Source organism: Alligator mississippiensis, chromosome 2 (assembly GCF_030867095.1).
Source record: "Alligator mississippiensis isolate rAllMis1 chromosome 2, rAllMis1, whole genome shotgun sequence".
NCBI lineage: Eukaryota > Metazoa > Chordata > Crocodylia > Alligatoridae > Alligator > Alligator mississippiensis.
This window is the reverse complement of record NC_081825.1, coordinates 67,645,355-67,717,443: the sequence shown is the minus strand read 5'-3', so window position 1 is coordinate 67,717,443 and position 72,089 is coordinate 67,645,355.

Below are 72,089 nucleotides of genomic sequence, written 5' to 3'. Positions count from 1 at the left end.
TACCCTGGTGTGGGTTTTGGAAAGCATTCTTTCTTAAGCTCATTGGGATATAGGAACTCTTACTTCTTTCGGGACACTGTGCTGTATCATTATTTGCTTCCCTAACTGAGAAGTTAGTAGTGTCCTAGTATTTTTAGGATCACTAATATTATTAATCAGATACTTTCTTTGAGGAATACAAAAGGTCCACTGCTGCACAGTGTTCCTTAAGCCCTACCTTGTATACGGGCATCAAACGAAGTTGCAGGGGAAAGGGGCTGGAGAGAGAGAACACACACACCACTAGAAACACCTGGGGCAAACAAATGTGTATTACTTCTCATCACTTCAAAGCTTTTTTAATTTGAGAGCAGAGTTCACACCCAAATTTGAGTCTTAGAGCAATTTAGCCCTATCCTAAGCCAATTGCTCGTGCACACACAGCTAAAATGAGGTAAATATCAAATCTGTTACTAATCAAGTGATCTTCAGACCAAAGCTATCCTGTATCCAATCAAATATTAAAATGATGCCAAACACAGGCATGCATGACAGCGGATGCTGTGCCCTTATAAGTGAAGATTCTGAAGCCTGGAGGTGCAGCATTTTCAACTAGTGAAGTAGTCACACGAGTACCTGACAAGTCATTCATTTAAATTAAACAGTTTATTAATGTCTATTCATTTCAAGGTTAACGTATACATCAAATTGCACTTCTTTAGGAAGATGGGTAGAGCAATTTGAACTAAGGAGGGAAAATGACAAGACACAAGCATTGCTTGCAAGAAAGCTGAAACCTGAATTAAAATAATTACCAGGTAATTCTTGCAGCCAGGGTCCAGTAAGCTTCAAAAATTTAACACAATGCTCCTAAAATTAAAAAATTCTCATGTTATGAATAAGATTTTTAAGAACCTGTAATATGGAACCACAAATCAACCAACCAGACAAATAAGGCAGGAGAATATAGGTACCCCTTGATTGTCTTAACTTTTCCATCTCTCCCAAAAAATATATTTTTGGAAAGGACCTGATATGAGCAGCCACAATTTAAGCACACCAGTAGACAGAAAGAACTCCAAGATTTCCAGCCAAAAATTGCATAAGAATGAGTCAATTATGTTCACCCAAATGAACAGAAGAATAATACAACTTTCTGCAGAACAATGAAACCATTTTTAAATCTCAAAAAAATCTTAAGACTAAATATAGCATACATGGTGATCCTAAGAAGGGAACTGAAAATTAAATGGAGAACATGATTGTCTCACTGTAGAAATCCATGGTGCAGCCATATCTTGAATACTGTGTGAAGTTCTAGTCCCCACGTCTAAAAAATAATGTAGTAGAATTAGAAAAGGTACAGAGAAGGTCAACCAAAATGTTCAGGTGCCTGCAGCAGTTGCCATACCAGGATAGATTAAAAAGTCTATGCTGTCCAGTAACCACATCTACATGTGCAGCAGACTGCACAGTTGCTACTGCACAGTTATTTACTGCAAAAATACAAGAACACCTGGAGACATCTTTACCCTAAGCACTGCACCCATGTTATTTTTAGAGCCTATGATCAAATGGATGTGAATAACCATTTGCAGTAACTGGAGTTACCATGCAGTACCATCACCGCAGTTTTTTGAGCTACTGCACAGTAGCTCATTACAACTATGCAGTAACATTGCCGCATAGTTAGTGCCTGGCAATGCTACTGCATGGTAGCACTAAACTACTGTGCATTTTCTTGTTGCTATTGCGCCATAACATCTTGTGTATATGCACCCAGCCTGGAGAGGAGCAGGTTGAGGGAGGATGCAACAGAAATCTTTATAATCATAAAGAGTGTGGACCAAGTGAGCATGGGTCTGTTTTTCATGAAGTCCAAGAATACCAGAACTAAGAAGCACCTGCTGATATTAGTAGGTGACAGGTATATAACTAAGAAGAGAAAGTACTTTTTAATGCAATTCATAGTTAACTTGTGGAATTCATTCACAGACAGTGGTGAAGGAAGATAAAAAAGAGAACTGGATAAATTTATAGATGAAAGATCTATTAATGGCTATTGTACAGAATGTTTGGAGATGTTTCCTTTGGCATCTCTAAACCAATAAATGATGGATGTCATGGAGAGTATTGAATAGGGGATAGATCACTCTAGAGATATCTGGTTCAATGCTCTCCTTGTTTGGCATCCGCTTCTGCCACTGTTGGAGACAGGGCTAGAGGAACCATTGGTCTGGCCCACTGGTGAAATATGGCCTTTAGTTTATTTTATTCCTTCTTTGCTCCAAATACCCAACAAGTATTACTTTGAATCATACTACAAGGGTAAAATCTCAGCTGGTGACAGACATAATAACTATTAGGGTTTCAGCAGCTCAGGTCTATCTGGTAGATAGCAGCTGTTAAAACACAACAAGTCAAATCCATATGCAGGTTAAGGAACAGTATGCAGGACACATAGCTGCCAGATGGATGTTTTACAAAGCTAAACACAAGCTTGTAGTTCTATAGAAGCGTCTTTAGACGAATAAAGTCTAGAGGTTTTGATTTACATCATATACATATTATTTTCTAAATGTTTTCATCCAGCTTCCTACAAAGAAATCTTCCTCTCAACCACTTCTGCTTTCAGCAGCTGTTTAGAAAGCAACCTTTGGTAGTAATAACTCTACAAACTGCTTGGGATCATAGCAGTACTACTATTAATCAGATTGCTGATGTGGTACTGCTACAATATGCTTAGTTTCCTAAAAGATACAATTCAACATGGTTGAATTTCAAAGTGTTATACATTCAGACTATCCAATTTCTTGGATTGGCGAAGCCAGCCTGGATATTGAAGAAGAGAGGGCTCTCATGAGAACTTTGGGAATATTTGGCTGTCATTATGTCACCCAGCAACAGGCAAGCCATTGGCAGCGAGCCTAAGCATGAGTCCCACATGAGACTTACTTTCTTTCAGAGAAGCTCTCAGGGGAGCCCTGGTGGAGGTTTATGTTTGGTAAGGTCAGTTATATCCCCCAAACAGATAGATATTCTTATGTTTCTCCAGTGGGCTGTTCCTGGGAGGAACCAAGTCTTCTGAGACTTTAGAAAGTTAGAAGTTTAATTTGTTTGAGGTTTGAAAGCAGTGCTTCAGTTTGATTAAAGTTTGGCTAAGGTAAAGAGGGATTTTTCTTCTTTTTTGTGTAAAATGGCATGCCAAGCCCTGTTATAAGTTTGTATGTTTAGTACAGTAGCTCCCAAACTTTTTCTAGTTACAACCCCCTTTACAGTCAGATACACACAACCCAATAACTGTAACACACAGAACACCTGTACACTAGCAGTAAGGCTGCTCCAACATACTGTACTTACAGCAGATTGGAGCAGGCTTGATTAATCCAGTAATTACTGCACTCCAATAGACTCCAGTGCTGCCCCCCGCTGCCATTTTTAAGTGTGGGGATGCTGGTACTTGAGACACTCTGGGCATTTTAAATAAAGCAGCTCTTGAACACACTTTAAATAAAGCACCTCACCACACACACAACTCCTGGAGCATGTGCATAAATGCCCACAGTAATTAGTGTTCATGTATCTGCAATTAACAGGGTGCAAGTATTTACCTCACAGGTTTATCCAACAATTGTAGTTGTAAAGCAGTGATTTCTGGAATAAACACAAGGAAAGGGCTGACTTGTCAGGCCTAATGCAAGTGTACTACCGTACAACAACAAAGGAGTTGATGAGGGTGACTTATCCAATGCTTTATATGACCACATCATTATAGGCACATGGCAGAATACTGCTAAGCCAGGCTTTAGGTGGAAAGCAGGTTTGGGGGTTTTTTTGGTCTGTTACTACCTCACCCAACATTAGGCAAGCAATTGTCAGCAAACAAGAATAGGTGTCCTACATGAGACTTACCTTCCCTCAGGATGTAGTTACTCATTACCTTACTCCCTAAAAATGTATATAAAACCAATTAAAATAAAAATGTTACACAGTAAATGTCTACTACACAGGTCATACCAAATATACTGAGGATATTGCTATATAATACAGTCTTCAAAGGTCCCATTCTAGACAGTGATATTAGAACTGTAGAAAAGCTGAAAGTTTCGTTTGATTAATTGAGTGAGATTCAGGCAAATCAGTGAGATTTAAACAGGTCTTCCTATCAATAGCCAGAACAACTTAAGGTAGACAATTATATTTAAAAGCATTCTGTAATATATGATGGACTTGTAATATTAGTATTTCCTAAGAATTCCTATAAAGCTGTAATAACTGCATTTTTAGCAAACTCACAAAATGAAAGACATAACAGTTAAAGGACTTCATGTGTGGGTGCGCATGCATGTACCATTATTAAATATTATAACTGTGTAGGGGGGCAATCTACAAAAACTTTACCAATAGTAAGAGGAAGTAACAGGAAGAAACCTGGTGGTTAGGATATTGAACTCAGATATGAAATCCTAGGTTCAAGTCACTGCTCTGCCTGATTCTTAATTCCTTTGCTGGAGCTGTGCCATTTAGTATAAACAATTTCATATTCCCACTGAAAATGAATACTGAACTTAAAATTATCGGGAGTGAGGGACTTGATCCTGGATCTCCCACACTCTTCCAAATGGCTTAGCTATGGCTACTCTGTGGTGATGGTGGTGCTACTACTACTACTAAAAGCTATCCATACACAAAATATGTTTTTTCAAGAAAGTTTCTGTTTATTCAAAACAGCACATCCCACCCAAAAAAAAAAAAAAAAAATCATTGAAATTCCTAACCAGATTTATTGAATTTTTTTCCATCTAGAACAAGGGCCATTTTGTCCTTTGAGAACAAAGTTTAGCCCATGTGGCCATGTGTAGACGAAATGAGGGGCGTGTGTGCACAACACTTTAAAGTGGGTTAAATGCTTTTGCACTGCGTTAATGGCACTGGTGTTTGCATGTGTCGGCAGCATATTGTGCAGTAATTCCAGCTGCTGTGGCAAAATCGGTGTCACAATGTGCCTTAAATGACTTGGGGCACAGACTCAGAGGTGATTTGGGGCACTCCTCAGAGGAGTTTTAGTTTGCTGCCCTACAGCCACAGAGCAAAGCACCAGGATTCGTGCAGCTCAGGGGCTCTGCAGAAAGCCCTGCAGGCAGCCTGACATCAGCCTGGGAAAGCAGGCTCTGCCCAAGAAAAACAGTGAGCCTGATCTTTTTTTTTCCCTGGAGACTGCCTGAGCTGTGCAGGGGCCTGGTGCTTCCCTCTGCAGCTGCGGTGCCCCCCACGACTGCCTGAGCTGGGTGCCTGTGGGCAGGTGACACCTTGGGGGGGAGGGGCTGCTGCTGCTGCAGAGGGAACCACCAGTCCCCCCAACCTCAGCCCAGGAACCACTCTGCCTGCCAGAATGTTGTCCTCCCCTCCCCACCGCCGGAGAAGCAGGTAAGTTTGTGTGTGTGCACAACACAGGGGTTTAAAGGGCCCTAAATTGAAGTGGTGTTTTTAAAAAACAACTGTCTCAATTTAGGGCACCCCCCCCCCCCATTTCATCTACACACGCCCTGTGGTACTTTCTTTTCATGCCTATAGTCCAAAATACAAAAAGAGAAGTTTTCTGTATTAATGATATTTTACATGTTCACAAAATAAAGATTTTTTTTGGCACCCGTCTTGATTGAGTGTGGTGAATCTCTGTAGTTCATGAAATGTACTTGTACAATGGCATGCTCAGCGTTATATAGGGCAAATATTTGTTTCTTCGTTTACTAGATGTGATAAGTACTGCTGGGTAGACAGCTTGAAGAAATCTTTCACCTCCATTTCAAGCAATTCAGCTCTAGAGCAGACTCTGCATTTTAGGTGAAAACCCTAACCACCAAGTTAGGGATCAGTCATTCTCGCTCATGCTTTCCTCTACAGCCAAATATTTCTAAAGATCTTAGTTTTATCCTAGTGTGGAATGGAATGTATTGGTTTTTCTTTATTTATTTAGTGAAACGGATTTTTTCCTTTTTTGTAACCAGCCACACTGTCTACAGCCACCAAGCAGTTTTTTTATAAACAGGAATCCCAAACTCCACAATTAGAGTAGGCTGAAGGCTCATTTGCACTACTGGAATGACGTAAGAGGCAACATCAGGAATGATGTTTAAACCCCAAATCTCCATTCTAAGGCATTGTGTGACTATAATGAGACAATCAAACTCATGTTTGCCCACTCTTCCAGATCTGCCCGACCTAAAAATAGGTAAATTATCTGAACATGACCTTTCTAAACTACTCACAGTTGTTTGACAGTCACATAAATCATTAGATGTTCAGGCTTTCCAGTGAATGGTTAAGATATTATGAAAAAGATAATAATGATTAAGAAATAGAAAATGCTGTCATTTGTGGAGCCATCCTCTGAATATTTTTCTTAAGAATCATAGGCTGTAAAAGACGTCGTTAGTCATCTAGTCCAACTTCCCGAATAAATGCAAGAGTTGCTGTTCTTAAGCCATCCAAGACAGTATCTTCTTGGATACAGTGAAGAAGGTCCCAAAGATTCCCTAGGCAGCTTGTTCCATTGTCGTGCTGTTCTTACAGTTGGGAAGTTTCTTGAGATTTAATCTGAATCTACTTTACTCATTTAAGTTTAAACTAATTACCTTTCACCCTGCCATCTGCAACAAGATAACTTTTCCCCCCTCCTTTTTCTTTATGGCAGCCTTTCAAATATTTGAAAAGAGCTATCAGGACTGCTGCCTTAGTCTTCTTAGAACAGCAGCTGACCCAGACCTTCAGTCTTTGTTGCACCTGTCGGTAGATGGACAGAACCTTCCTAAGCATACGAGGCTCCATCCCTTCCTGGTCCTTGGTTGACTGATTTCTCTAGTTAAGGGCAGAAAGAAGTGGCTAGGCAACCTAAGACAATGCCAGGGAATTTACTGATTTTTTACTGCATTCCTGCAAGTTTCTTGTATTCTGACTTTCTGCTTCCTGACCTGTCCTTGCCTTCGACTTTTCTGCTTGCCAGAGCCTGCCCTTGGCCTTGGCTTTAGCTCCATGACTCTGTGACACTGTGACTCCAACCTGGCTCCTAGGCCTGGCCACCCACATCCTGGTGCTTTACAGTAGCATAAGAAAAGGAACTGGACTCAGGACTCCGTGTTGTACAATGGACATTAATAGTGTTTTGGTATATTGGTATGTATTAACTCAATGAAATATGATTTCAATACTAAATGCAATGGCCATAAATAGTCATGTTTCACAAACAATCAATCCCAGTTCCAAACATTCCCCAATTTCTACTTCCCCTTCCTATGCAATCTATTTTCCACAAATTACTCTCCCTTTAAATTGTCTATATATTTGAACAAAACCAGGCAAATAAAGCTTCTCCTTCCATTAAAAGCTGATGTTGAATGTAAGGAAAAATTTTTCCTAGTGCCCCATTTTCACGTGAAGGATGAGATCAGAATTGATCACCCACAATGGCTATGATTGCTGAAAACTACTGTTTATAGTTATATGCCACATGTTTCCTATTCTTCCTACTGTCTGTGATCCATTTAGCTGTTATATTTATATAATTGTAAGGAGAGAATTATGGAAGTCAGAAATTCTTTCATGAGGCCTTCAAGAATACAAAGTTTAGACTTCAGTAGGAATGAAAGTAAAAAAAAAACAAACCCTCAAATCGCTCTGAAGAAAAATAATATCAAAACATTTTTTCAAAACTTTCTACAAAATAAATTCATTTCAAGGGTGGGATTTTTTGGATAATAATATTAGGATCTTATATTATAACATAAAATAAACTAATCTGAAGGAAAAGCTAGTTTCAAAATGTAAAATAATAAAAAATTCCAATGTCAAAACTGGATATTTTGACAAACTTTTCCCCAGTTTTCCCCCTTAAGTGAAAATCCAAAGAAATGCCCAATTTTGAAAATTAGTTCAACATAACTGCACATTACAGTGAAACATGATTCTGTTAAAATTCTCCAAACAGCTCTAGAAGTCTACCCTTCCCTCTGATCAACCAGGCTGCCTTCAGAAGCACACCTTTTAGGCACACAGGGGCCGCATCTACATGAGATGCTGACTGTGCAGTCATTACTGCGCAGTCATTTAGTACTTGTTTATACAAGTACTATACAAGTTATACAAGTACTAAATGACTGTGCAATCACCTGAGTTACTGCACAGTAGCAATGACAAATGTCTTTTTTGTGACGTTACTACACAGTAGCGTCACAGCCTAATACTACTGTGCAGTAATGTTGCATCACAGTTGTTGCCATGTGACACAACTGTGCAGCACTATCAAGCTACTGTGCAATCAGTGTCACATGTAGACATGGCCAAGATGTCTGTGTTTATGTGCAGCCCCTCCAGATTTTTCAAAAATAACCATACCAATTCCACTATCTTAAGTGCCTGTTACTGCCATAAAAGGAGGCTGTAGGAAAAGATCTGTAACTAAATTCTTGTGATTCTTAATGTACAGACTGCACATGAACGGGCTATTCACAATAGTCATTTTTTTGACCAGGGATTTTTCTACACCTTCATCAGACAGGAAAAACACTCAAAAAAAGGATTGACCAGAGTTCAAGAGCTAGCTCTATGCTGGTCCAGTGACTGATGTACCCTGTGTATATAGCATACATAGGAAACAGTACTGTGGAAGATTATGACTGCCTTGAGAAATTTTGTTCCCCCTATTCAGATTTGGTGATTAAATATCACAGTCTACCCCTAAAGAGATCCAATCTGCTGTTTCATTATGAGTTATTTTTCCAGCGTCTTAGTATTTCCATTTTGCCTAAGTAAAAGATAGGCTCAGTAATAAAGCACTTGAAGGGCCCAAATAATAATTAAGCTCAGTGGGTATCAAGTAACAGAAGCTCTTCATCTTGACACATATGGAGCTAGGTTTCGGATGAATGGATCTCACAGCTATCAGCATATAATCTCTTCTTTTTAACATACCTTGCAGCATGACAGCTGTGATACATGAATATTGAGAATGAAAAAGTCATTAAGCCCACTGAGGCTCATCCCTTCCTTGTACATTATTTTCCCAGGACATACCCAATCATTTCTTGAATGACCCTAGTGTTTTTGTCTTCACAACTTTGCCCTGTAGGGACTTCACAGGTTTATTATTTGGTAACTGAAAAAAAGTCTCTCGCACTGACTTGCCTGAATTTATTCTCTTTCACTCCTTTTTATGCAAGCAACTCACTCATCTATAGCATGTTGAACACAGTGACTTCAGTTAGAATTTTCAAAGTGGGGTTGCATTTTCATTCCCATTTATGCTGTTTTTCTAGATAATGTAGTTTCTTAGGTCTTTAATCTGTTCTTGAGGGATCTGTGAATTCAGCCAATTTACCTTTGTACTCTAAGGGTCAAGGCAACAGATCATAAAAAAGAAACAAAAAAAACCCCTTAAACTATTGGAACTTCAAAGGGTTGGATTGTCCACATGAATCTTAAACTATTAGATGTGTAGAACTACAGAGCATTTCATGTTGAGGCATAGAGCTAAGTCTTGTCCTCAAATGTGCAAGTGTCTCCCTTTGACAGTTACAGTAAAGAACTCTTTTTCTGGGATTTAAGGGCAAAATTTGGATTGTGAGCTAAACAATAAGCATCTAAATTCTGCACAAGCTACACATAAGTGCTTATAATTGTTGTTGCATTTTTTGTTATAGTTATGACAGCACCTATTTGATATTTAGTTACTGGAGATTTAAAATTCATTTGTACTTATCATCACATGTTTTTTCTATTGCAAGGAGCTTGTTTCTCAGTTTGATTATATTTTATTTAAATGCAAAACATATTAAAAGAGAAGGTGCTTTTTGGCTGAGGGCCTGGTGGCATTTTCACCTTCACTGTTTAGAGAATTAAGGATTTATTGAAAATATACTGGTTGATCTTTAAAAATGCCTTTTTTGCTTTAGACATTTTTAATATTACTGCCATGTGTTTTGTTTTCATATAACAAATGAAAATGATATGCCTTTAGGACTTTAAGTACAACAGTGGAAAAATACTGGAGAATGATTTTATCTACCCAGACTTGTACAGATTGTCTCACAAGATCAAACCAATCTTCTGACAGAATAAGAAACAATTAAATTACTTTAGAAAAATGGTCCTCTCAATTAGCTTTATTTCTTAATTATACATGAGTTCTTCATGTCACTAACCTTTGAATATGTCAGCATTTCTGTTGTCAGGACCATGAATACTTACCCTGGAACAAAGTTTGGCAAAGGAGATCAAAGTCAATTGCTATTAACAAAAACATTGTGAAATAAACCCATTCAAAAGTTTCTTACCTAATTGCTTCTGAAAATATTACTTCCAAAAATATTTTTTATTCTCTCTTTACTGATACACAGCCGTTTGATTCTTGCCTGTTTGTTTCTTGATACTTTCTTTTCAATTTTAATGAACTTTAAAAAAATGTTACATTAAATCACACCAAATCAAGAAATTAAACTGCATAACTTTGACTGTAAGGATAGGAAATTCTGGGACTGAAATAAACATCATTATTTCACCTTGTGACTAAAATGTTGTCAATCTTATGTTCTTTGTTATTTCTTTTTTTTGCCCAAGTTCACCCAAGCATTTAAGTAGATGGGTTTTATCCCCTGGTATGCAAGCAGTCTTTCTAATCAAGACAATGTTCTGAAAAAACCTAGGAAGTTGAGTATTAACCAAAATTGTCCTATTTAAAAATTGAGGATGCTTGCAGATGTGGGGACCCACCCCCTCCCCAATGCTTTACTTTAAACTCGACGTGCTCCCATGCCAAGCTCAGTACATGCCCAGAAGAGGCAGTGCTTTAGTTGGACCTGCCTTTCCCAACATCGGTATAGAACAGGCACTTTAGTGGGGTATGTTTGGCACCTTTATCTAATAGGTGATTGAAACAGCCTTAGGGGGAAGTGACAAAAAGCCCTGCTGAAGCACCCAATCTATACAGATGCTGTGAAGTCAGGTTGAAGTAACGTTGCTTCTTCCAGAAAAGTGCCTTTTTCCCCCCACATCTGTCAGCACCTTTTCTTTCAGAAAAACACATTTTTACATGTAAAAAACATGCTTCTTGATGTGCTTTTAAATCCTAATATAATGTGAGGATTTAGGGCAATTGTACACATGAGAAGGGTTTAATCCCCAAGGTTTTATTCTATGCCCCCTGAACTGAAACAGGAGGCACAGAATAAAAACCTGAGGACTGAAATGTTTCAATTTTTCTGTCATGTTATGGTGAGGGGCCTGATCCTTTTTGTTGTTCTTGTTGGAGCTGGAGTCTGGCCACAGCTGGGAGGTAGCAAGCAGCCAGAGGGCTGAGTAGCCTGTGAGCTGTGGGGGTCCCCGGTCCTTCCCTCCATGGCAGCAGAACCCCACCCCTAGATTGCCCAGGCAGGCTGCTAGCAGCCCAGGTGCTGCCCCAGCTTGGAGGCAGCACCAGTGCAATTCAACTGTTCCCCAAGCCTGCCTAGGGAACAGCGCCCAGTGGGTTTCCAGCCAGTGGGCTTGGAGAACAGTTGGATCAGGTTGGGTGCTGCCGCCAAGCTCGAGTAGCACCCAGCCCACTAGCAGCCCATCTGAGTGTCCCTGGGGGACATTGCCTCCACAGAATGAAGGAACAGGGCCCCCATAGCTCAGGGGCCACTCAGCAGCTCACCCTCCAGCCGTGGGAGAGGTGGGCAGGCTCTGCTGAAAAAAATAAAAATGAATCAGGCCCCTCACCACTTCTGCCTTTAGCAGGCACCTGTTGAAGGGAGAACCAATGAGGGTCCCAATCCTTTATTTCTGTGGAGACTGCCCACCTCTCCTGTGGCTGGGGGGTCAGGGGCCAAGCTGACAGTGGCATCAATACAATTTGCAAAGTGGCAAAGTAAACGATATCCAGATGTAGTTTAGTTTGCAAGAATTAAAATCATTTATAACCCCCAAAGTCTTGCTCATGATGCCTTTAAGCCACACAAAGTGCGATTTCCATCATGTATACATGGCAATGGTATCATGTGTAAAAGGACCCTCTGTGGCCTGAAGGTGAAATACTTATTCTCCCACCCCCATCCCCTCCCTCCCCCATATAAACAGGTCTTGCTAAACATAGGTAAGCATAATAGGGTTGGAGTGTTGATGGCCCAGGAAATGTAAAAGAGACAAAGTTGTCTATGTATGTGTTTATGTGTGTTTTTGTGATATTTATCAGGAAAGTTGTTGAACAAGTTTTCAAGTACAAAGCACCCTTCTTCAGGTATGGGAAAGAAGCAGACACAGGATCAGCCATATAACAGGGAAAAAAACACTATAGTTTACATTTACATTATAGTTACATGGTGTCATCGGGAAGGCTTTGGCTTCCATGACCACAGTCCACTCTTTGGTGAGAGAGGCAGCGAGCTGCTGGGAAGGGATGGCTTCCACCTCTCTCCACTGGGGAGGAGGCTCTTCTCAGCCATACTGGCTGACCTGCTCCACTGGGCTTTAAACTAAGCCGGCCGGGGGACGGGGGGACTACTGCCACTGCTGGCCCACTCAGCAACCCTTGCAAAGCCAGAAGGCCAAGGCACTTAAGAGAACCCATCCCTGCCCCAGTCCTGGAACAATCTTTGGGCAAGGCCAGGGCCCCAAAGGGGACACTTGTCTGCCTGTACAGAAATGTCAGGAGCTTGGAGAATAAACAGAATAAACTTGTCCTCCTGCTTAACACAAATAACTATGATGTCATAAGAATAACGGAGACCTGGTGGGACTCCACCCATGACTGGAACATGGGTATAGAAGGCTATACCCTGTACAGGAGAGATTGAGTGGACAAAAGGGGTGGGTGTGTAGCTCTCTATGTCAAGCTCTCTGAGTCCCTGCAAGCCAGTATTGGTGACCAGGGTAGATGACTGGAGACCCTCTGGGTTAAAATCCATGGGGAACATGGCTCAGGGGACACAATGGTAGGAGTCTACTACAGTCCTCCCACCCAAAGTCAAGAGCTTGACCAGGAGTTCGTCCAGGAATTGGCTGAGGCCTCATGCTCCTGGTCCATGGTTGTCATGGGAGACTTCAACTACCCAGACATCTCATGGGAAGAGTGCTCAGCCAAATCTGAGCGGTTGCAAAGCTTCCTCTTGTGTGTGGATGACTTCTATCTGACACAAGAAGTCTATGGGCCAGTGAGAGATAAAGCACTGCTTGACCTGGTACTGGCAACCAGGGACAACCTAACCAGTGACCTAATGATCAAAGGGATGCGGGGTAACAGTGACCATGAGCTGATCACTTTCACCATCCGCTGTAAAGCTGGCAAGTCAGTCAGCAATGCAGAAGTCCGTGACTTCAGGAAAGATGACTTTGACAAGCTCAGGAGGCTTGTCGGTGAGGCCCTAAGGGATCACAACCCCAAGGGGAGGGGAGTTCAGGAAAAGTTGTTGCTCCTCAAAGGAGTGATCCTTGATTCACAAGCTCAGGCTATTCTGTCTTGGAGGAAAGGCAGCAAAAGGACACAGCAGCCCCCTTGGCTCAGCAAGGAATTAGTGAACCTCCTGTGTCTAAAAAGAAAGACCTACAAAGGATGGAGGACAGGATCCACCTCCAAGGAGGAATATTCCACACTGGTCCAGACCTGCAGAAGGTGAACCAGGACAGCCAACAAAAAATTGTTTTTTAGATATATAGGGAGTAAAAGGAAGGCCCCGGGTGGAATAGGACCCCTACTAAATGGGCAGAAGCAATTGGTGATGGACAGGGGGGACAAGGCTGAACTCCTCAATGAGTTCTTTGCCTCAGTGTTCCTAAGTGAGGGGCAGGACAAGGCTCTCACTGGGACTGTAGAGAGGCAGCAGCTAGGCACCAGACTGCCATGCGTAGACCCTGAGATGGTGCAGAGTCACTTGGAGGAACTGGATGCCTTTAAGGTGGCAGGCCCGGATGAGCTCCATCCGAGGGTACTGAAGGCACTGGCTGACATCATTGCTCAGCCACTGGTGGTGATATTTGAACACTCGTGGTGCACGGGCCAGGTCCCGGAGGACTAGAAAAGGGCCAATGTGGTCCCCATTTTCAAGAAGGGGAGGAAGGAGGACCCAGGCAACTATAGGCCAGTCAGTCTCACCTCCATCCTTGGCAAATTCTTCAAAAAAATTATCAAGGCTCACATTTGCGAGAGCCCAGCAGGACAAATTATGCTGAGGGGAAACCAGCACTGGTTCATAGCAGGTAGATCATGCCTGACTCATCTAGTCTCTTTTTATGACCAGGTTACAAAACACCTGGACACAGGAGTAGGGATTGATGTCATATACTTAGACTTCAAGAAGGCCTTCGATACGGTATCCCACACCATACTGGTAAACAAGTTAAGAGGTTGTGACTTGGATGACTACACAGTCCGGTGGGTGGCGAATCAGCTAGAGGGTCACACCCAGAGAGTTGTAGTGGATGGGTTGGTATCAACCTGGAAGGGTGTGGGCAGTGGGGTCCCGCAGGGCTAGGTCCTTGGATCAATACTCTTCAATATCTTCATCAGCGACTTGGACAAGGGAGTGAAGTGTACTCTGTCCAAGTTTATGAATGACACAAAACTGTGGGGAGAAGTGGACACACCGCAGGGCAGGGAACAACTACAAGTAGACCTGGACAGGTTGGACATATGGGCGGAAAACAACAGAATGCAATTCAACAAGGAGAAATGCAAAGTGCTGCACCTAGGGAGGAAAAATGTCCAGCATACCTACTGCCTAGGGAATGACCTGTTTGGTGGAACAGAAGCGGAAAGGGATCTTGGAGTCCTAGTGGACTCCAAGATGAACATGAGTTGGCAGTGTGATGAAGCCATCAGAAAAGCTAATGGCACTTTATCGTGCATCAGCAGATGCATGATGAACAGATCCAAGGAGGTGATACTTCCCCTCTATCAGGCGCTGGTCAGACCACAGTTGGAACACTGCATGCAGTTTTGGGCACCGCACTTCAAGAGGGATGTGGATAACCTGGAGAGGGTCCAGAGAATGGCCACTTGTATGGTTAAGGGCTTGCAGGCCAAGCCCTATGAGGAGAGACTGGGGCACCTGGACCTCTTCAGCCTCTGCAAGAGAAGGTTGAGAGGCAACCTTGTGGCTGCCTATAAGTTCATCACGGGGGCACAGAAGGGATTGGTGAGGTTTTGTTCACCAAGGTGCCCCCGGGGGTTACAAGAAATAATGGCCACAAGCTAGTAGAGAGCAGATTTAGACCAGACATTAGGAAGAACTTCTTCACAGTTAGAGTAGCCAAGGTCTGGAATGGGCTCCCAAGAGAGGTGGTGCTCTCCCCTACCCTGGGGGTCTTCAAAAGGAGGTTAGATAAGCATCTAGCTGGGGTCATCTGAACCCAGCACTCTTTCCTGCCTATGCAGGGGGTCGGACTCGATGATCTGTTGAGGTCCCTTCTGACCCTAGCATCTATGAATCTATGAAGACTGTGATGGAACTCCAACTGGCTACTAGTATCAAGGAAAATAATACATCCTTTTTTTTAAATATGTGGGGAGCCAGAGGAAAAGCAAGGGCAACATTAAGCCCCTGCTAAACCAGATGGGACAACTGACAACCAACGCCATGGAAAAAGCCAACCTACTAAAGGGATATTTTGCATTGGTCTTTCACCGGTCCCATGGAATGCCCCTACCCATTACGGTACAGGAAGGCCTGGGTGAGGGAGATTCCTTGCTTTCCATCAATGCTGACCTTGTGAAGGAACACCTTGAGAGGCTGGACACCTTCAAGTCAGCCAGCCTTGAAAATCTATACCCCAAAGTACTCAAGGAGCTGGCTAGCATCATAGCTCATCCCCTGGCATGGATCTTCAAGAACTCCTGGTGGTCTGGTGAAGTGCCTAAAGATTGGAAAAAGGTCAATGTGGTGCCTATCTTCAAGAAAGGGAGGAAAGTGGATCCAGCAAACTACAGGCCCATCAGCCTGACCTCTATCTCGGGGAAGGTTTTAGAAAAGATTATGAAAGAGGCCTTTCTCAGTGGACTGGCCAATGGCAACATCCTGAGGGATAGCCAGGATGGGTTTGTTGTGGGTAGGTCTTGCTTGACCAATCTCATTTTATTCTATGACCAGGTGACCTATCACCTGGACAAGGGAGAGGAGATTGATGTCATATATCTTGACTTCAAAAAAGCCTTTGATCTGGTATCCCATGATCACCTCTTGGCAAAACTGGCCCACTGTGGCCTCAGGTCCACCACAATCCACTGGCTGGGGAATTGGCTCCGTGGTCAGACCCAGAGGGTGGTGGTTGATGGAAGTCAATTTTCATGGGGCCCTGTGACCAGTGGGGTCCCTCAAGGCTCTGTCCTTGGGCCTATATTGTTCAATATCTTCATTAATGATGTGGACATTGGAGTCAGAAGTGGACTGGCCAAGTTTGCCGATGACACCAAACTCTGGGTTAAAGCATCCACACCAGAGGACAGGAGGGTGATCCAGGCTGACCTTGACAGGCTCAGAAAATGGGCAGCCAAGAACCTGGTGGTGTTTAACACTGAAAAATGCAAGGTTCTCCACCTTGGGAAGAAAGACCAGCAACACCCCTATAGGCTTGGCAGTGCTATACTAGTTAACACTATGGATAAACGGGACTTGGGGAATCTTGATTGACCACAAGATGAACATAGCCTTCAATGTTATGTTGCAGCTAGTAAAGAGAGCAAAAACTGGCTTGCATCCATAGGTGCTTCTCTAGCAAATTCCAGGACATCATTCTCCCATTGTACTTGGCCTTGGTGAGGCTGCAGCTGGAGTATTGCATCCAGTTTTGGGCTCCACAATTCAAAAAGGATGTGGAGAAGCTTGAAAGAGTCCATAGAAGAGCCACTTGCATAATTGGAGGTCAGGAACACAGACCTTATGACGACAGGCTGAGAGCTATGGGACTCTTCAGCCTGGAAAAGCTCAGGCCTGCCATCAGATGTGGTTCAAGCACCTACTTTGTACTCCTTCAAGAGAAATTTGGATGTTTATCTTGCTGGGATCCTATGACCCCAGCTGACTTCCTGCCCCTGGAGCAGGGGGCTGGACTCAATGATCTTCCGATATCCCTTCCAACCCTAATGTCTATGAAATCTATGAAACTCTGTAAATAAAAGCAGTCACTTAAGGAATGGAGGATGGTTGTGAAGAAGGAGCAAGGAGAGGTGATCACAACTAGCTTTTAAACAAGGGAAGTGCAGTGGAATGGATAATTAATTATTTAGAAGAACAAGACCATTTCAAAGGGAAAAGACTTTTTATTACCCATGGAATACACAGAGGTTGGCAAAGATACTAGATAGACAGTAATAAATCATATAGCTATTACTAGATAGACAGTAATGAATCATATAGCTATTGCTTAGTCCACTGTTTTTAGTATCTAATAAGGCTATGAATTTTTGTTTCTAGTCCCAGCTTTTGAAGAAGTCTTGTAGATTTACCTTAAGCACAAGGATTATGAGATCAGAAAATGAGTGGTTGTTCTGTGAAAACTGTTTTCTTACTGGTGGTTGTGTGTCTTTGTTGTGTTTTTCCTGTGATCCATCTCAATTACAGTCTTTGTTTAATTTCATCGCATAGTTTCTATGAAGGTATTTGATGCATTCATTGAGATGTACCAAATTCTATGATACATAGGTATAGAAACTGTGAATTCTGATGGTTTCATTGTGGGGGTTGTATTGTGGTCACAGTGGAGACATGTTGACAAGTTTTACATCTATTATTAAAAAAAACACATGGGTGAAGCTAAAAGAAAGAAAAGGAAATTATTGTTTAGGTCCGGCCTTCTTTGATTTTTGTCTTTAAGGCTTTATGTATTTATGTCTATTCAAAGATGGTAACCCCATGCTGCCATGTCAGGAGAAACTGGTGTCCCTCTCAGTGAGCAGATGAAGAATGAAAAGGTCTCCCTACATTCTTCTACATACTCTTACATTCTAAGACATTAAATTAAAAGTGTGTTTGTGACATAGATTGTAAGTAGTGGGACAGTTGTAGAGAAGTGTGAGTTGCAAGTTATAAAACACACACATATAAAATTCATTGGAGAGATCATTCTTGACTTCTATTTACATACCTGAGTTGTTACCTGCACTGAATTACCTGCAGTTACCATTTCCCTCCAGTTAATCTAGGTAAAAAATATCACTACAAGTCTTCAAATTCTCACTCTGTAGGTAAACAATGAATTTATCATTGCAAATTTTCAGTTACATAACTCATAATTAGGGAATAGTGTAAACTATAGTAACCCAGGATTTAAAGAACAGTCAAAACCAAAACTGGTTTATTCACAATATCATAAAATGTCTCTTTAATAATTCTTTTTTTATAGAGATTGAATTTAAGTCATTTGACACAAACCATGCAATCTGGATTTTCATATAAATTCAGTGAGACACTTGATATGTTGCTCTCTCATAGGAATAATGAAAATTTAGAATACAATGTATCAGATTGATCAAACTACATTAGCTCCAGAAGGCTGCTCACAAAAGATAAGGGTAGAAAGAGGGAGAAATGGTTACAAAAGAAAGCATCTTCATAACCATAAATGAAATTCAAGTTTTCTTTTTGAAGACCAATATCTTACTTGTAAAACACCACATAGGAATTTGTTCCCTGCAGCCGATGAGGCATGATTCCATGTGGAGTTGAAAGTCACATACATATTTTAGAGGTCTGAGGACAATATTGGGCATGAGGAAATTACAATGATAATTACATGAGGAATTACCATTACATGAGGAAACTACAATGGTACACACTGCTTAAGGAACTAAATGTCATTTAATCTTTTACAATTTTAAATAAAGCATTAAGAATTACCTATCTCTTTTATTCACTTTAACAAGTGTTGTTGAGAGTTAAAAAGATCAAACATAGAATGAAAGAAAATAAATACAATTATTATGAACAGCATGTGCCCCTGGAGGCTGGGGGGGGGGGGGGATGGCGACCGTGCACAGGTGGCAGCGGTGGTATTGGCGGCAGGGGTGTGGCAGCAGTGAGCGGGGACCATCCGCAGGTGGCCGCGGCAGTGTTGGTGGCAATGGGGTGGTGGCAAACAGTGGGCGGCAAGCAGAGGCTGCTCAAAGCCACTGTCTGTAATGTCAGCAGCAGCAAGTGGTGAGCTGGAACCACCTACAGGTGGCAGCAGTCGAATCAGCAGCGAGGGCAGGTGGGGTAGCGACTGCCTGCAGAAGCTGTCAGTGGCTTCAGCAGTGGCCAATCTCAGGCGAGGCATGTGCCTCTCTGTGTCCCCCCTATGTGTCACCTACGAAAGCATATTACTCAAGAAAGGCTATGATTGCATTTGGCGGCATAACATCTGGGTGGCATTAGGACAGGGTGTAGGTGTGGTTTTATCCCCAGAAGAAATCCCTGCATGGGTTGGCTTTAGCTGACTGTAGTAGAGAACAAGCAACACCTCTTGACTAGTAATATCAATGAAAAATCAAGATGTGGCAGGTGAGAGTCAGACCCCACTGCCGTGAATTACAGGTAAGTAACAGAGGGATGAACGGATGGGGCCAAGAAGGCTATAGGCTGCCGAGTACTTAATCTCATTCAGGGATAACCCTCCCACAATTATCTTAGCAATTTTGTTTTCCTTAACAAAAATCCTGCCCCAAGATGAAGCCAAAGCCAAGAAAGACTGATATTTTATACAGAAAAAAAAAAAAAATGAATTAAATGCAGGAATGTTTACTGTTCTTTGAAACTATCGTTAGGGATAAATATATTACAAAACAAGTTATGCTTACATCTTTCCAATTCTTTATCACAGCATTCTCATTAGAAGCTTTGGAATAGACTTCTAACATTTGGAAATGTATTGTAAAGCATTCCTGCTGTAGTGAGCTAATAAAACTGTCCTTCACACATAAAAGTACTTATAAGACTGGGAACATTATGAATGATACAGCAATCTCATTATATTATTGAGGGAAAAAAGGAAAATATTGAGTTCAAAGAAATATTATGTCCTTCATGCTGAACTTAGTAGTCCAAAAGTTCAAGTTATGAACCTGTTCCTGCAACCTTTATTCATGTAACTAACCCCATTTCCTTCAATGGGGCTCTGTGTGAGAGCAAAAACTAAAAATAAGTGTTTTTACAACTGAACTGGAAGATAAGTTCATATGCCCTCCTCACCTTAAATTGTTGTGCCACTAGATTTCAAAGACAGTTTGTCATATGAGAAGCAAAGTTCAGATTCAGATTTTCATCTGAACTTTCTCAGTTTAAAGTGTTTGGATTTGGTGTTTTGCACTGGCCCATCAGAAAATAAGTCCCTCCTCCTCCTTCCCCCCCCCCCCCCCCGGAGTCCTGGTAAAAATTTGAGTTGGGATCCAGGGCCTCACAACAATGAGTTACATTGTAGGGTAGAACTGGTTAAACTCCGTTTATTTTGTATGCAAAGTTACCTTTGTGATCCCCCTATCCTGGGCCTCTCTCTGGTTTTCAAAGCTGACAGCAGCTCCAAAGCATCATAATGTAATGCCAAAAAGAAGAGTGCTCAGATAACATCTCTTCTCCTGAAAGTACCCAAACTCACCCCACAATTTTGAGCATTTCTTATGCGCAAGTCCATTCAACCATAGGATCCCCCTACAAAGAGGTGATGTTCTTGTCAATTTGTTAAACTGATTTTATGGCAGCTTTGTTCCAGCAGAGAGGCACAGAACTGCCTTAATGCCTTGAAGATCAGAATCCATGTTTTCAAGTCACAATTTCTAACACTGCTATAGTAATCTTATTAAAATTCATTGGTTCTGACTATTTTTGAAACTTTATATATCTTAGACTGTATAGCAGTCCAGAGACTATGGAAATAAGTTTAATAATTAAAGAATATAATGTTTTAGAAATTGAAGATACTATAGGGATCTGGGGGCTGGGCTCAAGGGGTCAGGGGCGCAGGTAGTCTTTTCTTTTGTGCCCCCGGTTGCAGGCCACGGACCTAGGGGTGAAGAATGCATTGAAGAAGTGAACCAACGACTTCACAGCAGTGCTACTGAGGGGGATTTAGTTTTTTCAACTACAGCACATGCTTCAGGGAGAGAAAACTCCTGGGAAGAGACAGCATCCATCTCACACAGAGAGGTAAGTCCCTGTTCTCAGCCAGGATGGCCAATCTTCTAGATAGGGCTTTAAACTAAGATCACTGAGGTATGGGGATGGGGAAAAACTGACTGGAGCATGCCCAGGGATGGGAACACAAGAAAGCTCCAAAGTTGGGGACAATAGGAGAGCCAATTTTGTAAGAGCTGAGGGAATGGTTCTCCCGCAACATGACAAGAAACCTAGGGTCTCAATTGGAGGACTCAGGTGCCTGTACACTAATGCCAGGAGCTTGGGGAACAAGAAGGAGGACCTAGACCTCCTACTCTCCAGTGGGCATTACAATCTAGTAGAGATTACAAAGACCTGGTGGGACTCCTCACATGATTGGAACATAGCCATAGAGGGCTACACCTTGCACAAAAGGGACTGAGTAGGGAAGAAAGGTAGAGGTGTAGCTCTCCATGTGAGGGAGCAGTACACCTTCTTGGCAGCCAACATTGGCCTGCAAAGAAGAGTGTCTCTATACCCTCTTGGTCAAATTATGGTGGGGGAAGGGGTGGGGGATCAGTGAGAGTGACTTAACTGTAGGTGTATACTGCAGAACACCAAACCAAGGGGAGGAACTTGATTTGCAGTTCTCTCAAGAACTGGCAGAGGCCGCACGTGCACAGGTCATGGTCATCATGGGTAACTTCAATTACCCACCAAGTTATAGGGGAGCATAACCATGCTTGAAAATAGGCTACAGATACAGGCGGACCTAGACGAGCTAGGAAGTTGGGCGTATCAGAACCAGATGAAGTTCAACATTGAGAAATGTAAAGTGCTCCATCTGGGGAGGAACAATCCCCAACATACTTACAGGCTCAGTGGCACCAAACTGACTAGCACCATGACTGAAAGGGACCTAGGGGCAATAATAGATCATAGTATGAACATGAGCCCTCAGTGCGATGCTGTAGCCAGCAGAGCAAACAATACACTGGTATTCATCAAACAATACATCTCAAGCAAAACCAAGGAAACAATTCTTCTGCTTTATTCAGCATTTCTGAGACCACAGCTGGATTACTTCATCCAATTCTGGGTGCTGTACCACAACAAGGATGTGGGAAAGCTTGAGAGAATCCAGAGAAGAGCCACCCATATGATCAGAGACTTGCAAAGCAAGCCATATGAGGAAAGGCTGAGAGACTTGGGTCTCTTCAGCCTAAAGAAGAGAAGGCTGAGAGGGGACTTGGTAGCAGCTTACCGCAACATCAGGGGAATACATCAAGGGCTCAGCAAACAACTGTTCACCAGGGCACCCTTGGGGAAAATCAGGAGTAATGGTCACAAAGTCCTGGAAGACAATTTCAGGCTTAACGCTAGTAAAAAATTCTTCAAAGTCAGGGTGTCCAGACTGTGGAATAAACTCCCTCCAGAGGTGTTGCAATCACCTACCCTGGAAATCTTCCAGAGGACATTGGACGGTCACCTTGCTGGGGTGACTTGACCCCAATTGTCTTTCCTGCCTAGTGCAGGGGGCATAGGCCCAATGATCTTGCAAAGTCCCTGACGGTCCCTTACAATCTATGAATCGAAAATAACACTTTTAATGTTCCATTTACATTTTTCCTATGATTATTAGATGGGCAGACGGAAAACACTGTATAACCCCTTACATGGAGCTTCTGTAATACTCGTGTCACAAATAATGTCATTTTTTGGGTTTTGTTAACACATAAGTAGAAATGGGAAATGCCAACTATAATAAAAACTTTATTTCCAAATACATTTGAAGATCAATTCCCAGTTATGTGAGTTCTTGAGACTTAAAACTTACAAATCTACATGTTATGAAAATGAGTAAGGAATATTTTAATTAAGTAAGTACATCTAGAATGCATTTTATGGCATATATACCTACACTCTGATGGTTTAGTTTTCATTGATGCACATTTTATGCACGTAAGTCTTTCAATAGTTCCAGGAGAAATATACCGGAAAAAAATGGCATTTCAGTAGTAACCAAACCAGATACTGTATCCTGATGGTATCATTTCAATTCTTATTAATGTCGTATTTTAGAGCTTTAGGAATTTCCCCAGCTAAAATGTCACAAATGAAAGCACTTTGTGGCGTTGTTTTTTTTTTTAAATAATGTTTAATAACAATGGCACCAATTAATTGGCAGTGCAAGAATCTTCAGCACATTAAAATTTTACTAAAACTACAACAAATGGCCCTCATGTATTTCAGATGGGTGCCACTCTTGTGCCTACACAAATTCTTTTTATCTACATTGTCTCTCCATGTAATGCAGTTGAGGATTTTGTATATATTGGGCAGCTGATTCTCAACTGATACATACTCTCATAGTTTTAATTAAATGTATGGAGCTTTGATTATTTACATAAGCACATGATCTGATATAAAAGTATTCTTTTTAAAGAATAATCTTTTAATAGAAGTGGAATGAATGTATACTTAGATCATTCCCCACCCCCATCCCTAAATTTTGTATTCTTTAAAAACTTTTCCCCTTATTGTGAAATTGGCACATTTTGGCTGTACAGTTTCTTTCCATGGCTGAAAGGTAGCTCTGACTAACTAAATGAAACATATTAATCCCAGTGAAAGGAAGCACTAATGGCCAAGGGAAATGTCCTGCTTGGTTTCACATGTTTTCCACTAGGCAAATCTTATGCACAGTGCTGTTTACACTCAGAATACAAAGTAGAATTTACTTGCCCAGGAAACACCAAAATATAAAAAATAAATATATACCGAGAATATGGTATATAGGGTATATATACCCTATTTCCTTATTCATTGAAGAGTCTGATTCTTGAAGCAGAGCTTTTTGGAAGTTTGTCAAAGGACATGGAGAAGCTAGAGAGAGTCTAGAGGAGAGCTACATGCATTATCAGAGGTCAAGAGGTAGGCCATATGAGGAGAGGCTGAGAGGCACGGGACTCTTCAGCTTGGCTAAGCATAGGCTCGGGGAAAGAGGGGCTTGGTGGCTGCCTATATCAGGGGTGTTAATTAGGACCTGGGAGAACGTCTTCTTCACCAGGGCTCCCCCAGGGAAAACAAGGTCCAACGGTCACAAACTACAGGAAGACCATTTTAGACTGGACATAAAGAAAAACTTCTTTACAGTCCAAGAGAGTACCATAAGAAGTGGTGGAAGCACCTACTCTGGACAAATTCAAGATACACCTGGACAATTATCTTGCTGGGGTCCTCTGACCCCAGCTGACTTCCTGCCCTTGGGCAGGGGGCTGGACCACATGATCTCATGAGGTTCCTTCCAGCCCTAATGTCTATGAAATCTATGAAAGAAACATTTTGGGGGCAGTAAATGATAATTCATAAAAAGTGATCAAAATCAAAAACACTGATTTTGACAAAGGTATTGTATTAAAAGAAAAATGACAAAGGAAGAAACAAACAGTTTGATCATTTTAAAGTAGATCTGTTATTACCTTTTATAGTTTTCCATCATGAAATAACTCTTTGTTTCTATTAATTTTTGTCAGGTTTACTAAAATAAAACATTTTGATTGACCTGAAACAACATTTAACAGAGTGCTGCTTTGCAGGATATTTTGATTTTTATGTGTATATGTTCATTGTTTTAAAAACAGGAAAAACTGGAAAATGAATATTTTCCCATAAAATTAAAAAAAACCAAACATTTTCATATAGCTTCATCAGCAGAAAGATGAATGCTCTCAGCTCCTACTGCTTTTGTTGAAAGCAGGCCATTCATTCAGTCTACAGCTGCTCCATGTAGAATGAGTCTCTTTTTTGCAATCTTTGTACCTCTCCATTTCAAATCTGGTAAATTTCTATTTGCCACAAAAATTCATTGTGAGCAGGAATACAATTTCCACCTATTTATTAAATGCTTCATAAATTGATTAATTTATATCTGACAAACTTCAATATGCAACTCATGTATCCTAATACAAGAAAGCAAGGGCAAAGTCTTTAATACTAGAAAACTTTCCCTTCCTACTAAAACTTTATCTGGTAGAGGAGAAACATGCAATTCAATGAAGTCTATTGATGTCAATAGAACATAAAAGGCAGTAAAGAGTCAGATTCTGACCTTAACAAGGATTTTGTCCAAGTAAAGGCTGTAGAAAAGGCTTCATACTATCCAAATTCCTTAACTAAATGGTAACACATAGTCAAATCAAAGGGTCTCTGGCATGACCCACTGGGCACATGTGATTAAGTGCACAAGGGAACGATGAACCTAGCATCATGTCCAGCTGCTTTTCTCTCCCCACCCCAAACAACCATTTACAACTCAGTCATCCTTTGGGACATTCTTTAGCACAAATTCAGAGCAAAGCCTGAAGTCAGGCCTCTGGAGTTGTTATATGAGACACCTTAATTTCTCTGTTAGAGCACCCCTGCTTATTTAAGAGATTTTTTTTTTTTGTTACTAGAAGGTGATTGCTATGCTAGTCTTTGGAAGCCAGTGTGGAGGTACATGTTTTGAAATATTCTGTGCATTCTGAAGCATATTTCCCACTTAGCTCTGGGGTCCACTGTTTCAAGAGACTGTTGAACTTTTGTCTGAGCCTTATTTCACTTCAGGGTTAGAATAAAACCAATGTTCAGAATTATTTGCAAATATGTCAACATTTTTTGAGCAAATAAAGAAAATGCTTGTTTGTTTGGCAGACTTCTTTGACAAAAGCACTCTTGACAGAGTCATCGAACAATTAAGCTGAGCTTACAGTTTGCATTCTGGTTATGAACAGAATCAGTTTCTTGTAAAAACCTCTTTTTATTAATACAATCTACTCTAAATTAAATGAAGAAAATGGATAGAAACCAAAAAGCATTTTAAAGTAATTAGTCTGTGTCTAATCAGACCTGATCTCTAATCTAGGGCACATTTTAGTAGCTGAAGTTTTTTTTCTCCCTACTGAAAGAACTCTTTTAATGATGACATCCAGCCTAATAGAACTAAAGGAATGGCCTCCATTAACTCTGAATAGCAAAATGATTCTCTCTTTTGTGTATCTCTTTCAGTCACATCATGCTATCAACAAAATAATTATTTCATTCAAAGAGGTTTTTTACCACTTAACTGAAACTCCAAAAAGCAAATTTCAAACTGACTGAAATAAAAAGAGGTTAAAAAGGTGCTTTACTATTACAGTACAAGTTATACAATCAGTGATACTATCTATTCAAAAGTGATGCAGGAGTGGGGCTTCTCCCTATATTACCACTTCTGAAGGGAATATAAACATATACATGTAGTAGCACAATCATTCACTTATGTACACGTGCATTTAAAGGAATGTGGGGAGCTGAAGAGAAATGAGACAATTTTTTACATGAGCTACTATCTTGAATACTTACCTAGTCTTAGATGCTACAGTATATAATATATATTATAAAATACGTTGTGGTGCATTAAGTAACCAAGGATCTGACAATGATTAAATATTACCAAGTAATTCATTGTTCTGGATTGATACCTAGTTTGCTTCTTTCAGTTCAAGCTGTATATCTCTGAGAGGAAAGAAAAACATAAATATAATAAATATAATTTTATGAGCCTCAACAATAAATGAAAATAGATGCTATTATAATCTATAGTCTTTTGTGGAGTCTATACCTCCGATACGTTGAAACGCAGTGGCATCACACCCATTTTCTACCCATAGTAGCTGACAAAATATTGGATTTATAACTTTTTATTGGTCCAATACTAAGTACTCCATTTTACATGTCAGGCTAATGCAAGCTAGAAAGTGGCATTCCTTTTAGGGAAAAGAAATAAAAATATTGCTGACTGATAATTCAAAAAACATAATGACAATGTCAAAGTTGCTCAGATGTTTGCAAATCTAGACTTATTTCTGCTGGATTTGTCTTAACAATCCATATGAGGGTCTCCGAGGTAAATGCTAAATGAAAAGTATTACATGGTTCACCAGTTTGCCAAAGGGGTATTGCTACTGCAAGCTTTAATATAGTCTTTAAATTAGTGATTGCAAATGGGCTGTATTTTAAATGGAAAAGAGTTTACATGTATTCCCTTTAAGCTTGGAAAAAAAGTTCCTATTTAATGGCATTTTCAAGAAAAACAAGTTTGTGTATGATGGATGCAAATGACAGCTAAGAGGGATTGACTTTATTTTAAAAGTGATTTCTTTTGAAATTCTACCTGATGCTACCAATGGGTCCACTTTACAGAGACATTTTCAGCTTGCAAAATACATTAAATATATAATTGACCATTCTTGTTTGAAACAATGTGCTTGATCCTTTAAAGTGTTAGAGTTGAATTCATTTATTCTAGCTGAGGATACATCTCAATGTATCTAAACAGAAAATGAATCCAAACAACTGGGGATTCGCTCGTTTGGCAATATTCCAGTTCATTCTATAAATAAAAGTCATAAGTTAGTCCTATAGCCCTTTGTCCTCTCAAGAACAGGCCCAAGGAAAGACTAAGCTAGGCACAAACAGCTCAGGTAATTTCTTGCACAATGGGAACCTTAACAGAATCATAAAAAGATTTTTTTTTTAAATTTAAAACAAACTTATCAATATGTTCATAAATTGTGCAGATATCACAATGTTTATGCTGTTTCCTACTGGCTTCTTTTTGGTCAGTGCACTTTTCAACTGGAAATAACCAGAAGTGTAAGACTTTGGCTCTTAGCATATTACTTGGCTTTCTTAACTCATTGATGTTGTGTCAGTTTTGAAATCTTGCCAGGCTAAAATGAGTATCCTACTCTTTTGGCTTGGAAAATCTGGGCTTCCTATCTTCATTGTCTGCTTGGCCTGGGACATATGTAGCTTTTGGCTGAGTATACATGCAGCTTCTCACCCAAATACTTAAATATATATATTTTGCATGTGTGCACACATGCACACATTTTCCAAACATATGTCCCCTGATTGGCCCCTTGGGTCACCTGGAGGGGGATACAAGGGGCAGCACGGCTGACTCAGGGAAGAGACCAGCGAGGGACCACGAGGAAGGAGCTTCAAAGAGCTGGCAAGAACTGAGCCAGCGGGGTGGAAGCAGTTGCCCCAGAAGAACCTGAAGGAGTGGGACCTGCAGGCAGCAGTTGGACCCTCAGCAGCACAGCGTGTGGCCAGCAGGAGAGGCTTCCTGCTGGGCTCCAGGATCCCCTATGACAGGCTGTGGCCAGCAGGAGAGGCTTCTCCGCTCCAGCAAGGATCTGAGCAGTGACCTGAGAGGTTCCCAGCTTGGCTTCCAGCTCCTCTGATCAGAGGCCAGGCAGCTTGAAATAAGGCCGAGGTTCTAGGCAAGTCAAGACCACTAGCAGCTTGGGGCAGTACCAGTACTGGTGGCTGTGTGGCAGCACTTCTGCCTAGTATGTGGGAGAGCCAAGTTGAAGTCCCAGCTTTGGTGACATGGGATGAGTGAGCTAACAAAGAAAAATTCCCCTTGCAGTGGAAAAGAGCCATTGTGTTTTTCCCCTTCCAGGTACCTAGGGCCTATATTTCTTTGTCCTTTGACATTTTGTATTTTTGTGCCTTTTTATATTTCTCCAACCAGTATTGTTTGCGCTGCTGTTTGTGTTTTATATTTTGTTAACTCTGTCTTTTGTCACTGATTGTAAGTGTCTAACCTTTGTTGAGTCCTGCCCCCCTGGAGCATTGTAGTGCCAACTATACCCCCTGATTATGCCTGTTATGTTCCCAGTATTGTTCCCTCATTAAAAGGTATATGGTTAAGTCCCCAGTGGTGGTCTGGCTCTGGTCTATAGGGGAGGAGAGTCCCTATACCTCCCACAGCACTTGTGCATCTGCTTTGATCCCTTCAATTGGAGAGGGGGTACCTTTTGGAGCCCAGGTTACATATGCCCATCCCTCTTGAAATTCAGAGGAAATAGGATTCAGTACTCATGATTTGTAAATCAGTCTATTCAGCATTTATAAGTTATAACTTACTTAATAAAATACTCTTTTGTATGACTTCTAGGTCACCAAAAAGTAAGTCAGGCTGGTGTCTGTTGTACACATTTTCAATAAGTACTTATACTGCTGTTCAATTTTCTGGCAACCTTGAAGTCAAAGATGTTGATATCCAAGAACTCTGATCCTACACATCTTACTGAAGCTCAGATTTAACTTAAATTCTGTACATTTTATTGTGTCATTAAAGAACTCTTAGATAATCATAAGCCTCTATTTTGATATGAATATTTTCCCATGAATATTTTTTAATCTAGATTTTTAAATGCTAGTTCAAAAAGCAAGGAAAATATTTCTAAGAAAAAAAAAGATTAAAAAAAGGGATTCATAAATTGAAGGAGAAAACAGATGCCTTATAATTATATATTGAGGCCATTGCAAATAATATTTTTCCAAATCCTAAGTATACAATACTTTACAGTTAAAAATGGGGAAAAATAAATTAGAGTAGACAAGAATTTAAACAACTTATGAACTATTACTAGAGGCTGTATTTTTTTAATCACTCCTGAAAGCAATTTTATATTAAGAGAGGATACATATTATATATAGTTTATATATTTGTACATTCTAAAATATGTTTTAAAATACTAGGTGCAAATAGTTCCTTACCCATCCTGAAGTAAGACAGATATTTTGGAAAATGCTTGTCATACACCTTGGGCATGTCTACACATGCATCCCTCTGTGCAGTTGGTATTGCGCGGTCCCAGTGGCGCACAGATCATTTCTGAACCTACAGTGCAGTAGCTCATTGCATAGCATCTACAGCATAGCATCTACAAATTAAATTGGACCTACCTTAATTTTCATCAAGCGACAATTTGGCCTTTTTATTCTGGTGTTTCAATCAAATCTGCCTCTGTAGTTTGCAGTATGATAGTATTACTGAATTTGGTGGCCATCTGATAAGAATAATAATTAGGCAAAATAATTGAAACAGTTTGAAACATTCATAACTTGAAGTCTCCGTCTATTGCTCCAGATTTTGGTTTGGGGGTTGTTTTATTTTTCACAGCATAGATCAATTTACAGTAAAAATGTATACCTTTTTAGTTATAATTTATTCTGTCACTTTTTGAAAGCTGATTTTTTATATAGTTACAGGGACAAAAGCTTCCTGAAAAATGTTCTGATGCTGTTTTAAAAGTGGATGAAAATTTAGCTGATTCAGAGTCCTCTAGCACAGAAGCTGTTGAAATAAAAAGCCACTTAAAAAGTATGATACTGGAATGATTGTGTCAAGAGTGCAGATTCCTATCATGTTCAAGGAGCAGGTGTTAAACAGTCCCAGGACCTGTGTTGTCCAAAAGTTTAAAATCTAAAAAAGAATTCTCTCTCATTTCACAGGAAGCCATCAAAAGAACACAAATTAGGTGTATTGTAATTACAGCTTCTCCTTCTTTTGTAAGCCAGTGTACTGCCGCCTACTATAGCAGCCACAAGGGCAACAAAGACTCACTGAACCCCTTAGAGGGAAAGATAATCCTTGAGCCTCATGATCCTGACAGCTTGTGTTGCTGTTGCAAGGTCACCTGTGGTGTGAAGGCAGGCTCTAAAATGAACTGCTGAAAAAAGAAATATATCCTCCATACCACAATGAGCTTTATATAACTTTGTTTTTGTCTACACAGGCACAATATAGCTACGCATTTATAATCAGGAAGGATAATAATGATACTATATCCTTGTTTAAAATGATCTCACCACCAAGTATATTTTGAATAACATGAGGCATAGGAAAGAGTATCAAAAGAAGCTGTATTGCAAAACCCATGTAGAACAATTGTCTAGCACAACAAAACTCCCTTTCATTTTCTTTCAAAATTCTGTGTGTCTCTATTATACCCTACCAAATTTTTAAATACTATATTTTCTTTTATATATGGCATCCTGGAATACAAAATACACCTTGTTTTTAAAGCGGAGAATGAAGGAAATATATCTTTCCTTGTTCTGTTTCAAGGTTCCAATTTCTTGACTGATTTGCTGCTTGATAGATGCAATGGTCCTCTTCTCTAACTTCTTATTAAGTGTCCATGCCTCACAGCCATAAAGCATTGTAGAGATGACCACAGCAAGCAGTAGATGTAACTTTACCTTCCATGTAATATTACTGCTTGTCCAGATTTTCTTTAGCTTTTTTAATTGGCTGGTGGCAATGGCTATTCTGGTCTTGAATTCCTTTTCAGATGTTAAGTCTCCTATGATGGTGACTCTCATATACTGTAAACTTGTTATTCTTTCTAGTTTTACATTACCAGTCCTCACATCAACATTGCTGTCAGTGATCTTGGACGTTGGCATCACTTTGTTTTTCTTGGTGCTTATTTCCATTCCACAGCACTTTGCAATTTTATCTAGCATTTCTGTAAGTTCTTGAAGCTCTTCAGATGCCCCTTCTACGAGATTAATATCATCAGCAAAGCGCAGCTTGTTGATCTTCTGCTCTCCCGCTGATACAGTTCCTGTGAAATTCTCTAAGGCATCTGATGTGATTTGTTTGAGGAAAAGATTCAAAAGGCATGGTGAGAGCAAGCAACCTTGGCATACTCCTACTGAAATCAAAAACCATTCAATGATGTTGTTGCTGAACAGTACTCCACTCCTTGCATTACGGTAAAGTTCTTCTATTAGTGTTATCAAGGATCTGATGATGTTATGCTTCTTCCTTGTAAGCCAAAGTGCTTTGTGCCACTCCCTATCAGAAGCTTTCTTGAAGTTGATGAAGTTAGACTGCTTCCTGTGGATCCCTTCAAATTCTACTTTCAGTTTCACTTGGTAACTGGTAGAATCTGCTCTTACCGTAATTATTGCCTATTGTCGCAGAGCACTTGAGTGCTCTGCTCCTTTAAAGCATGGAAACTGCTAGGGAAAGAGCCCTAGCAGTGGGGAGCCCCCAGCTGCTGGTTACCAGGGCAACCAGAGTGAGCTAGTGGCCCACACCTGCCAGCAGTCAGCTGACCAGAAGGGGAAGGGCCTGGCTCACATATAAACCCCAAGGCTGAAGCCAAGATGGCAGTTTCCTGCCAGCAGCCAAGGAGGAAGGAGTTCTCCTAGAGCATCCAAAGGGGAGAGGCCTGACTTCAGGTGCAGCCTCTGATACTGGTGAGGGGAGGAGCACCACTGGTGTGGTTAGAATTTATGTTATAGCCCAGGGGTTTTGTGTTTTGTTTGCTGTTTAAGGCCAGTGGTTTGGATGAGGCTATTAGGGGAAGGAGGAGGCCTCATAGGGGACGCATGGCAGCCTGGGAACCCCAGCACCAGAGAAGGCGCAGCATTTGGGGATGTATCAACCCTGGTGCCAGAGAAGGCACAGCACTTTGCAGGGCTGTGGAAAGCCCAGGCGCCAGTGAGGCGCAGAGTGAGACAGGGCTGTGAAGAGCTCAGGGAGGACCAGGGGGCCAAATTTATAATGAGGCCCAGACCAAACAACATCGGTTCCATCTGCGAGGCTTGGGGCATGGTAAAGGGATGGCTGGAGCCACTCATAGCCCATAAGGTGAGGGTGCCCTGAAACACCCATTGTGACATCCATCCTGGAGCGGGACCCACCAGGGGTCTGGGGAACCACGGGGTCCTGGGAATCAATTGTGACCGTGTCCAAGAGGACTTAGACGCAGCCTCCCTATCGATCATTTGATCAAAGATGTGGTGGGCAAGAATCAAGGGTGCCCATTGGGCTAACTTGGCGTGGTAAGGGGACCTGGGGAAGATAGCAGCTATCCTGCAGGACCCCATCCTGTGACACCTGAGATTATGGCAATATCATCAGTTTGGAATCTTTCAATATCCAATCCAGGTTTGATTAAAATAAAAACCTTTTTTCTCCCAAATTCAGACTTTGTCAGACATTGGAAAAGTTCACCTAGTGCATATTTGCTACTGCATATTTCATTTCTTTCAAAATGTTACTCACAAGCCCAGTGCTGTATCAATAAGGAATAATAATATTGATGAGCTAAACAGGTGACACTTTTATAGGCGATAGGTGTAAATATAACCAAAGTCACCCTAACCTGCAGCATGCCCTGTCTGGAAAGCTTCTAAGTATGCCTCGCCTATCCCACTCCTCCTATATTTACACTCCCCCAACCTGGAAATATGGCAGCGGGGCCCCTTGGAGAGTTACCCCAGCAGATATCTTAACTACACTGGAGACAAAGGGCTCAAAAGAAGATGGGTGGAATGTGCTTAGAAATGTCATGGCTGGGACATACTGGGTACATCTACATGTGTACTTTAATGTGCAGTAGACTATTTTACTGTGCACTAAAGTGTCATGTAAAAAATGTGTAATTATGCTAATGTGTAGTAAAATAGGCTACTGTTTAGTGATCGTTATTTTAAAAATCTGCTTTTTTTGGTACTGTGCATTAGGGCAGCCTAATATATAAGTATTTTGTACCTTAAATTGGACATAGTAAATTTAATGTGCATTAGGAAAAGCACATTAATGCATGTGTAGACTTGTCCACTGTTACCATGGTGTAGTCATATTTTTTTGATGAAACAAAGTATTAGAAGAAATTTTTTCTTCTCTCAGACCTAAAAAATAATGAAAAAAGATTCTATTTAAGTGTGTTTGTACAAGAACCAGTGGGGGAGGGTGATCATTGAATGCCTGAGGCCAGGGGTAGAACACCATTTTGCTTATTCTACTCATCTCCTGCTCCTCAGATGCACAGTTTGGTGTTGTGGTGCCTTGTCCAGCTCTTGTGGCTAGGCAGAGCTAGTGCCATGGAAAAGACTCCTGGGGGAGGGGGTGGTTTCTTGGTGCCCCCTCATAACCAGCACCAAAAAGGGGAAGCTGGAATGCTAGAGAAACACAAAAAAAATCTTAACTAGAGGGTACATTGCCAATGATATGCCCCACCAGATAAATTGGTTTGGGATTAAAACATCCATAAGGCTGTGTCCCAAGTTTTTCTATGGGGAAAGAAGTTTGGGAAGGCAGGAGATGCTAAGGCTAAACCAGGTAAGAAGCAAAGTTAAGCCATGTATTGTAGGCATATCCTGAAAGAATGAAAGTGGAATAGGAGGGAAGAATCAAAAGGAAGACTTGAACTGAATTTAGAGGAGAGTGGGAGGGAATCGCTGAGAATGAATTGATGAAAAAAGACAGAGTCAGTGAATAGGGGAAAGAATGGGCTGTGCTGACAAGTATTAAGCCTATACTCATCCAACCTGCCATTATACACAATGCAAATTGGAGAGGATGTCAGTGGCCATCAAGTCCATTCATCTGATAATCAATTCTTTTTATATTTGTAATCTTGAACTGTCATTTGAAATTTACATTAATGTGGTGATCAAACTATTTTACCACTGCTTTAGGAACTCTGCCAGAAAGAGACTTCATTTTCTCAGATCATTTGCTGCAGTATCAATCCATTGTTTCATCATGACTAGATTATTAGAAATTTTTGCTTGCAATCTCTGCTGTTATTTTAGAATTTTACAGTTGGATACATAAAAGGGGGCTTTGACATTCCAGTATTTTATGAGCTTCTAAGGAAGCTTCTGGGTCTTGCCGCTACAGCAAGACAGTAGCATCACGATCGTAATATTCATCATTTCTGACTATTCACAGTCCAGCTCCATAACTTAGTTTCTGACCACTTTAGATTCTTATCTATTTGGGTGATTAGCTCATTTTGCATTTATAGCTTTCTTTTCTTTTCTTTGCAGGTGCCTGTTGTGTTCTAAACATAAATAGAAAGAGCTCAGCCTGAACCATTTAAGTTAGTAACAATTATACAATAGGGCCAATAGGTACTTATTTGGGAGCTTTTGTGGTTCAGACATTCAGGATCTTCTATTGCTGCACTTCAGACATTTGGTCTCCATCTAAAAATCTAAATATTTTATAGAATGTTGTGTGCTGACCTAGCTAAAGCAGTGCCAGCATTTCCATACTAAAATTCTTATATCCAAGTGTTCCAGCTTCATGTTCAGCTGTAAAAATGTCACTAGCTTAAAATTGGATGTTCAGTACTTCAGTATGAAAGTAATAAAAATTGAAAAAAGTTGAACATTTTGCATTAATACATTTAAAGAAAAGTAGCAGTATTTTTCCCTTCTTATAACTCCAAAAATAAATTTTACTTCATCATAAAAATATTTCAAATGATAATCCAGATCCTATTTTCATGGAAGTCTTGCTATTCATTTCAGTAGACATAAAAATAGTTTGTATACACACAGTACATGCATATTTAGCTTTTTAATTATTTAGGAGATTTAAAAAAATAATTACTTAGTAGCTATAGCATTTCAGTGCAGCTGATTGAAAATTGAGTTGTATCAAATTATTTTAGGTGTTCTAGGATTTTTCCCCCTTTTGGCTCTTACTATTCAACATTATAGCAAGCAATGCTTCCTTAAACTAAAGAAGCCTTCTAAAGCTTTTTGCTTTAACATAATTAAGTTGGTTTTGTACTGCTTGTGGCAGAAGGCCACCTTTGTTTCTCCCCAAAAACTTTGCTCTGTGCAGGGCCCATATTAACCAAATTGTCAGAGGGCAGACATCCCATCTCTTTAGGTAACCTGAGTTGGATACATTCCTGAGAAAGGGGGGAAACCTGCTCCCTCTGCCTACGTGATTGACATCACATACCTGGGTGAGGGGCTGATGTTCCCTATTGTTCTAAGCAATACCAACCTGACTGGGAGGGGGCTAGAGACCCTGCCAGTCTGCCCAGGAACCAGTGATTAATTTCAAATTGGTTGGCTGACAGCCAACAAGTGCTGGTCTCCATTGGACCAGGTAAATGATAGGGTTGTGTGAGTCTTTGCATCCTCCTTCGGATCCAGACCCACTTCGGATGCTTTGGTGTCTGAAGCGGCACTTCCAGGTCGAAGCAGGATACCAGTAATGGTGTCTGGAGAGGGTCGGGGGAATCTGAGGGTGGAGAAATGGGGGCATCTGAAGCACTTCAGACCCTCTTCAGATGATTGGGAGCTGTTTTGGCCATTTTGAGGGAATTAGAAGAGGAAGGGGGAGGGACAGAGTGGGAGCGGGGAAGGGTGGAGAAGTGTGGCGGGGGAAGACTGACGTATGTAGGTAGCCAGTGAGAAGGATTTCCAATGGCAGCGTCTGCGGGGTGGGTCAAAAAAAAGTATAAAAGCCCCTGTTTCCAGCCCTTCTGTGCCTTTTGCAGCTCGTTCCCTGTTAGCAGCTATGGGAGAGATTCATAGATTCATAGATGTTAGGGTCGGAAGGGACCTCAATAGATCATCGAGTCCAACCCCCTGCATAAGCAGGAAAGAGTGCTGAGTCTAGATGACCCCAGCTAGATACTCATCTAACCTCCTCTTGAAGACCCTCAGGGTAGGGGAGAGCACCACCTGCCTTGGGAGCCCATTTCAGACCTTGGCCACTCAAACTGTGAAGAAGTTCTTCCTAATGTCCAATCTAAATCTGCTCTCTGCTAGCTTGTGGCCATTATTTCTTGTAATCCCTGGGGGCGCCTTGGTGAATAAATACTCACCAATTCCCTTCTGTGCCCCCATGATGAACTTATAGGCAGCCACAAGGTCGCCTCTCAACCTTCTCTTGCGGAGGCTGAAAAGGTCCAGTTTCTCTAGTCTCTCCTCGTAGGGCTTGGTCTGCAGGCCCTTGACCATACGAGTTGCCCTTCTCTGGACCCTCTCCAGGTTATCCGCATCCTTCTTGAAATGTGGCGCCCAGAATTGCATGCAGTACTCCAACTGCGGTCTGACCAGCGCCCTATACAGAGAAAGTATCACCTCCCTGGACCTATTCGTCATGCATCTGCTGATGCACGATAAAGTGCCATTGGCTTTTCTGATGGCTTCATCACACTGCCGACTCATGTTCATCTTGGAGTCCACTAGCACTCCAAGATCCCTTTCCACCTCTGTGCCACCCAGCAGGTCATTCCCTAGGCTGTAGGTGTGCTGGACATTTTTCCTCCCTAGGTGCAGCACTTTGATTTCTCCTTGTTGAACTGCATCCTGTTGTTTTCTGCCCACTTGTCCAGCCTATCCAGGTCTGCCTGCAGCTGTTCCCTGCCCTCCGGCGTGTCCACTTCTCCCCATAGCTTTGTGTCATCTGCAAACTTGGACAGAGTACATTTCACTCCCACGTCCAAGTCGCTGATGAAGACATTAAAGAGTATCGGTCCAAGGACCGAACCCTGCGGGACCCCACTGCCCACACCCTTCCAGGTCGAGACCGACCCATCTACCACGACTCTTTGGGTGCGACCCTCTAGCCAATTCTCCACCCACTGGACTGTGCAGTCATCCACATCACAGCCTCTTAGCTTGTTCACCAGTATGGGGTGGGATACCGTATCGAAGGCCTTCCTGAAGTTTAAGTATACGACATCCACCCCTCCTCCTGTGTCCAGGCATTTTGTAACCTGGTCATAGAAAGAGAATAGGTTGGTCAGGCACGATCTGCCCGCCACAAACCCATGCTGGTTTCCCCTCAGCATAATTTGCCCTGCCGGGCTCTCTCAAATGTGAGCCTTGATAATTTTTTCAAAGACTTTACCAAAGATGGAGGTGAGACTGACTGGCCTATAGTTGCCTGGGTCCTCCTTCCTCCCCTTTCTGAAAATGGGGACCACGTTAGCCCTTTTCCAGTCCTCCGGGACTTGGCCCGTGTGCCACGAGCGTTCGAATATTCCCGCCAGTGGCTCTGCAATGATGTCGGCCAGTGCCTTCAGCACCCTCGGATGGAGCCCATCTGGGCCTGCCGACTTAAAGGCATCCAGTTCTTCCAAATGACTCTGCACCACCTCAGGATCTATGTGTGGAAGTCTGGCACCTTGCTGCTGCCTCTCTACAACCCCAGTGAGAGACTTGTCGTGCCCCTCGCTTAGGAACACTGAGGCAAAGAACTCGTTGAGGAGTTCAGCCTTGTCCCCCCTATCTGTCACCAATTGTTTCTGCCCAGTTAGCAGCGGTCCTATTCCTCCCTGGGCCTTCCTTTTACTCCCAATATATCTAAAAAACAATTTCTTGTTGTCCTTTACTTGGGTTGCCATCCTCAGCTCCATGGTAACTTTGGCCCGCCTAACTGCCTCCCTACAAGCACGAGCAGAGGAGGTATATTCATCTTTAGTGATCTCACCCTGTTTCCACTTTTTATGTGCTCCCCTTTTGGCCCTTAGGCTGCCCTGGATTTCTCTGGTCAGCCATGGAAGCCTCCTGGCCCCTTTCCCTTTTTTGCCTCGCTCGGGGATCGTCTTGCTTTGTGCCCAAAGGATCGTTTCCTTTAGGCATAGCCACCCTTCTTGGGCTCCCATCCCTTCAAAACTCCTACTCTGCAGTGCGTCCTTGACTAATTGCCTGAGTTCATTGAGATCAGCTTTCCTAAAGTCTAGCACTTTCACCCTACTAGTTACCTTACCCACTCGACGTCTTATGTTGAATTCTATTATAAGGTGATCACTGTCTCCCAAATGGCTACTGATCTGGAGGTCCCCTATCATGTCATCTCCTGTTGCCAATACCAGATCCAGTATGGCATTCCCCCTAGTGGGACCATGCACCTCCTGTGTCAGGTGGAGGTCCTGTATACAGGTTAGAAACCTGCGTGAGCGATGGGACCTTGCTGTCTGCGTCTCCCAGCAGATGTCCGGGTAGTTTAGGTCCCCCATGACTACTGCCTTTTTAGCTTTTATGGTCTCCGAGAGTTGCCTCAGGAGCCCCGCATCTATTTCTTCCCCTTGGTGTGGGGGTCTGTAGCAGACCCCTACCACCAAATCCCTTTCTCCTTGCCCCCCATGTAGCCTAACCCACAATCCTTCTACTTCCTCAACCTCGGATTCTGTCTTGATGAGGGTTGATGTATATTGCTCACTGACATAAAGTGCAACCCCCCCCTTTCTTCCCCGACCTGTCCTTTCTATACAATCTATAGCCCTCAATATGTACCGCCCAGTCATGGGATGAATCCCACCAGGTCTCTGTTAGCCCCACTAAGTCATAGGTGTTTAGTGCAAGCAGGAGCGCTAATTCATCCTGCTTGTTCCCCATGCTCCTAGCATAAGTATATAGGCACTTGAGCCCTGCGACTGGTGCCTTTGCTGCCCCCCCGCTCCGAGTCCCAAGGGGCCCATTGTTTCTTACCTTCTTGTTTCTTATCTGTTCTGTAGTGCTGGTCTCCCCATGGCTTTCAGGTTCTCAATGTTCTCCTTCTTCAGGCTGGGCTGTCCTTGTGGGTGCCACATGGTTTGGTGGTCCACAGCTTCCCCTGCCCTCGTACTCCCCTCCCCCCGACGAGAGGGGGGGAACGCTGCAAATGAGACCTGCCTGCTGCTTTCTCATATTATAAAGGAGTGGTTAGGATTTAGCTTAATTTAGCTTAGTTTAGATTAGCTATTCAATTCAATTATTAGTAGTATTACAATTCAATTTATTTCTTTGAATTATTTTTTTAGGAACTTGTTTTGGAAACTTTGCAAAAAGACAGTTGTGTTTTCCCAGCCAGTGTTATCTATCACTGTGCAGAGAGGCACAGATTGCTTGCATGTACATATGCATGCACATTCACAGAGACCCAGAAAATAGAAAAAAAATCACAGTGGCAGAAGACAGACAGATATTTACAGAAGATCAAGTCACCGATAATATATTGAGACACAGGAACACATGCAAATAATTTCATTCACTCCACAAGAGAGACAATATTGTGAGAGTCAGAAAAAAGACAAACAAAGAATTTTATTTACAGCACAAGATAGACACATTCACAGGAGAACAAGACAGACAGATGCACAAAAGGACACACACACACACACACACACACACACACACACACACACACACACACACACACACACACACAACTTTTGCAACACAGGAAAGATCAATATGAAGTGTGCTGGAAAGGCAGCTGCCAGGTCTTCTGGCAGGGGATGGAGAGGGGGTAAGGAGAGAGCTAGAGCTGCAAGCCCCCCCCCCCCATCCCAAACACAGACCCATTCTATTCCCGAGCAGCCATGACATCAGTACTGCCAGTGGAAGCCAGAAAGTGGGAGCAGTGTCTGCACCTAACATCCCTGCGTCTGCACCACCTCCGCTCAGTCCAGCAGTAGGCACCAGCGGTAGAATCACTGCCTCCTCCACCCCAATTTCAGCTCTCAGCATGAGCCTCCCACTGCCAGAGGAGAAGCTGGAGCCAGGGCTGCTGAGCATGCTGGCTCAGGCTAATCTGGGGACTGAGGGGGAATCAGAGTTAGTGCTCCACACCCTTCATGTTTCCCCTAGACCCAGGTCTCCTCTGGAAAGCAGCACCTTGGAGGAAGCTGAGGTTGTGGTAGCAAGTGTTTCAGCTGAGGCAGCTCCTCCTGCTGTTCAGCCACAGCCTGCTGAGAAGGGGGGAAAAGGCAGGATCCCTGCCCTCAACCCAGAAGTGGGGGAGTAGTGTAGTGTGGAATCATTTTGGGGTGGCAGATGATCCCAGGTTTGCCATCTACCTGCCAAAGGCATATGAGCCATGGCAAGGACATGAGACACTTCTCCACCCTGGCCATGCTGCTACATCTGAGGAGGCACCACCCCCTTGCCCTTCTTTATGCTGCTCAGCCTGGCACCAGTGCGAGTGTGCTGAAAGGGAAGTCTCCCGCTTGCTTCAAAGCCCCCTTACCCCCAAAGCAGAGGCAGGCCACCCTGGAACAGTGGGGGAAAGGTGGACAGAAAGGGAGGGTGCATTCCCAAGGTGAGTGAGATCACCCAGAGCATTGGGGAGATGCTTGCTCTGGATAGCCAGCCCTTCTCCCTAGTTGAGCAGCCAGGGTTCAGGTGGTTCATAGCACTTCTGGCCCCACTTTACAAAGTGCCCGCACGCACCACCTTTACCAGGGTGGTGGTGCCCTCCCTGTATGAGGCATGCAGGGAGTACTTGAGGGAAGAGCTGCTCAAAGAAGGGCCACAGGTAGCCTTGCACTTCACCTCCGACATCTCGAGCAGCCAGGATGGTGATCACGCCTACCTCTCCCTCACGAGGCACTGGTGCACTCATTTAGGCCATTGGTGGGCTCTGCTGCAAGCCAAGGTGCTGGATGAGTCCCACATGGCAAGGGAAATCGTGGGGGCCATGAACTGCATGGTGCAGGGGTGGCTCGTTGGGCAGGCTGAGCTCACCCGTGGGTTCATGGTCGCTGACAATGGAGGCAATATGGTGAAGGCTGTCCATGATGCCATCTTTGTTGGGAGCTGCTCTGTGGCACACACGCTGCACCTAATAGTGAGGGATGCCTTGGAGGGGGACAGGGCTGCCGGGGATGGCACCACAACCAGTACTGATACAAGCCAGCTGATTTTGAAATGAAGGAAGGTGGTGGGCTACTTCCGCTGCAATATCAAGAGGGGCAAGATGCTGTGGGAGAAACAGGCAGAGCTGAGCATCCCCCAGCACAGAATCAAAGAGGATGTGGAGACTCGGTGGAACTCCATATACCTGATGCTCAAGAGGCTACTGGAGCAACAGAAGGCCATCCATGAGATGGCCTTGCTTGGGGAGATAAGGATCAGTGGCCCCCTGAACAGAGCTGAGTGGGGTACCATCTCCTAGATCTTGCTGGTCCTCAAGCCCTTCCTCAAGTCCATTGAGACCCTTAGAACTGGTGGTGCCCTCCTCAGCCAGGTGATTCCCCCTAGTGAGGGAACTGGAGAACCAAATGGAGAAGTTCCAGGGGATTAATGTTCCTGGCTGGGGCAGGCTGCTGTCACCAGATGTGCAGGCACTGGTGAGGCAACTGAAGGAGGACATCAGGACATGGCTGGATCCCTTGTGATCCGTATCATCCACATGATGGCGGGTATACGTGCCCCAAGAGTGAAAGGGAGCATGTACACTGGCAGCCCCAAAACCCTTGATCGCTGGACACAGGTGCTGGTGAACAAAGTCAGGGAGGCTGAAGTGCAGAGGTGAGGGGATGTGGAAGAGCGGGATACACTTTCCTGTGCCAGCACTCCCAGCACCAGCAACAGCCAGTCTCCTCCATGCCAGCCACTGCCAATGTGGGCCATGGGCATGGCTTTAATGCTAGGGTCCAAACTCCCCAGACCCCAGCCTCGGGCAGGTAACACCGAGACTTTGGTGGCTATCTATCTAGCTGAGGATGTGGAATCACTGGAATGTGACCCCTTGGCCTACTGGGCAAGCCGCAGGCAGATGTGGCAAGATCTGGCCACGGTTGCCCAGCAACACCTGTCCTGTCCATCGACGAGTGTTCCAAGTGAGAGGGTGCTCAGCATTGCTGGGGATGTTGTGACATCCCACCGCATCTGCTTGGATCCTATGTGGGTTTCAATTGTAATTAGTCCCCTCTCAGGATCAGGCCTGAGAGACTGGAGGCAGAGTGTTTTTTTTGGTGAGGAATGTACCCCCACAGGTAGTTGGGTTTTGTTGTCTTTGATAGATTCTGGTATGCAGTTTGTGGGGGTACTGGAGATAGTTGGCAGGTTTTGTGTTTTGAGCTGTAGGAAGTTGGCTTCAGTTCTGGTGATGAGGTTAGGTTCTTGTTTGAATGTACAAACCACTTTTGAGAGCTGGGCCTATGAACTGCACTTCATCAGCCTCCTAGGTAGTAGGTACAGTAACTCATGGATTCCATATACACAGTGGAGTTCTGACACTGCGACCTGCCAGACATCTGACATCCCAGGGACTTCTGCACTTTCACCTGAGCTGCTACGTCCCATTTTCCCTCCTACCCACCACCCCAGCCTGTCTGTCCTCCCCGACACCTCCATTTCCATTTTCACTGACTGGCTTTCTTGCCTGCATTGTTGGCCAGGCCAGCCCCTGGCTTCTTTACTATTCCTTCCATCCAGGACCAACTGCAGGTACTTCCTCAGCCTGACCAAAGGGGTTTTCAACCCTAAAGCTTCCAAAGATACATTTTTTTTAAGTACTTTTTTTTTTTTCATAATACACATATAGACATAAAAACACAAAATAAGCCATCACACACCATGAATAACATCATACGTCCAACACAACACAACATCTTTACTTCTTGCTGTCAATTCCTTTATAAAATGACAGGCTCTGTGACAGTTCTGTTTGGGGACCTTTGATGATGCTGCTAATGCTACTGGTGTTGAGCCAGCTAAGTTGTTGTACCTGTTGTTATGTAAAGTGGAGGACTGGGCATGAGGCTGTAGGGGGAGGAGGAAGCCTCAGTGGGGCACACTGCCATGTTGTGCAGAGGCCCCAGCACCAGGAAGGGTGTATCTTAACACACACAGTGTCACCCACCCACACCACGAGTTTTGCCTGTCAGCAGCTTGGGGTGCAGGGCCCCAAACCAGGGGCTTTTATGCTGTTTCTAGTCCCAACCCACAGATGCTGCCACTGGAAAGGTAGCCAGTGAGAAATCCTTCTCACTGGCTACCTACAGATGTCAGTCTTCTTCCCCCCGCTCCCTGTTCCCCCTCCCCACCTCCCACTCTCCCTCAACTTCAGATAACTTTACTGAGCCCCCACTTTGATCTGGGTGTGCTGCTTCGGATGCCAAAGTGGCATCTGAAGACTTTCACAGCCCTACTTAAGAAGTTATTTGGGTACCTAGACTTAGATTGGTGTATATAATCAAAAGTGACTTAGGTCAAATGTTTACTTGTGTAAATCCTGTCTAAATGTCGCTGGGTGTGTCAACAAGAGACACTTTGCTGTGCAGTAGTATAGTTTATTGCACAGTAAGTGTGTGGATCTACAGGCTCCGTTGTGTGGGAGGGGTGGGTCTGTTTGTTGTGAGGGCAATAAAGTATTTTTCTGAGAACTGTCTGCAGTAAGTATGGTGCTGGAGGCGGGCAATGGTGCCGGAGGTCTGTGGGTAGCTGCCCAGGTGGGATACAGTAGGGAGTGCCAGAGGAGATGGTCATCTAGCACCTCTCACACTTGGTGCCCTTGCCCCAGCTGGTGGGTATGCAGTGCACCCAGGGCCTTGGGGGGCAGGTGGGGGGCATCACTGCTGCTGCCACCACAGCTTGTACTCCTGCTGTCAGGCTTTCTCTGCCTGTTGCACCTCCTCCATCCAGGCCAAGACTGTGGGCTTAATTGTAAGACAGTCAGGTGGGTAGGAAGCTGGCTGTGGGGCAGGACCCAAAGAGCTCTAATGAAGGGACCTGTGTCACCTTGGCAGGAAGTGGCCAGTGGTGTCCTGAAGGGGTCAGTCCTTGGTCCGTTGCTATTCAACATCTTCATCAATGATTTAGATGTGAGGGTGAAGAGCTGACTGGCCAAATTCACGGGCAACAGCAAGTTATGGGGAAGCATGGTCACAGTTGAAGATAGGCTGCAGATACAGGAGGACCTAGACAAGCTTGCAAGTTGGGTGGGCTAGAACCAGATGAAGTTCAGTGCTGAGAAATGTAAAGTTGTCCACCTGGGGATGAACAATCCCCTGCACACCTACAGGCTTGGCAACACTAACCTGACCTGCACTATGAATGAAAGGGACCTAGGGGTAATAATTGACCACAGTATGAACATGAGCTGGTATTGCGATGATGTAGCCAGCAGGACCAACAATACCTTGACATGCATCAATTGATGCATCGCCAGCAAAACCAAAAAAATGATTCTCCCACTCTACTGAGCATGGGTGAGACCTCAGCTGAAGTACTGCATCCATTTCTGGACACCACACTTTAACAAGGACATGGTAAAGCTTGAGAGAATCCAAAGAAGGGACACCCATATGATCAGAGACTTGTGTGTCAAGCCATACAAGGAAAGGCTGAGGGATCTGGGACTCTTCAGCCTGAAAAATAGAAGGCTGAGAGGGGATCTGGTAGCAGCTTACTAGCACATCAGAGGCATATATCAAGGGGTCGGTGAACAACTGTTCACTGAGGCATCGTTGGGGAAAACTAGGAGTAATGGCCACAAACTCCTGGACAACTGTTTTAGGCTCAACATTAGGAACAACTACTTCAAAAATAGGGTTCCAGAATGTGGAATAAGCTCCCTCCAGAGATGCTGCAATCACCTACCCTGGAAATCTTCAAGAGGCGACTGGGCAGGCACCTTGCTGGGGTTACCTGACCCCAGTTGTCTTTCTTGCTTGGTGTAGGTGGCTGGACCCAATGATCTCCTGAGCTCCCTTCCAATCTTACAATCTATAAATCTATGAAATGGGACCCCTTAGGCCTCAAGATGTTATGCAACATGCAGGCTCTGATAATAACCCAGGGCATGTTGCCTTCAGTGAACTTGGGGGGTAGGGGACAGCATCCCTTGTGGAGGCAGAAGGTGTACTCCACCAGGGTGTATGTCTGGCCCAGGAACCTGTGTCTGGCAGAGACCCAGATGGTTAGTGTAGGTCCACTTGAGCCAGGGAAAGAGCAAGTAGGTGGAGTCCCCAATGAAGAGGGGTGGGATGACCACAGCACCCAGCTGGAAGTCAGGCATCACTGGCACTAAGTGCCTGCTCTGCATTAGGGCTGGCAGGGTAGAGTTCTGAAAGATGTTAGTGTTGTAGGCACTGCCTGCCCAGCCAGTGCTCGTGGTGAAGGTGCCACAGTGGTCAATGACAGCCTGGAGCACAATGGAGCGAAAGCCCTTCTGGTTGTAGTATGGGTGGTCACTGTGGGGCAGGGAGGTGACAGGGATGTGAGTCTTGTCCAGGGCTCCAATTCACTGGGAGAATCCCAGGGCATGGAACCCTGCCACCACTTCTAAGAGGTTGTGCATGTGGAGCATGGTGGGGCCCAGAACATCCTGGAGGGTGCTGCACACTTACAAGATTTCCTTCCTGGTGGTGACCTTGCCACATAGTGGAGGCTGGCAAGCATGGCCAGCTTCAGCAGGGCAATGGCCAGCTGGATGTCCGCAGGGAGAGGCTGCCAGATGGTGGTACCCTACTGCTCCAGTTGCAGGCAGAGCTGCCCCAGGAGATCCAGAATTTCGGCCTGGGTCATGTGGAATGCCTACAGCCACTGCTCATCATCCCAGTGACCTTGACAACATGCAGCCGTTGGTCCTGGCTGCCCAAGTGGGCCCAGAGGCAGTGGGGCTGGAAGCCCAGGAGGGCATGGATGGCTCCAAAAGGAGCATATAGGAGCCCATCATCAGTGTCCCTGCCAAGGTCTGGCCATCTGGGTTTCAGGCAGTGGGTGTGTGGCATTGACAGCCCTGGAATAGCACAGTGGGGCTAGGGAGGTAGTCACTGCATATGAGGAAGCCAAAGGGCCCAGACAGCTGTAGGCCATCTGCCAGCCAGCACACTGGGCCAGCAGGGCCAGCACAGTGGCCAGCAGGAGCCAGGGGCAGAAGCAGCCATTGCACAGTGAGGCAGAGGTTGCAGCAAGAGAGTTGCTGTGTGCTGCTCCTGTGCTGTGTATGCTACTCCTGGTCAGAAACAAAGCTGATCAGGGAGCAGGAAGTGGGGCTGACTTTTCAAGATGCTCTCTGGCTGCAGGCAGCTGTGGCTGGAGTCTGCAGCTCCCCTGCATGGTGGCAGGTGTCCATTTCAGGGCCCCAGAAAACAGAAGCAATTTGCTGTCATGAGTAGCAAATCTGCTCCCATGTCCCTGCATGTGTAGGCACCTGCCCAGGAATGTTTACTCGTGAATAGTTTATTTGCAAGTAAATTGGTTCCACATAAAATGCACATGTGGACACACCCATTGTGGTCCAAATTAGTTCTCAAAGATGCCTAAGCTCCCCACTTTGTTAGAGCACTAATCACGCCAACAACATTGACATCAGTAGAAGTGCAACACCCCTAAGTCATAATTGAGCAGCATTGGTGGTGCCAATTTTGGCGAAATTCCCTTGTAAGTAGAACACTTTCTCAGAAAGTAGGATACCTGGTCATTAGGCCCTTCTCACCCTGAAGAATTCAAAACCTATCACCTACTCCCTGGGTTAGTCATCTAACTATCAGGCTAGAGGGCCATATACAAATGAAGCAAGAAGGTGCATAATAGTAATCCACTGATAAAGCCATTCCACTGGGGAAAAAAAGCCTAGGAACTAATACCTGATTCCTGAACTGCTTATTCATTTGAAATTAGACAGTTATTGATTTAAAAACATAAGAAAAAAACTTTGAAAAATGGCAGAAGGGAGCAGAAACCAGAAATCCACCTTAAACAATCCTCCTGTACTATGAACTGAATATAGTGTTTAGAATGCAAAATGTTCTGTGTATACTAGGTGCCCTGTTCAAGGAGGCACATCCTCTTTAGATGTGAAGACCTGAGTCAAGACATCTAAGCTCCAAAGAGAAGTGATGGTTCAAACACACCCATACCTACCATTTCCATTGGCTAGATATAGATGCCTCCTTACTCAGCACATAGTTACTCTTTGGAATCACTTAACTCTGTTAATTCTGTATTCCTAATCCAATCCTGCTCATCTGGATCACCCTTCTGGGGCAAGACACCAAATTTAATGTATTGAAACACCTAAGTAGAGGCACCTCTGCGAATGATTTGAATAAGGTCTGAAATGTTGCATGTTGACCTAATTTGACCTCCTCTGAAATTTCTTATCTTTCTGTCCCTCTTTACTTAAGGGATAATTCCAGCACTCTACTTGCTCTTGGCACAAAAACTGAATAACTGGGATTTGTGAGGAGAATGACGGATGCAGGGTTTGGATGAACAGAATTCATCAGTTCAACTTGAATTGAGACAGCCCCCAAAATAAGTCAATCAATTGCTATCCCCAAAAGAGGTTTTGGGGACAATAGATTACTATTGCATTGGATACCTTGGCTCTGTCCTTTCACATATTCTTGGTATCTATTATTATCAAATACATATCTGCTATGTATGCATTTCCCTCCAAAAAATGAATGATCTTAAGGAGTGGTTGTATGGAATTACGGTCAATTACTGACCTCCGCTGCTTCAGGTCCACCCCCCTGCTTCAGCTCTAACCCCGCTCCACTCTCCTCCTCCCTGCCACTTTGGGCTTGCCCCCCCTCCCCCAACTGCTTTGGTCCAACCCTGCTCCCCGCTTACTTCTCCCCACCACTTTGGTCTGACCCCACTCCCCTCCCACTGTGCTTCAGTCCAGCCCCACTTCTCCTGCTCCCTCTCCCCTGCACTGATGTGAGTCTGGTCCCACTCCCCACCTTCCCCCTGCCACTTCAGATCCACCTGGCCCATGTCTGCCTACCTCCTTGCTCCCCACCCTCTGTCCCTGCCTGCCACCTCCCTCTCCCTGCTGGCTGTTCTGGGGGTCATCCAGGCCTGACGGTGGGGGGAGTGCTGCCTCTGTGATCCCCCACTTTCCCTCAGGCAGGGAGGTGGGGGGGAAGCCCTGCTGCTGAGACAGCTGGGGGGTGTTCCCCACTGCCAAACTTCCCTGGCAGTGGTGCAAACTTGGGCCTGCACAGACCTGGGTTGCCCAGCAAATTGCTGCCCATCCTCTCAGGGGTGCACGTGCAGTTGGCCAGAAGCATTACAGACAGGCACACACACACACACACACACACACACACTCTAAGCCTTTTATTATATTAGAATGACAAGAAAATGAATGAAAAAATAATATAAAGACAGTAACATTAGAGAAATCAATTAAAATGCTGAATGTTTTTAAGATTGTTCCTGGTTTCAATTTCCACATGCTGAACACTTTGAAGTGTTTTGCCTGAGAGTCCTCAATGTAGCCAATTATGCTCATAAATACAAAAATCTAAAATTTAGTAATTGAAAGGTTACTGACTTTATATTAACCATGAACAATAGAGACCAACATTCACATCATGGGCAATTATCACTCTTATAATTTATTTAGAATTATCAGTGTCCTTAGGGACAAAATCCATCCCACTTGTATTAGCAGGGCTACATGGTGATGCCTTGTGAGAGAAGGGTTCATCTTACTTTGAGGAAAACCATCTTGCTCTGGAGGCAGAAAAATGACAGAAATGGAAGGAAGCAAAACAAGACTGAGACAGACATCCATGGTCCAACACTCCCTTGTGGTGTTTGCCAGAAAGTCTGCTCTAGGATCAGCCTTCTTAGCCATCAAAAGACTCATTTACAACCCTTTACTTGGCTTGTAGGATTGATCATCCTCAACCATAAGGGACTGCCTCCACTGCCAACATACAATTGGCTTTGTCCTTAGGATTTTTTAGAAAGCATATTCAACTTGTTCTAAGTGTAAAATCTATTAGTTATATAATTCTTGTTGACATTCTCAATGGTATAAAATCAGGCAAAGAAAACCTTTTATTTTCTTCTGGAGCTTGGGAAGGACTTGGCAGACTGGATCAATGATGTGTATTGCATTAAATCATTCAAAAACATTCACTTGAGTAGTCCAGTACAGTTCACTTAAAACTCCTACTGTTAGGATTCATTTTTACTATGGAGTTAAAGAAAGCAGTATCAAGGGAGTGTTTACCGGCTGAGCTAAAAATAAAAAGTGTATTTTTGCAACATAACACCAAAATGCAAGCATACATGAGGGATGCACATTCACCATTTTGTTACATGTATCACATCCTTCTTGGTTCATTCTTTCATAACAGGGGCTGTTGGCAATATGCTTGATTTGTAGTGATAGAGTTTTCATAGTTCACTGTCAGCTGTTCTTTTACAGCAGCTGCACCACATACTCCCTGTGATGGCAGTTCTTGTGCCTCTATTTCCTGATGTCCTGAATTCTAGGTACCTTTGATATACTGCTGCAGATGATATTGTTGATTACATAAGGTCTCCTTCAGTGAATCTGGGATAGGATTCCTAATAATATTAAAAAAAATGATTTCTAAAAAATCAAGCTAGATTATAACTGCTGCAAGTTGATGCCTATGCAAAGTATAAAATGCACTCCATACTTTTTTCTTCATTGTCATCTTTTAAGACTGTAAAGATATGATGCACAATTAAAAAGCAAAATATCAGCATTTGGGTTATTATTACTATTAATTTGTATTGTGGTACTGTCTAGAGGTCCCATCCCCATTACAGTAGTTGTCAAATGTATGCATAACAAAGGACAGTTCATGTTCTAAATCACAGGTGCTCAACCCCCAGCTCAAGGGTCAAATCTGGCTTGTGGAGCCATTAAATGCAGCCTGCAGAGATCCTCACATATTGGAAAGCTTGGCAACTAAGAATGGTGAAAGCTTCACCTTACTGGATCTCGCTTCACCCAGGCCACTGCCTGTGCAGTGAGATCAGGGCTGGTCTGCCTCTGCACACCCAGATCAGGCAGAGCTGCTCCCCACCCTGTACATTCAGATTGGGACCAAGATACTCCATCCCACTTCCTCCTCATGTTTAAACCAGGACTGTTCCACCCCATCCCCACCCCAGGCACATGGATCAGGGTACCAGGTTGCACAACCACTCCCCCCCTCCCCCCAACCCCAGCTGGTTCACGCCTATTGACTGGATCCAGCCTGCAGAGGGACTTGGCACCATCCATCCAGCTTGTAAGGCAAAAAAGTTGGGCACCACTCCTATAAATAAAATTATAGATAAGTATTGTTCATTATTGTTGTCACAACCCAAGGGTGTGATTTTGTGTGTATGCGCTTCGGCACTGTTAAATTATTTACCGCCATGAGGAGCTTTCTTTGCAGGGTGCATTTCTCAGTTGCAAAGAGAAAACCCCGGTGCAAAGAAGTTCCCACCACCCGCATGCAAATTTGTGTCCCACTATTGTCCAGTTCTAAATTATTCCCACGTGGCGGCTAGTGATTGGCTTGCTAGCTGTATAAGAGGCTTGAGCGGTTTCTGCCCAAGTTGGAGGACTCCACAACCATCAGGAGGAGGAGGACTTCACGTCTCGTGAAGATCTCTAAGCGCTGCGGAGCCTATTGGACCCAGCGTGTACCTTGAGAAGGCTATAGGGGTCTGATTAACCTCTGGCCTCTCCCCGTTGCCGAACGATCCCTCAACGTACCCTTCCCTGCGCGCAAGTTCCACAGAGCCTAGCAAACTTCGTGTGAGTGTATCCAGAGCTCTTTCTCCGAGTTGTTTTCTTCAGTTGACACGAGGGGCTCGCGGTTTTTAGAGCCTTCAACCAGACTGGGCTAGAGTTCGCGTGGAAGGAACTCTTGTCCGCTTTTCTTCTTTCCTGTCTGTAACTGCAACTCAAGCAAGTTTTCCTGCCTGCACCGTGACCATCTACGGTGTAAGTAAAATAATCTTTAATCAACCGCTAAGCGTTCGTACCTAATTCTAGTCCACTGGCCTGCATCCCCTGACCCGCATGCCAAGGCTGCTGGCCACAGCCCGCCACGCGCCCCTGAGGGCCTCGGACTGCTCCCAGCCTGCACAATTGGATGTCAGGAAATGAATTTTGAAATACAGATTCAAAGTAACATTGAAACATCAATGCTTAAAGGCGTCCCATCCTATTATCTATGAGACAGTTTTAGTTCACAGAATTTTCTGGAATGATTAATTGTACTCTGGGCTATTTTGGAGCTTCTGTACTTACCAGTAAAAATGAATAGTTCTTTCAAAATCTTAGATCTACCCATAGAGACCAGTCTTCAGGAACAGCTAAGGATTCAATTTCAGTTAAGCAAGAAAGGGAGGGTATATCAGCTAAACATTAGACTTCTGTCCCTGATCTATACAGCTATAGCTTTGGAAAAATCTGTTTTTCTTTATCCTGCCTTTCAAAAACAAGGTGTGTATTACACTTAGGGGCATAATGTATAGAAGAAAATATGGCATAATTTCTTATCTACAGTGTGGGGTTTAGGGGTGGCTCTTGCAATCCTGGTTGTACATAGTGAAGAAGTAATACTCTCTGGTACATTACTGTAAATTCAATACAGTGTCCCCACAAGAAAATTGGAGGATTGTGGGCTTAACTCTGAGACAGTCAGGTGGGTGAGAAACTGGCTGCAGAATAGGACCCAGAGAGTCACAGTAAACAAATCTGTGTCATCCTGGTGAGAAGTGGGCAGCGGTTTCCTGGAGGGGTCGTTGCTGAGTCCAGTACTTTTCAACATATTTATTAATGATTTGGATGTGGAGATGAAGAGCTCACTGGCCAAGTTTGCAAATGACACCAAGTTATGGGGAAGTGTGGTCATGCTTGAAGATAGGCTACAGATACAGGCAAACCTAGAAAGGCTAGCAAATTGGGTGAATTGGAATCTGATGAAGTTCAATGTTGAGAAATGTAAAGTTCTCCAATTTGGGATGAGCAACCCCAAACATACCTACAGGCTTGGTGGCACCAAACTGACCAATCACCTACCCTGGTAATCTTCAAGAGGAAACTAGGCAGTCACCTTGCTGGGGTCACCTGACCCCCAGTTATTTTTCCTGCTTGGTGCAGGGGGCTGGACCTGTTGAACTTCCAAGGTCCTTTCCAGCCTTACAATCTATGAATCTATGAATAAACTCTATTTAAATTATTTCTGGATTTCTATTGGTGTAACAGAAGGAAATCTAGGAAAACCTGTAAATAGCACATTAATGAAGACAAATGATATACTAAAGTAGAAACTGCTGCAGATATCAATGAAACAAAGGTTTGAAAAAGCAACCTAAACAATTTGGGAATATGAGCAGAAATAATGAAATTAAGCTTAGAGACTGCAGTTTAACACATCTGGGAGAAATATTCAGTTAATTAATAGAAGGAAACATTTAGAAAGGAGAAAAACTGAACAAAAGTTCAGGCAACAGTGGAAAGAAAAATAAATATGGTATTGTAGCATTGTATGATGCAAATAAAATCAGTGATTTTGAACATTACTATAAAATCCTGATGGATACACAAATACACGGAGGCATTATGTCATGAGGCAAGGAGGTAATAGTCCCTATCTATATAGCACTAAAGAATACACCTGTAATATTGTATACTGTTTGGGGCACCTCAACACCAGAAACTTGTCAAGAAATTCAGGAAAATGATTAAGTGGCTAGAAGGGCTGATTTATGACTTACAGTGTATATAAATAGATATATAGTGCATATACTGATATGAATACCTTATAACTATCTCAGAACATTAATAAATCTTATAAAACTGCCAGGAAGCAATAGACATTTATAACTGTCTGAAAGCTGTAAACACAGAAGCTGAATTTTCTTATCCTTTAAGTAGTACCATATACCAGCATTCTATTAAATCCAATATACTGTAAGTGGGGACACATTCTGTCCCTAAAAATGGGACAAGAATGCTTTAAAATTATCCCAAAAGATATGATTAGAAATAACAACAACAAGAGTGTAAGCAAAGCTTGATATCAGGAAAAAAAATCATAGTATTGAGGCCATTTAGTCTTTGGTAGACTTTGAAAAGTGATGAAAAGTGATTGTGCCCGAAAGCTTGCAAAGACCAATTTTGCCAATTCTTTAGTTGGTCTAATAAAAGATATCACATTTACCCAAAGACCCTTGTCTGCCTCTTTCTTTAGACCAATATTGCTACAACCAACACCTGCTCCATCCCTTGAGTAATTTAAAGGTGAATGAGACATAAATAATTCCCCTTTCCTAGAGTAACCTTCCCATACTCTCCCTCCTCATCCTTTCACCGCTCTCATCTCCTTCACCCTTCTTACAGATGCAGAAATTTCATGTTTGCTTTCTCCCTCTAACTCCTCCACTTGCTCCAGGGGTACCATCTGGAGACAGAAAGTCTGAAAGTGGCATTGGGACATGCAAGCAGGGAAGTTACTCTACCTAACTACTGGGCTTCAGTGCACATAGAATGATACAAAACAGGAGGACATTGGTTTTCATTAGCAGTCACAGCCTGTGGCAGAAGGCCACTTCTGTTTCTCCCCAAAAACTCTGCTCTTTGACAATTTGATTAGGATGGGCCCAGCAGAGAGTACACACCTTACCCTATCTATTTAGGTAACCTGTGCTGGATACATTCCTGAGGGAGGGGGGAAACCTGCTTCCTCCGCCTACATGACTGCTATAACATACCTGGGTGAGGGGCTTGCTCCCTGGGGACCTAGGGACTACCCGTCTGCCCAGTAACTAGTGATGCATTTCAAATTGGTTGGCTGACAGCCAACAGGTGCTGGCCTCCAATGGACCAGGTAAATGAGGTCACAAGGGCTATATAAGTTAAGGACTGCCCAGGAGGAGGGGGCAGCAGCCATGAGGGAGACTCAGAGAGAGAGAAGAGCTGGACCATCTGAAACTTGCTCTCTCTCTCAAAACTCATGATCAAGGAACTGCCTGCCTCCAGAGGGAAACTCCACCGGCCTCTGGATGATACTTGTGAGTAAGCTACCTGAGAGCTAACTAGAGATATAGCTTGCAGTAACTCAGAAGCATGATCAAAGACTACCCAGCCATGGGAGTTTGCTCTGTGGGATTTCTCTGATATTGCTCTACCCTGTACCCTATTCCAACCCTACCGCTTGTAACCAATAAAGTTCTCCTTTGTACCTAGTGTGGGAGACTTGTTGGGAGTGGGTCTAGATTATGCCTGGGGGTTCCCTGGTTTGGCTGACTAAGGGAGACCACTACTTGTGCTTCTGACTGAGGGAAGCATCCCAAGTTCTTGAAGTGAATCAAGTACCCTCAAGGGCTACTAGGCCTGTGTTTCCCAGGGTGCACAGAGCCAGAATCAAGTGCAGCCCTGGGTGGTGGCAGTGGAACCTGCAGGCTAGCAGGTGTGCTTCAGGAAGGGGGTCAGCCAGACGTGAGGCGTCCCCAGGGAGGCACTCGGAGCCTGGAAGGTGGTTGGGTGCAGTGAGGTGGGTGGCTCAACGCAGGAGTGCCCCCTACATGCCCGCCACATAGCCTCAGGACATAGATGTGCCCTATGCCAACTTTCCTTACCCAGCTGTTACATTTTCAAACAAGCACGTTGATGTCTTTACTCATGATGACCTGAAGGCCAATTTGGAAAAGCTCCCTGTAAACATGTATGAAGCTACCACTTTATCTTCCTTTGAATCTTCCTTAAAACTTTTCCTTCCCTTTATTTTTTTTTAAATGACCAACAATACTTAGGAGGCTAGTAAGACAAGGCCACTTCTTATCATATCACGATGCTCAAATATTGTCCAATTATTTTCTTGTATTATCAATCTGTCTAGAAATCATCTGTATTTCTTGTGAACTTCACTTGTAAACTCTGAAAAAAGGATCTTATTTTTCCCTCAGTTTTTGTACGACACTTAGCACAATAGGGTCCTGGTCCTTGGCTAGGTCTCCTAGGCACTGTAATAGTATAAATTAATATTGCTATCATCATATTCATTAATGTCATTAGACACTTGAGAATATGGTAAGGAGTGAAAATCTGCACTAGAAAAGAGATGGACCAAATGACTTAGCAGGTATATTTCACTTATTTAGACTGAAAATGTATGGGGATATTAAAACATTCCTGTTTTAATCCTAGCTGTGACAATCACAAACAACCTCATTTTATTCACAGATAAATACAGCTTGTAATGAAAGTGGTCTTAATGTGTCATCAGACTAGTCAATGTGTTTCATTTGAAGTACTAGGCAGAAACAAAAAAGCATATAAAAAATTAATGATCACACTCTTACACACTCATTACTTTCAGTAAGAAAAAATGAGGCATAAAAAATCAAATATAATGAGGCCATTAAAGAGGAAGAAATAGGGTAATCAATTTCTAATATATAACACCAGTACAATGAAATTAGCTATAATTTAAACATAGTAATCTGCTTTTGTTAGGTATGCAAAATGCAAATGAGACATTTTAGGACAACTCGAATCCCTGGCAGAAGTCACAGGAGTGATGTTAATGAGGTGACTATAAGGTTAATAAACATTTTCTTTTATTATACAATTAATTTTCTAAAGGTATAAAATTTTGTTTTGACACTCCCCTTTGAAACTTTGAAAATACCATTTGAGAGAATGTTATGAGAAAGAAAGAAAGAGTTAAGAGAATGCTATACTTTTTCTGCAATGTTTGACTTCTCATTGAAATGGTTATAGAACACGATTAGGATACATAGTTGCTAAATCAAGCACTTCTAGTGATATGCTCTGTACCTCACACACTGAGTAGCGCTGAAATGGTTAATCATTTTTTAAATGGATGTGTGAATGTGAATTCTCAAAAGTGATGTTTGTACTGCTAAACTGCCTTCTGTTAGAGTTTCAGAAAAGGCACTATTTTTCCATATGGAATAAAGAACATTATTGTATATTTTTGTTTACAGTTGGGTTCTTGTGGCAAAATATGTTAAATAAAAGTTTAAGAGGAAAGTAAAGAAGAGACGAATATATAAAATATACAGTCACCAATATAATAAACCAATAGGACCAAAACGATGAAAAAGGGGCAACTTTTTCTTGTATCTTCATAGGAAACCACCACATCTGAATATGTTGTGAATACGTATTTTCTGACCAAAATCCATCACTGATACACAGGTACACAGTAACACGTTAAGTTTAAGTCTATAATTTTGAGCTTCTTAAAAGCTTTGCTAGGCGTGTCAAAGCCTTTTTTGAGAGACAGTGGATGAAAAAGTAACAGAAGGTACATTTTCACTTATAAACAATTTTCAGTCAGAAAAAGGATAAAATATAATTTAAACAACTGCATGAACAGAGCATGGATAGGCTAAAATGGGCTTTTCTAGTCCCATTTTCATCTCGACTCTGAACAAGTAGTAAAGAAAATATCAAAAGAAAACTTGTTTTGTAATATTTCTGGCCTAATGGGTCTGACCAAAAAGATGTTCCAATAGTCTCAAAAGGCTTGGGTGAATTCTCACACTTATAAGTTCTTATCTGAACAAAAATCCATGGGTAAAATTTTCAGAAGCAGTCAATGAAAGTTTTATTATTTGTTTTATTGAAAGTTAGCCTAATGTGGAACAATTTTTAAAATCCTTAAGCAAATCTTCTGAGGTTTAGCAAGATACTCCAGCCCTCATCCAATCTTCTCACTTTCAGCTGAAATTTGGGCACCATGACATATTCTATTTTCTCCAAATCAAGCTTACTATATAAACAATTCAACAGCTCTTTTTATTAACTTAGCTGCAAAGCATTGAACATACATGCTTATTATATCAACACAGAAAACACACAAAAACAAACAGCACAGACTTTTAAAATGACAACTCACCTAAAATAGCTGCAGTCCATGAAAACGTGGTAACAGGTGGTACAAAATACATTTGAAAACACATTTTAATTGCAAATATGCATTTATCATTCTATGGCTGGTGATAACCATCTGGCAGGATATCATTTGTGATACTAACAACGAGACAAGTCATGTCACAGACTGTAAAAAAAACTATTTTCTGCTTTAATTCCAATTTAGTAATCATGGAAGTATTTCAGTGTTTAATTCAAAATTAAAGCTCTTCTTTAGGTTGCTAAGCAAGTTTTAAGGCATGTTTGAAACCAGTTTGTGTCCTTGTCCATAAGGCTTCCAAACTTAATATCACAGATAATATAATTTTTCAACTATAATTACTACCTCAGAAAGTCCAATTTTAATTTAAAAATTGCATTTCGAGTATATTTTATAGTTCTTTCTGGAAATAGATACTCCTTGAAATTGAATATGTTAGACTGCTGAGCTAAATAAAGTAGATGAAGTATTCCTGAAAGTTGCTTTCTTTATATAATTCCTTTCTTCCTTTTATGCATCAATAACAATTTCATTGTTTCTACCCACAAAACTTTTTAATGCCACCACAGATACTACTTGAGTCTTTGACTTTTATTTAGTTTTGTCACAGAATTTGATTTTGTCATTGGTATGAGAATTCATGTACAAGAAATCAGACAAGACTTTCATAGAGGGACACTACTATGCTCTGCATTCCTTGACCTCCAGGTAAGCCCACCAAAAAGCTTTACTTTATAGCCTCTTTCATAAAATGCTGCCTGTACTCTAACTTGTAGAAGAAGCTGTTGATAGTATCTGAAACCATACTCAGCCCGTCATGGTAGTCTCTTAGGAGTTACACCAATGTTTCCCGTCTAACATTTATTAGGTTCTAAAAATGCAATAACTTCATGGCTTAAAACATGTAGGGCACGTCTACATGTGTAATTAAGGTGCATAAACTGCCGAGCATATTGCACCGGACTTTGTTGTTCTCAGGTGCCATGTCTTCACATGCACCCAGGACTGCAGCACTCTGAGCCTGGTCAGAGCAGCCCTGGCTAGCAGGGGGCCCCAGGAGTCAGCCTGCCAGCCCAGGGCTGCTCCCCCTGGCTCAACGTGCTGCAGAGGGTCTGACTGGGGCACAAGAGTTTTTCAGTACAGGACAGCACCCATGCTGAAGCACCCTCATACCCCAGCCAGCCCAGGCAATATCTACATGTCTGCTGCTTAAAGTCTGCAGCAGGATAGTACTATCCTGCTACTTGTACTATCCTGCTATGAAATAAATTAATTTACTTCAGCCTAATAAGGGTGCATGTGTAGACACATGACATTTACTGTGCAGTTAATTAGTCTACTGCTCAGTAAGCATCTCATGTAGATGCATCCGTCCATAAGATACATAGACCACTGCCCCTATATTTGTCTAGTCATAGGTTAAGGGGTTTATAGTCTTTTCATAATACAGTCTGAAGTGCTGTGGGAACCTTATGTTTAATTTGTATTTCTCTTCCACCCAATTTGAAATTTGCTCTGAGGCAATGTTCAATGCTGAATCAATAGACTTTAAAAACAAAATGTGAATTTCATTTTCCCATTTATTTTTACTTTGGTTCTCTCCCTCACATAGTGCTTCTGTGTATTGTGTTTCATTATAAAGGGTACTGGAATGAGTTTGCATGAAAGGTGTTAGAAAAACATGTTTAGTATTTTATTGTTAGAGGAATGCATTCCTTCCAGATTGCTAGTGCAATCAATAAGATGAACGAGCTCCTTGAACTCAGCTTAGTGCCTTGTCTGTAATAGCACCATTACTGAGGCACCACATTACCTGGCACCTTTTCATCAGGGGTGGCTGCAGGACTAAACAAGCGCATAGAAAATGAATCCCACTTCCCTTGACTTGATGGGAAGACTTGCTAGATTTGATGCTCCTAGATATCAGTGATTGGGAGAATCCCCTTACCACAGGTATCCACTTAAACTGTCCTTTGCAAGCGCTTCTTTCTTATCTGATTACTGTATGGTAGCTGAAGAATGGTGATTGTGAAGAGGCTGAACTGATATGGAAACTGTGAGCTTCTATTTACCTTAAAAAAAATCCATCAAGACATGTGTTAAGGTCATTAGTAAGACAACATGAAGAAAATTCTGTAGTCCTGCACCAAAAGCCCTCACACCCTTGACCTCCTCCAAAAAAAAAAAAAATCATTTATATTATCTATTGAATCACCTATTTTAAAACCAGGGAAATATACATTATTTATGTCAAATATTCAGCAACACTACTCAGTCTGGGCATTATTAAAAAGGAGCAATTTCTGTTGAGCAATGGAATATTTATCAGTCTTATTTACACTAAACACCCCAGGAAGCTATAACTCATATACTACATGAAAATGGAATTAAAATAAATTTGCCAATAATGTGCAGTATTACAACTAAATCACTAATGGGACAGCAGACACAGAATTAAAAGTGTCAGAAATAATGACAAATATGCACCCCCCACACACAAAATAAAACACAACAAAAAACAACCCTCACCTCAATTTAACTACAGCTACCAGAGCTAAACTTATTTTAAAATAAATTATTGTTAATGCAATGCATGTTGAGACTCAGCTGTATCATCCTAATCTGAGTTTAACATTTTTCAGCAATTTATTTTAGTAGAGCTAATCCCAAAATAGAGTTTCAATATTTCAAAAGTGGTTTATGTTCCAAAACAAAATTGAAATTCCATATAAAAACCAGAAAATACAAGTAATGAAATGCCTTTTTTTTTAAATTCCAAAATAGAAACAATAAAATAAAAAATCTGTGTTTATATCAAATAAAGTTTGGACATGTCAAGGTGACAGTTTTCAAAACAATAACATTCCAGAAAAATATTTAGGAATGTTGCCTATTTTTTGAGCAAAAAATTAAGAAATATTATGAAAGTAAACATTTCCCCTTTTTTTCATAGTAATGAGATATTATACTATTAGGTAATAATTGATTCAAAAGCTTTACCTAGGAGATGTTGGTGTAGTGGAGCTTCATGCAATAAACCTGGTAACTGATGTCATAAGTGTTTGTCACCAGCTGGTTTACACATGAGGGGTGCACATCTACAGGAGATGTGTACTGCAGAGTTGACTAATTAAGTGCTCAGTAAATGTTTAATTGTCTACACCTATGCCCCTATTAGGGCATACAAAATGAATAAACTCGGCAGCTGGGTAGTTGTTGAAAAATGCAAGTACTACCTGCTGTGGACCTTTTTCGTGCACAGCAGCGTATATGTAGATGCTGTCTCGGCTGGCTGGGGCATAGGGTGCTTCAGTGTGGGGCTTGCCAGCAGGTAGCCCCAGCACTGCCCTTGTACCTCAGTTAGTCCCTCCCTTGCACCTAGAGCCTGGTTGGAGCAGCCCTGGGCTGGGAGGTTAACCCCCTGGGTCCCCTTCCAGCCCAGGCTACTCAGAACAGGCTCCACATGCTGCTCACGAATAAACTCTGGATCAGTAAACCCCAGAATTTATTTGAGTACAATAATCACATGTGTTGATGCATTCAAGGTATATAGCTTTTGGTCTATGCGAAGACTTGGTACAGTAATGCAGAATAATCTGTTTACCTGAATAGGCTAAGAGAACAATATACAAACATACGGATGGTAAAAACACAAGAGATGAGTATTACATTGTTAATAGCTTTTTTAAAGAAAGAAAGGGGAAGAAAATGGAAATAGAAAAGTGTAGGCTTATTGAAGATTCTTTTCCAAATTCAGCACAAATCAACCTCCACGCTTCCAAGTATCAACATTGTATGGTTGCCCCTTATATCAAGATTTACAACAGATAGTCTCAACCTGATTCTCCATTAGCATAAATTATGGAACTACAAAATTCAAACTAGCTGAAGAGCTGGCCAGGAGTGTGTTTGGAATACTTAACTACAAAATAAATGTGCTTTAAGCCAACAAAGAACAGCCAATCATCACATAATGGGCTCTTTTTGTAGGTAAACCCAAACTGGGTTTCACCAATACTTAAAGAAGATAGGGGAAAAAAAGAGATCTTCCTACATCTACTGAAATAGAGGGATCAGACTTGAAAATAAGGGACAAGCATAGGGTTTCTCCATCTGCTTTTAGCAATGCAGTGTCAACTGTGCTTCTTTTTCCTTTTTACTACTGTAGCCCAGGTAACTCGGGTATATACTCCCCTTCCTCAGTTGAAGGGGATTGTTAGCTGGCAGGTGTGCTGTGGGGGGAACGGCAAACGGCTCAGTTTCCCTCCGTCCCTATGGAACCAGGCCAGGACAGTCAGGGAACTTAACTATATACAGATAAACAACATAAACAATACCCTCTGGGTAAATGCCATAAAACCGTATACCAGTGCTCCAAATACAAGTAAGTCATAGGTAAGTATCTGATCTGAAACAGATAAACCCCAAAATAAACATAGATAGCTAATAGATAAACTATAGCTAAGTATGGGTGAACAATAAATAAACCATAAATAAATACAAATAAACAACAGGTGAATTAATAGCAACAGGGGGTTCCAGCAGAGCCCTAGGACTCTACTTATCTATTAATTTGACAAACATGAGAGTTCACGAAATATAAGGCATGACATCACACCACTTATGGCACAAGAAACCCAAAGATAAACGTAATCCCAAGGGGAAACCCCAATGCCCTTGGGCTTTTCCCAAGCCCTACAAGGAAGCTGGTAACTGTAGGGGGCCCTCCCAGTGGGACCTCCACTTCCAGGAGCCCTTAACTAACCAGGGAGGACTCCCCCCTCCCCTGTGGGAAGCCTCTTTTCCCTGCAACTCATGGCTCCCAGGCCTGGAAGGTGGCCATCATCCACTGCGCCAAGCTGCTTGCTCGCCTCTAGTGGGCTTCGGGGGGGTCACTGTCCTCTGGAACAGGGCTCCACTATATAGGGCTTCTGGGGCCTCTGGCTCAGCCCTGTCTGCTGGCTCAGTAACCCAAGCACCATCTGGTTCCCTGGACTCAGCCTTTTGCTATGGGTCGGAGGCCTGGGCCACCTCATGCAGCACCAGGCTTGGTCCACTCCCAGAACCTCCACGCAGCACCTCCTGCACTGAGCTCCCAGCCTCATTCTGGGGGTTGAGGACCTGAGCCACCCAAGTGCTCCAATGGTCCTACTCTATGCACCGGCCTGTGCACCTTGTCTCTGGCCATGTGCCAGAGGTTGCAGACCTGAGCCACCTCATGCAGCTCCCAGGGTCTGGACACCATGCGCCATGCTGCACACTGAGAGCCCAGCTGCTGGAGCCATCTGCTGTTCCCCACTGATGGAAGTCTTTAGGGGCACTTCTGGGTTACTGGTTCACCCTGCTGAGCAGCTCTCCTCAGCTCTTCTAAGCCCCGCTCTTCTTTCTTCTCTGTCCTGGATGTGTTTCCCTCATGCTGGGCATGCAGCTCCTTTTATACGCTCCAGGGCTTCACCCCTGAAGTCTTCCAGACCTGAGTGTTGCAGTCTTCAATCAGGTCCAGGGGGAGGGGGGAAACTCCTCTTCCCCTCCCCTCAGGAAAGGGGCGTGACTTAACTCCTCTTGCTGCCTCCTGATTGGTGGATGAGCTCCAAAAGGCAAGCCTGCTATACTACTCTTACCTTTCATACGTACAAAGCAATAACGGTGTGCAAATCCCTCAGGAATCACTCAGCCTGTTTTAGGGTGTGGTTTGATAGCTACTGTAATCTGTAGGAAGAAATTTATGAAAATATACTCCAGTTTCAGCCTCCTTAATGTGGCAGGGAGCCATTGCTAGTGAGAAGAGAATCAGCCCCTTTTTCATGACAAGAATCTCTCATGATAAGAATCTCCTCTTACAGCTATAACCTTTGATTTACACAGGCTGGGATGGAGCATTTTATTGTTTAAAATGGCTGCTTCTATTATACCGGTAAATTAAGGGGTGGGAGGGGGGAATCAAAGGCATTTCAATTGATATTACTTTTTTATTTAGAAAAAACCCCCTAAATCTGGGGACAATTCTGAGTTGATAGCATTACTTACACATATCTTTGAACACAGTTAAGTGAAAAATGGCTCTTCCGGTCTCATTCTTCTGGTCTCATGTCTTCTCTCTCACAGCTCCAGAAACACAATCATTAAAATTAAACCAATGCTCGTTCAAATCATTTCTTCCTTCAACATACCTTTCTGAATACGATGTTTAGAATCAGGGTGCTTTTGCTGTGATGTTTTTGGTTTTGACACTCAAAGCACAGGCTTTATACATTACTACAAATGCTTTCTTTTCTTCATGTAAAAGCAGCTCACTGTTTGTTTGTTGTGCTATATTTTTCCTTGGGGTACTGTAGCTAAAACCTTTAAGTGAAGCATTTTCAAGGTTTTCCTTTTTCCATGTTAACTAGCCCTTGGCTATTCATTTCATATATTTCTTTACAGCTCACCTTCTCTAAAAGTGCCCTTTAAGAGTTTGAGGTAAATACCATCTGAGGGAAATTCCATTTGGACAAAAGCATTTTCTCAGGAGGATTCAGAGAATAGCACAGAAAAAGCAAATAATGTGTATTGAAATGAGAGTTGTGTAGCTAAATCCCCTAGCTGGCACTGATATTTTTGGGCCAGAGATTTTCACACCTAGTAGGCACATAAATGAACTTGGGTACCTAAGTTAAATCCTACTCCACCCAACTAAAGTCCCTGAAAAAAAAATAATGCAAATACTGGGTTGGTGCTATTTCTGCACATTGCTTTATGTGACTCATTCTTAAGGGGCAGAAATGGTGTATCCCAAAAGTAGAGACAATAATGGATTTTCATGGACTTGAACAAAATGGAATAGAATTGTATTTAGTTGCCTAAATCCATTCACACCTCCTAAAAGGTGGAATGGATTCTGACCCTTTAACCAGATGTCTATAGAGGACTCTATAGCCCCTTTCAGTTCTTCCTCTGTCTTCACAGAAAATCTCCATGCACCCTGAAGGAAAGAGGTAGTTAGTTGTGTTAGTCTGAAGTTAGGTAGTCAGGACAGGGTGGACTTTTTTAGGCTATATGAAAGCAAGGAGCCACTATCCAAGGTCATCTTCTCACTTATGGTACAAGTTATCCATGCCTAAATTAAATCTGTTTATAGCTGTATTAACTGTAGCTCTGGGTCTGTATATCCCATACCTTATTGCTAATAGTTAAGCAATTGTTAATGATCTGCATTGTAATGTAAAAAGACAGAAAATTAAATAATTTCCTGACTTTAGAATATGCAGTCTAGAAGATACACTGGGAAAGCAGGATGCATTGGGGAACTTGGAGGACTGAATCACTTAGCTTTTAAAATGTGTCTTTTTGAATTCACTGCTTCAGAACATCATGTGAGAATTCAGTCATTAGACTGGATCCAAATGAGTGCAGAATGAATCAAGGACACCCCTGAAAGATGGCATGGAAGCAGAAGTATGAAAAGAAAGGAAATGGGCATTTATCGCTTTATTACTGGCAAGGTGTAAGGAGCTGGAGACTTAGTTTGTTCCTTTCTGCCACACTGGATCCATCCTTTATGGATATCAGAATTTATAATGGTGACCAGGACTTGATGCATCTTAATGAGTCATAATCCCATGGATTTCCAATTCTTGTCACTGCCTTGAAAACCTTTTTTAAGGAACAGAGGTTTACAGTTTATTAGAAGATCTTGAAAGTTAATTCTGGAGTGAAAACAAAGCATTTCACTACACTAATTTTGATGAAATTTATTTCATCAAAAGAATAGTGGGGGAATTGTTCTGATATCTTCAAACATTTTTGTCATGATTTAGGAGAAATACAGATTTTAAAATTGCAGCTATTTCAGGAAGATTAGAATCCCAGAGCTTTCAATCCTTTAAGTGTTCCAGACAGGTCTAGAATTAATTTATTCCCCCAAATCCCAAGGTATTATGTTGGAGGAATTATTCCATGAAAGATGTTTTATTTGCAATACTCTTTATGTTACACAAAACAAAAACACTTTCCATGTAACTTTAACATGGCTGTGATGCTTCTTCAGTGCTCAGAGGAATAAGCAAGATTTATTGTCATTACAATTAAGAATGCATACAGAAATCAAACATGGTGGGAAAGGCAGCATCTTTATTTATTGGTATGTATTGTCAACTTTTTTGAACGAGCCACAGCTTGTGAACCATCTCTCTCAGTGGGCTATCATTTCCTTGCTGCTGCCTCAATACTTCCTGTTTCTTACTCTCTTATATTCCCCCAATTTTTCTTTTTCATTGCTACCAAGTACTGCACATTACCATGGCCAACAGCCATGCTGAGGGACAAATTTGGAGGCAAGGATAGTGAGCAGATAGGGCTGGGGTGTCAGCAAGGGCTGTGTAGGCAAGAGGTAGAACATGGCACAGTAATGTGTCAGGATGAATGGCACACAGCAGGCATGAGGACCTTGGGGGTGCCACCTCTGAGGAGAGACAGAAACAGCTTTTAAAGTGTTTTGCTATGGATACAAGAGTGTAGGCTTGAGTCTTGCTTCAAACTGCTGTCAAAGACTGTCCCTGAGAAACTCAGCTATAACGGACATATTTACATGGCTGAGTCAAAGGCAATCAGATGCTGTGATACTACAAAACAAAAGGAATTTAACTTTATTAATCCTACAGGCCATCTAAATTCAGGTTAAGCTTTGATTTTTTTCTTTTAATTATTCATTCTACCTGAAATAAAGGTGAGATTCAGATTACACATTACAATTGGGCCATGTTAAGAGCACTTAAAATGTGAATGACCATACTTTAAGTCTCATGAATAAGTGCTTTGTGCCTTCTAAGTATCTTAAAATTAGGCCACTTTGGGAGAGAATTTTCTTTGAGCTGTGCTACCCAGTTCAAGTTAAAATCACTTTTGGCTGTTCATCTGAGATAAAATCACTGGCTTATAGTACTCCAGTATCCTAGGAGGCATCACTCCCAGGTGCATGAGCTATCATCCAGGACTCTATGGCCCTAGACTAATATTTGGAGACAGCAGGGCTACAGGTGTGTGGAAAGCAAGTGAGTGGGGAATGAAGGACAAGGGAGGAAAGGGAAAGGGGAAGAGAGGAACGTGTAGCAGGGCACAAGAGTGGATTCCCCTCAAAACTCACCTCCCTATCCCCCTGAATCACCTTCTCTATTCCCTCAGCTCCCAGCTCACTCCCCACTGATCCCCCCCCACCAACCAAATTACCACCCTGCTCCCCTGACTGCTTCCCCAACTGCCCTCCTTCCCTCTGAACTTCCCTCTCAATCACTCCCTTTGCCCCCAATGGCTCATCCACCCCCAGATTACTGCTCTGCTCACTCCATTCAACCTGAGAGCAGCATCAGGGGGAAAGAATTCCCTTCCCTGTCTGCTCTTTGGCTGTCTGCAGCTTGCATCAGCCCTTTGCAATTGCATCTGCTGAGCCCCAGGGCAAGGGGAAGAGGAAAGAAGGGCTGGGAGGGTTAAGCTGCCAGGCAGCTATGTAGTCTGGCAGGGGTTGGATCTTCATTGGCAGGAGTACTACAGGCTTCAGGGAACCTGGGAGCAACTAAGGAGGGGAACTCAACTGCTTTTGGGCTGACTGGGGCAGCAGGGTAGTCATCCAGGGGTGGAGGAGCTGATAGCAGGTAGAGGGGGCAATCAAGGGGGTGAATTTGGGGGGGGGGGGGTAGAGGGACCATCCACCCTATGTACTGCAGCTAGAAAGTTAGTGAGCAAGGCAAGCATGGAGCAGACTTGGGAGCTCTTAGCTGTGCCCTGCTCACCAGCCCTTTCATGGCAGTTCTAAGCCATGCCCCTTAGAGACAGTATTAACCCTTAATATGTAACTGCTCACAGCTCATGGCAACTTTAACATAGTTTAACATTTCTAATAGTTAGCATGTGTTTATTGTAATGTGTAATCTCATCCTAAGGTGCCATTTACCACAATATTTGAGGCCTATATGTATCAGAATTATTTTTTTCTGAATATGAATACATAGATTCATAGATGATTCATAGATGTTAGGGTCGGAAGGGACCTCAATAGATCATCAAGTCCGACCCCCTGCATAAGCAGGAAAAAGTGCTGGGTCTAGATGACCCCAACTAGATACTCATCTAACCTCCTCTTGAAGACCCCCAGGGTAGGGGAGAGCACCACCTCCCTTGGGAGCCCGTTCCAGACCTTGGCCACTCGCACTGTGAAGAAGTTCTTCCTAATGTCCAGTCTAAATCTGCTCGCTGCTAGCTTGTGGCCATTGTTTCTTGTAACCCCCAGGGGCGCCTTGGTGAATAAATACTCACCAATTCCCTTCTGTGCCCCCATGATGAACTTATAGGCAGCCACAAGGTCGCCTCTCAACCTTCTCTTGCGGAGGCTGAAAAGGTCCAGGTTCTCTAGTCTCTCCTCGTAGGGCTTGGTCAATAAAAATAGTAACAAAGAACCTTTCAGATCAACAGGCCCCTACAGTATTTTACAAACTGTATCATTTCACTCTCTATATAGAATTACCTTTCCTGCATATAAAATGCTGCTAGTGATAAGATACATCCCCACCTACAGTAAAATATGTTCACATTCCATTTAGTAGTAACCACAAAAAATAAATAAAATGAGCAGAAAGAAAAGCTTCTAATGAAATGGTATGAACTCGGATACATTCCATATATGGCTTTTATTCCTGTTCAAGCCTAGATCTTCTTTATTTTTCTGTGATTAGTGCTTAGACTTTCCTTAAGTAGTAGTATTTTAAACTGATTTTCACAGAAGGAGCTACTCCCTTTTCTCTCGAGCAGTGATTCTTGGGATGCTGAGGTACCCTGTGGTTGTGCCAGATCCTTTGAAGTCTCCTCAAGGTGGGGGAAGGCAAGCAAGGTATGAGGAGATCATCAGATACATAAGCAGATAAGCACAGGCTCAGGCATGTCCCTTCCCAGATGACTTCCCAGCCCCACTGTTCAGCCTCTTTGTAAGAAGATAAGCACTATACTATATAAATTAGTTTTTGAAATTGGGTCTATTCATTCACAAAAGTTACAGAAGGGTACCTCAAGTCCAATGTAGAGATGCCTTAAGGCATAAAAGATTGAGAACCACTGCTCTAGTGTTTAATGACAGGAAAAAAAATAAACAAAAAGAACAAGAACTTGTGAGAAGTTCACAAAACTTCAGATTTCTCTAGCTTACTCTTGTGTAATATAGGACACAAAAGGAAAGTACAAAGTGAAGCTGAAGGACAATGTTTAATTAAGCAGATTTGGAATTTGGTCACTTTGCTAGGATTAACATGCCTTTTCATGTCAGAAGAGCCCCGGGATCTTTAACCATTACATATGGTCAGGCCTTTGATTTAACAACTTATCTGGAAGACAGAGACATCAGCAGTACAGTAACACCTAACACTTCCCAGGAGTAGTCATTCACTTACTATATCAGAAGAAATGCACTAGATTTGAATTACTAGTGTCATTTGCTGCTTCCTAGATTTTAACTGTTGCTGTTCCAGACAAACATTGCCTAGGCTTCCCTCATTTCCATTGCCTCTCCTCTCCTCTGCACCCCCTGCCTTTTTGGCTGTACCCACACAACCCACCCTTGTCCTCTCACCCTCTCTTCCTGCTGCTGGGAGGTACACTAGGCCTGACAAGATCACAGATTAAGATGACAGAACTTCAGGTACACAAGCTGTTATAATTTGTTCACCCTTATCATCCAAGGGCTTGTAGGGAATCTGGCTCTATTTCAAAAGGAGCTGGAAGGAACTGGGTAATATTATAGTATGTGTTAATGTAACAGCTAAGTGCATATACAAAGCATAGAAAAGCCCTGATAACTGCATGAACAGAATTAGACCCCAGTGGCCACATCTACATGAGATGCTGACTGTGCAGTTGTTATTGCACAGTCATTTAGTATTTGTATAAGCAAGTACTAAATGACTGTGCAGTAACCTGAGTTATTACTGCACAATAGCACTGATGAATGTCTTTTTTGTGATGCTACTGTGCAGTAACGTCGTATCATGGTTACTGCCACACAACACTACTGTGCAGTAATATTGGGCTACAGCACAGTCAGTGTCTCATGTAAATGTGGCCAGTGAATAAAATTAGACATACCGTATATGGCTTGTACAGAAGTGCTGGAAAAGTAGCTTATTAGTTTTAGAGGTGCCTCCAAAGCCAAAAGATAGAAAATGAACTAATAAGACCAATACATAACACCACAACAAAGATCAGAGTGAACTGGCAAACAGGTATCCCTGTCTGGTAGGAAGGATGAACTAATTGGTGAGGAGTAGGAGGTGGATGATGTCACCTAAATATAGGTGGAAGGGACCACACAATGTTAGCTATTTCAGCCCCCCGGCCATGGTCGGACCATCCCTGTCTAAACAATTCTAGATAAATGTTTATCCAATCTGCTCTTGAAAATTGTTAGTGTTTTGGAGTTTCCATAGTCTGTTCCAGTGTTTGACAACACTCATATTCAGCATTTTTCTCCTAATATCCAAACTAAATTTCTGCTGTTGCAGCTTGGAGCCATTTTTCCTAGTCCTGTTCCCTACAACCACAGAAAAAAAGCTTGTCTCCATCCTCTTGATAACTGTTCTTCAGGTACTGAAGGCTGCTATCAAATCATCCCTCAGTCTTCTGTTCTCCAGATAGAATAACCCTAGTTCATTTAGTCTTTCCTCATAAATCTTGCTTTTCAGGCCCCTAATGGTTTTTTGTAGCTCTGCATTGGACTCTCTCCAAACTGTCCACATACTTCTGAAGTGTAGGGTTCTAAACTGGATGCAGTACTCCAGCTGAGGTCTCACTAGTACAGAATAGAGAGGAAGAATCACTTCCCCTAATTTGCAAGTGTCATTCCAGTTAATACAATTCAGTATACTTCTGGCTTTTTTTGCAACAAGAACACACTGTTTGCTTATATTCATCTTAGGGTCTATTGTAATTCCCAAGACTTTCTCTGAAGTATTGCAGCCTAGCCATATATTCCTCAGTCTATATTTGTGCATACAATTATTTCATCCCAAGTACAGGACTTTGCACTTGCCTTTGTTGCATTTCATCTGATTGATTACAAACCATTTCTACGCTCTATTCAGGTCATTCTCAATCCTCACCTTACCCTCCACCCAACTTTGTATCATCCTAGTTTGGTAAGTATTCACTTGAGTCCATCATCCAAACCATTAATGAGGATATTAAACAGTACCAGATGCAGGACAGACCCCCAGGAACCCTATTTGATAACCTCTACTAACTAGACATTGAACAATTGATGTTGAGTACAATGGTCCAATCAGTTATGTATCCACCTTACAGTATCATAGAATAATAGAATCCTAGAAAATTAGGGTTGGAAGGGACCATCCTCTTTGGAACCATACTTCAGGTTGTTGAAGGATGCTATCAAATCCCCTCTCAGTCTTCTCTTCTCTAAACTAAATAAATGCAATTTGCTCAGCCTCTCCTCATAAGTCATGTGCCCCAGCCCTCACACCATTTTTGTTGCTCTCTGCTGTACTCTCTCCAACTTGTCCACATCCTTTCTATAGCAGGGGCCCAAAACTGGACACAGCACTCAGATGTGGCCTCAACAGTGCAGAATAGAGAGGGTTGGCAATGCTCCTTCTAATGCAGCCCATTATGCTGTTAGCCTTCTTGGCAACAAGGGCACACTGCTGACTCATATTCAGCTTATTGTCCACTGTAACCCCCAGGTCCTTTTCTCTAGAACTGCTACTTAGCCAGTCAGTCCCCAGGCTGTAGTAGTACATGGGATTCTTCCATCCTAAATGCAGGACTTTGCACTTGTTCTTGTTGTCCCTCATGAGATTTCTTTTGGTTCAATCCTCATGTATTTATAGATTCGTGGATTCATAGATGCTAGGGTCGGAAAGGATCTCAACAGATCATTGAGTCTGACCCCCTGCCTAGGCTCGTAAGAGTGTTGGAGTCAAATGACTCCAGCCAGATGCCTATCCTCTAATTTGTCTAGGTCACTCTGAATTCTAGCCCTACCCTCCAGTGTATCTACTACACTCCTCAGCTTGGTGTCATCTGTAAACTTGATGAGGATGCAATCCATCTCATCTTCCAGATTGTTAATGAATACGTTGAACAAAACTGGCCCTAGGACTAACCTCTGAGGAACTCCACTTGATACCAGCTGTCAACTAGATATTGAACCATTGATTACTACCCATTGATCCCAACAATCCGGCCAACTTTCTTATACCTTACAATCCATTCTTCCAACCCATACTTCCTCAGCTTGCTTGCAAGAATCCTGTGAGAGATGGTATCAAAAGCCTTGCTAAAGTCAAGGTACACTATATCCACTGCTTTCCCCACATCCACAGAGTCAGTTACCTCAGTATAGAAGGAAACCAGGTTGGTCAGGCATGACTTGCCCATGGTGAATCCATGATGACTGTTCCTGATCACTTTCTTCTCCTCTAAGTACTCAGAAATGGATTGTTTGAGGACCTGGTCCATGATTTTTCTGTGGACTGGGGCGAGGCTGATTGTTCTGTAGTTTACCAGATCCTTCTTCCTCCCTTCCTTAAAGACTAGCACTATATTTTCCCTTTTCCAATCTTCTGGAACCTCCCCAATCACTATGACTTTTCAAAGATAATGGCCAGCAGCTCTGCAATCACATCAGCCAACGCCCTCAGCACCCTTGGATGCATTGCATCTGTCCCAGTACTTTCATCTACTTTGTATTCCTTAGCTTGCTAATAAGAATGTTGTGGGAGACTGTGCCAAAAGGCTTGCTAAAGTCAAGGTATATCACATCTACTGGCCTCCTCCCATCCATAGAACCTGTTACCATACCATAGAAAGAAATTAGGTTGGGCAGCCATGAATCCATGATGGCTGTTTCTGATCACCTTGTTCACCTCTCCGTACTTCAAAACAGATTCCTTGAAGACCTGTTCAGTGATCTATCCAGGTATCAATGTCAGTGTGGCAGAGCACCTTTGGTATC